The 72,089-nt window shown below is 41.9% G+C and overlaps 1 protein-coding gene across 1 annotated transcript; it reads right to left on the reverse strand.

Moving 5' to 3' along the window:
• Window positions 1-7,007: 7,007 nt before the first annotated feature.
• LOC147612684 (homeobox-leucine zipper protein HDG2-like) lies at window positions 7,008-12,496 on the reverse strand. Its single transcript, XM_086783248.1, has 11 exons — window positions 11,701-12,496; window positions 11,293-11,501; window positions 11,073-11,190; window positions 10,761-10,949; window positions 10,167-10,625; window positions 9,916-10,017; window positions 9,598-9,804; window positions 9,239-9,413; window positions 8,556-8,827; window positions 8,108-8,203; window positions 7,008-8,001 (listed from the first exon to the last, which is right to left on the reverse strand). Exons 1-11 carry the CDS (start codon window positions 11,875-11,877, stop codon window positions 7,603-7,605), a joined length of 2,403 nt encoding a protein of 800 aa, XP_086639374.1. The 5' UTR covers window positions 11,878-12,496; the 3' UTR covers window positions 7,008-7,602.
• Between the last annotated feature and the right edge of the window lie 59,593 nt (window positions 12,497-72,089).

Consider the following 72,089-nt stretch of genomic DNA (forward strand, 5'->3'; position numbering starts at 1 on the left):
GTTGTTGTTGATTCTGGGACTGTTGTTGTTGCTGCTGCTGCTGGCCATAATTCTGATTACCTGTTCGGCCACCTCCTTGACCGCGTCCACGGCCTCCTCTACCTCGTCCTCTTCCTGAACTCGTGTAGAAGGCCTGTTGCTCTGAACTGTTTTTGCTTTGTGAAGACTGTTGGTCTTCACCCAAGTTCTTCTCTTCGATAATCAGCATAGACACCAAATCTGTAAAGTTGGGAATGTTTTCCCGAGTCTGAATAGACGTCTTAAACGCCTTGTATTGTGGCCCGAGACCACGTAGACAGACTTCCACCTTGTCATCATCATCTACTGACACACCAATAGATGCAAGGGATTCGACAATGCCCTTTATCTTCAACGCGTAGTCATTCACAGACATGCTCTTTTTCTCCACAGTATGAAGTTCATTCTTCAACTGTATCTTACGTGCCTTGGTGTTGGTTTCATAAAGCTTTACCAAGGTGTCCCACGCCTCCTTGGGGGACTTGGCATCCTGAATGTGCCCAATCATGGTGTCCTGTATACTAATGGAAAGCCAATACATTACTTTCCTGGCTCCTTGATTCCAGTCTTTAAACTCTTTCACATCTGCAGCAGTCGGATTTATATCCGGTATCTCCGGTGCCTCTTCATGCTCACCTTCTATGTAGTCCCAATAGCCTTTTCCCATCAAGAAATTCGTCAACCTGAACCTCCAAGCATGGAAGTTATTCTTGTCCAGCTTCTCAGCCACAATCTGTGTTATGCCATCATTAGACATCTTGCCAAACACACAATTTTACCAGAAACTGCACTCTGGTTTTTCTACACAACTGCTGTATTTTCTGCACAGCGGTACTGTAGTACTCTCAAATGTCACAACCAGTGACCTCAATGCACATACATACACCCAATGGCAACTGTAGACCTCTTTGCAGCACCCACAGTGTCTGCACAGTCAATCTGTCTTCCTGCAGTTCTTAAAACAGAGTTCTGCAGAGAATCGATGACTTACCCGCAGTGCTCGAAATCGCCTGCTTTCTGAAAAACGGAGGTCCAGACGCGCCCGAAACGCGTTTTCGGCCCGAAAATTATAGTTCGAAGGACTGTATAGTTGCCCTATAGCTTCACTCCCGCGAAGAAAGCTCCTCAATCGGAGATCGTTTGCCGGTGCCTCCCGTAGAGCTCCCGACAAGGGTGTAGTCACCAACACAATAGGGAAAAGTAGTTGTAGCTCTTACCCTCGTACCGCTTCTTGTGGTTCTCTTGCTTGCAGCTCAGCCCTTAGCACGCACCAGGCTCTGATACCATGAAAAAATGCAGGGGGGAAGAGAGCTTGAGCTCTTGCAAGCACACACACACACTCACAAAACCCTAATAGAGAACACACAAGGTGAGAGGCTGAAAATCTTCTTCTTCTCTACTCAACACTCAACACACCATATACAAGAATAAGAGTACACACAATATGAAAGGTACTCAACCAATACATACACGGGTTCTCTATAGTGTGAACCCGACTAAATGAGCTGGCGCTATAACTATGCCAGTCTCTAGAATGGCTGTCACACAGCCTGTCATCCCCCTGGCCGCATATCACCCAAGATCTCACCAACCATGCCAGTGGTGTAAGTGCGGGGCCTATCCCCCAGGCGGGTCATCAGTGTCCACCGCCTCACTAGAGCTCGATATCTCAACATACTTGATTCAGGAGAAACAGGCAAGTGCTGCTTTGTCTTGAAGGAATTTACATTCGGCTCAGACAGGAGTCAAGCGGGGACCAATGCAGCATTTTGGTACCTCGCACATTGGGGATTCGGGGGACTCTCGAGCGGGGGGGGGGGAGGGGGGTTGAAGTCCAGGCCACATGGATAGCTAAAAATCCAAAAATATGCATAGTTGTAACGGGTTAGACACTGACTTTGCTCATGGCTATAAAGCAAGGTTAAGACCTCCCGCTTTCTTTTGTCTTCGTTGTAGGCACTTGTTGGAGAATATAATAAACATGATACAAAGGCACTCCCTTCTAGTTCGAAAATCAATTGACGAGGACGTCAATTCCATCAAGGGGGGTGTATGTGAGGCGTGGGATTTTTGGGATTTCTATCCAGCCTCACATGGTGCTCTCGAGGTATGCTTGACCGCACCGAAAATCATGCATCTATATGGGGAGGAAGTGTAAGGAACGGCGAAACATGGACCCATATCTAGGCATACTAGAATGCACTCACGCACCGGGTAGGCACATTAGGCCTCCCGGGTTGCCGTGGGCGTTACTACGTGCCATGTGCCTCGGGGGATGCCCTCCCCACCTTGACGGTGATCGTGCCGAAGTGGAAATGGAACGGACGGAAGGAAAAACGGTGGTAACGGCGAAGCCGCCGGGATGGCAGAGCCGTGCCGAGCCGACGGGCCGGTTGGATCGTGGATTCGAGATGGATGGATGGACCCGAGACCACAAGGCCATGGAGCCGGGCCGGGGATGCATGAGACGGGTGACCCGACAAGGTTATATCACGCTACGCGCTCAATGGCCGATGGAGTCAAGCTATATCATATATTGGCATGATGGGACGCATTGCGGCCCGATGTCCGGGACCCCGATTCTAGGGCCCGTGACACTAACCTATGGGCTTGTGCACAATACTTGATTGTGCTGGATTGCCTACAATTTTAACTACCTTCGAAAGGTAAAATGCTAGCCTTGAATTGCTCGGTCTGAATTTTTAAAGAGGGAAAGAGGCATGTATGAAAAAAAGGAGTGATCGTGTGAACAGGCTCCATGATCTATCTACGAACTAGCTACGCCTCATTGCCTTGTGGCCTCGTGGCACGGCCCACCAGTCTGCTGTTGCCACACGTGACACCCGTCGCTCAGAAACCTGCGTGCCCACGTGCCAAAAAAAACATTTTTCTCGAATCTCAAGAATTCACCAAATCTCGAAGTCCAAATTTTGAGGGTTTTTCTTCAGAACTTGCAGATATTTTTAGCTAATTTAAAACTTAAATGCCTTAAATTTCTTGTAGACTTTCCAAATTTGCGAAAATAAAAATACGCACACGTGAAAACATAAATTTTGCAATTTTCTCAACAAGTCACAAAACTTGGAGTCTTGAAATTTAGAGGATTTTGCAAGTGCCAGTTTTTATTATTGAAAATACTTTTCCCACCGCGGTCAGTCAACTCCGTCTCTAAAATAACCCTCCCAATAATAAAAAAGAACTTAGTGTGTTAAAATTTTTAAGATTTTTTAGCAAAGATATAACCAATGCCTTCACTTTTGCAAATCTTTGGAAAAGGGTGTGCTTTAGAAGTTAAGCTTCTTACCTTTTCCTATATGAATATATTTCAAGCCTTTTTTTTAATGAAAAAGGAACACCTAAACTTTTCACCCAAATGGTCAAAAAAATCCTTGCTCTCTCAAAATTGGAGGTTTTTCTAACTTTTTTTCACTCAAATGGGGAAAAACCCTAAATCTCTCAAGATTGGAGGTTTTCCTTATTATTTTTTTATAATTTGAAGATAATCTTAATTAAGAACTCTCAAAATCTAAGAATTTTAACACCTCATAACCCCATATTATTTTTAGCATGTCAAAAGGTGCAAAATACACTATAACAATGATTTTTCATGCAGAATGCACCATTACCTATATTATGTAACAATGTGGGAGTGACTCACTAACTCCAAATCCCAATAGGACCTTGGTCCATCTAGACTCTAGTCTAATCAGCTGGACGGTTCATGGATCTTGATTAGACTTGGCCCTTCAAACTTCGGAGGATTATTTCTTAAATTACCTTAAGTTTGCACTTTGAGACATTATACATCACAAAAAATTACTTCACATTCTCATGCCTCTCCTTGAGCATATGACCCCTTCATGATTTCATGTAAGCTTCTCATGATGCCTCCTCTAGACATTGCAATGGCATTTCCATGGAGCTTTGTCATCTATCCATTCATTCATGTGCTAGTTTTGGTTCCTAAAGTTACTATTATCCAAATTTACTTCAACTTGCCCAGATTCTTATGCCTCAATGCTACATGCTTCAATGCTGCAATAAGCAATTTGTGAGAGGAGCTTTAGTTGCAAAATATCATCAAAACAAACTGTAAAATATGGTGGAAACCAAGAGCTTGGATATGCTTATGTGCATATTCATTGAAAAACCAAATTTGCACAAGTTTTAGCCTTTTAAGTTTATGGATTACAAGTTCTAAAACCCAAACAAGCTAGATCATCACAATCAGAATTTGATTACATAATTCCTACTTTATGTGTGTATGTTATACATCTACACACACATACATACACACATGTATATACTTATATATAACTATATAACATATATAGACGTGTATATATATATATAGTGTATATAGTTATCATGCTTTGCTTCTCATAATGTGAAAGTGTTGAAGATGATATTCTCAACTATGGATGATATGATGATATTCTCAACTATTTTACGAAAGTGTTGAAGAGGTGTGTCAAAGACTTACGTTGACTTTGTTAATGGACTAAGCTATCTCCCGCATTTTGTTGTTTGTGTCAATCAATGCTCACATATTCTGGTTTGTAATGTAACATTTTCAACTGAAATTCAAAAATCACAATTGAAATTTGATGTTGCCTTTAATTTTAAGGTATAAAATTAAAGGCATGTGACGTGCATGTGTGTGTGTGTGTATAGCCCATGTAAACTCCCCAAGATTTCATTAATTTCTAGATTCCTTTTGTTAGATACTATAAATTTTGATAGTTACAATACCCACTCACACATGAAATTTTTGAAAATATGAAGTAACCAACATCTTGAGACACTACCATGCTTCAGTTTATCTTGAAACTCTCTTATGCTATACTTATAAGCTTGTGAGGCAATAACAAAGATAGGAGATGGTGGTCAAAAGTTAGGACCATAGGATTGAATCATTTCTAGAGGTGGAGTGTGAGCACAAAATAAATGTTCATATATAGAGGTGGTTTACAAATTGGTGAATTCCTTCCTGAATGATGATTTGGATAGAGTTTGCATTGAGGAAAGGTGGTTCTAACAGAGAGGGCTGAGGTGGTTTCATATTTATAAGCCAAAAACCCTAGAATTCGAAATAATCCCAAAGTTTCATTTGAAGGGCTCATATGAAGAACATCCATTTGTATGTGAAGGGATTGGGAGGGCACATTCCTACTATGCTGTTCAAAATTGTGCTTTTCTTTGAAAGGGTAAAAAATTACTGAAAATTGTGGCCTTCTTTGAACTAGTTGGCTGACCTGTGCTGCTCCGCAAGTCTCCAAACTCCAAAAAATTAAATTCTACCCTAAGTTTCCCAAGCTTCCTCTTCCTCTTCCTCTTCCTCAACCTCCAAATTCATGCTACCTCCTCCTCTTGGGGAACCTCCAAATTTATGCCAAGTGGAAGCTTTGTGAACCTCTTCCTTAAGATTATATATACTTTCCTTAAGATACTATATATAGAGAGAGAGAGAGAAGGAGAGGGAGGAGATATATAGAGAAGGGTAGCCAGGGTAGGTGTACCGTGTGGCATCCCTTCTTCTTCCAGAGAGGGTAAAATCACCTTGGAAGGAGGGTACTGTTCAGCCTTTGAATTATAGGGCTGCGTGTGAGTGGGGTTTGTGCATGCAGATGGCCGGAAGGCGGCATTGAAGGTAGGTGAGGCGTCAGGTCACGGTCCTTTGCTCTCGTCTCTACGTACAGCATGAGTGAGAACGGAGACACGCAGCACAGTAGAAAAAAGAGTACTGCAGTGTGTAATGTCTCAAGTGTGAACACGCTGGAAATTATCACGAGTACGCCTTTTTTGAACTACAAAGGCTTTTTCCTTTTGGAAAGTCGGAACTTGTAAAAGTACTCCATTGGAATTGTCGGTGAAAGTAGCCTCGTCCTCCAATGGAGACTTTTTTTTCAATGGACACAAACATATATATATATATATATATATATATATACCCACATACATATATATATATATACCCACATACATATATACATATGAATGGTTGGATAGGTTAACATGCGCGCTTTGCTTCTCTTGCGGGAAGATTTATATGTATATATATACCGGTTCACAACATATACTCACTTCATGCAATCTGATGGCATCAAACCCGGGTCCTCGCAATGAAACCCAACCGTTTTACCAACTCGTCTACACACTCAGTGTGCTATCCATTTGAAAAATACTATGGATAATATTGCGATGTCATATAATGGTTGGACGAAAATGTATGTACTATGTAAAAAGATGCATTCAAAAGACGGACTAAGAAAACTGATGCGTTAACGTTGGAAATTTTTTGTGACAGCATTTGGTCGGAATTAAATGTTGCCTTTCATTTGAAAAACTAACGGTACATAAGTTGTAAATTTTAGTTATAAATCCGCAGTTTGTATGATTTCTAGTGGATTTTTTTTGGACCAATTTGTGTGTTAAAAAAAGTCCCCCCAGCGTTGCACTACTAAGGCCGTGATGGAGGCTTACTTATTGTTGGGAATCAAATTTTGTGGGATTAGTCTTGTTTCTTGTGTGAAGATGAAAGATGGAATTTTCTATGTTAAATCTTGAATGAGGTCAAAAAAGAGTAGAGAGTAAGTCTCAGGGTCTGATGTATTCCAGATTTTGAACAGCTAATATAGATATCTAGTGATTTTTAAGTCTAAATCCCAACTAAGCATATAGACGAGGGTTGAAAATTTTATTTTTTTTTCTATCACGGGTTTGTGTGCTCTTAAGTTCTTAATAACAACAAAGTGCAAATACACATCGCAACCAGGCCCAAGAGCTCGCTCTTCCGGGAAATTGTGAAGCATTCGCAGATCAATGAGCAACTAATGAGCATTATAATGATACAAGAGGTCCTTTGAGTATTCACACCAAATCCACTGCATTTGGCTCAGCAGCAGAGATGTGTTTTCACCAAAATATTCCATGTAGTCCTATGATTAGAGAGTTTAGACCATGTATCACATTACTGGAGAAAATACATATTTAGACAAAACCCACTAAATTTATAGTTTCCATTAAAGAAAAGCATGTTCAGATTTGGCAGAGCATAACAGCTTTTACACAGGTGATGGATGAGGGTCGGAGAGGGAATAAAGTCAATGCCCGAACCACGTCCCTTGCGTAGTGGTGAAGTGAGAGATGGTAAAAGAGCAAATTTGCTGTTACTGTGTCCCCAGTTTTGCTGCAATTTGATCTCCACACTTAGTGATTTAAAAAACAGTGAATCTTTACCACTTGGCAAGGGGACTCCTGGGGTGCGTTCTTGACTGTTTCTTCTTCCTCCCTTTGTTACTAGAACACTACTTAAGACTTCTAAGACAAGGCTTTCTCACCACTGAGAGCTCCTTCAGGTCTTTTGAGGGAGAAATCAACACCTTTCTCAACTCTGAGCCTTCCTCGAGAGTGTTGATTTCCCCTCAATTCATTCATAGGTGGGTTAAGCATTAATAGTTCTACATTCTATGGCCTATATATATCCACATCTTCATGGGGTCTTTTCACATACATTATGTATGAGCAGGAACTGCAACAGCCCTGATTACCAGCAGCTCCATGAAAAGCTTTGCTGCCAAAATGTCATGCATTTTCGCAGGAGAGCGCGCCCTTGATGCGAACGACCGTGTTGGAGATGAGCTTGTTGACTGTGGCAACTGAGCCTAGTGATAGCCTTGCAGTGGGTACATGGTCCACAAGGATCTGGAAGGCCACTGTGAGCAAAGAACCCCCTGAAGAAGCTCCTGCTGTTGGTGTTGGACCCATAGCTGGCATGTTGATGACAGATGATGAGCCCCTTTGTGGACCATCCGGGAGAATTGCAAAGCCAGAAGGTAAGAGAGCAACGGAGTCGGGATCACTCCCATTCAAAACAGCACTCATCGCAGCTATGTCAACAGGTGCGTACACCACCAGTGAGCATGATTCATCTGTGCAGCATTCTTGCAGGATGAGCATGTTGCTTTGATTTGAGTTAATGGGCTGCATTCAAAACCACTTTGGTTAGGGTGAAGCAGAGGGGAAAATATGAATAAGTACAGTGTGAAGAGCTGAGCAGAAAAAACAAGATGAAACTTTTTGTACTTACGTTGACTCTGAGGAGAGAAACACAGTTACCAGGGTCTTGTCCTTTGGCTACATGAAACATTTCTTCAACAATACCGGTATTGGAGAGAATGTCCCACTGGAAGATACATAAGATAAGGTTGTCAAAAGCCTAACATGAACTGTATCATGATTGATGATGAGTGCTGCTCTTGATTAAGCTTAGAAGAGACATTAGATGTAAATTAATTATCTACTAAATATACAGAAATTACTCCAACAGAAACCTTCAAATCGACTGGAAGAAACATAAATGTCGTTGTGAAAAGCCTAACATAAACTGTACAATGAGAATGATGGCAGGTGCTATACTGTTAATTAAGCTTAGAAGAGACATTAGACAGGAATTAATTATCTGCTAAGTATGTAGAAATTACTCCAAGAAATAACTAAGAATCAATGAAGGTCATCACATGGATTTTAGATTTTACCTCAGTTCTGAAGCGTTCATCTCTGAGGAACTGAAAGACCCTAGCTGGGGGCAAGGGTAGCCAGAGAGAGGTGGCAGCGCTGAGAACGATGCCAGGTGGCCTCCCAGGATCGTCCACGCTCTTGCGGATCAGAACTCGCACATCATCTGCCCCACTCCCAGCCAGCGTCACCCACGTGTGTGCAGTAGAAGCGCTCACTCCCGCACAGAAGTTATTAGCCATCCTCTCAGCCAGCTTCAGCATACTCCTCCTACCCTCAGGGTTAGGAATTACTGCATGCACATACCAATCTCACTTACAACTACTTAATGCGAATGAAGAACCAGTATTAACTTGCCCGACCTCACTACCAACGGTTAACCCACTTCACTTACAACTACTTAATAAGAATGAAAAACCAGTATTAACTTGCCCAGCCTCAATTCCAACGACCCAATCTCGAACCTAATCATCTTAAGTCAACTAAAAACCAATGCCCAATCACTTCACAGATTGAAAAAATTAGCCTTTGCTACCCATCTCTTATTGGCTTTGCTGAGTTCCCTTTTAAAGTCTTTTAATTAACCAAAGATGAGTTGGCATATATGATATAAATTGATTTTAGCGAAAAAAAAAATATGGAGTTTGACTTTATTAAAAGTATTATGGAGTTGCTTTTATTTTCAACAAAACCATGGGCTTACCATTCAAATCTCCGTGTGGAATGTTGTTGGCAAGCACACTAGCGATCCTCTCGCATTGCCTCTGTAACGTGCACAGCCAACGTAGAGCTCCAAAAGCCATGCCACAATTCACAAAAGGTTGATAAAGATTGTGGACACCTCTCGTGTCAGCCTCCACGTGCTCCACCCATGTAACCTAAGAAGGCACATACTCATCATGATTAATTACATCCCAAAAGCTAGCATTGAGCACATCCTAATACAGCGCCTTAGATGCTATTAAAGCACGTTAAATGCCTTAATACACACCCATATTTGGATTAATTCACATCTAATTAATGCTGAACTTATGTATAGTGGATGCTCTTCAATGCATTTACCTTAGAGTAACCACTGGGCATCTCCTCGATAACGCAACCAGAGGGGCGCCTTCTACAATGAAGTAGCGCACGAGGGGGGTTCCCACGTAGGCTATCGATGGAGACGTCAACCACCACCCATAGATGATCTACACGCTTACAGTAGCGCAGGAAGTAAGTCATGCGTGTGGGGACAAGTGGCGAGGGTACTTGAAACTCCGCATACATCTGCAATGCCAAAAATGTCATGAAAAACAGACCTCTCCCTCAGGTGAAAGACTATAGCGTGTGTTCTGTACTCCGCAACAAAAAAGAAAAAGATGTTTAAGCTGAGCTCACCAGCTGGATAGCCCCATCGTAAGTTCCTGGAATGCCCGTCGAAAGCACTTCCACTGGTTGCACACTGGAGACGATTGAAGGGAACATTTCAGCCCAGCGATTCTGTAGAAAGATGATTGTTAGGTCATTTATAACATGCAGCTTGTAATGTCACTTAGAAAGGATGAGGTTAAAGATAAACTAATGGTGGTTGCAAACAACATGGATTAGGGAAGGTAAGTAGAAAGCACTGATAAGCAGAGGGAGCTCACCACATCCATTAAGGACTCCACTAATGAAGCGGAGTTCATTATGACTAATCCGGTAAGTCTTGAGGTTTCGGATTTGAGGCCTATAGGAGTAGGCCCGATGCCTCGAGGGAAGCGCTGAAGGTAGGCCTCGTGGTCAATAATTTCGGCACCAGAGTTATGCGGATCGTCTACCCAGAGAGGCTCCCCGGCTTGGGCCACTTGCAGGAGCTCCTCCATAGAAGCTACCGCTAGCTCAACCACTAGGGGCTTCTCCACGTCCGAGAGACAAAATGGCCCGGCGGCTATGTCTGAAATCGTGGGCGGTCCGGCCGTAAGCTCGTTGCCGCGTACGATGGGCACGGGAGGGCCGTGAAGCGCATCCAAAGCACTAGCTGATCCTGATGGAGAAGAGGCAGAGAGAGGAACCGGCTGCGCTTGCATCCCAATATACTTAGCCGCCATCGCAGTGATGCGTTCTATCTGTGAAGAGAAGAAAATGGGCATGCGGATGCGCGATTAATAGACTAAGATCAACCCTTAAACCTAAGCACTTAGCCTCTCTAGGTTTCAATCAGATAGACAATGGAGCTTCAGATGGCCACAATCCGAGCTCACCTCCTCTCGCAGTCTCACATTTTCGATCCTCAGTTGCTGCTCTTCAAATGACATCTCAGCCAAATGGGCTGGCCCTCCACAGCTAGGACAGGACACATTCCTCACCGCATCCCTCAATGCAAAGTTCTCCGTCTTGAGCTTCTCATTCTCAGCTCGCAAAACACCGTTGTCATGGCGTTCATGATGGGCCTGAGGTGAACCACTGAGCTCTCATTAACCACTCTTCAGTATAAACAAAGTGCTCTCATGAAAAAGCTTCTCAACCATCCATCTTTAAACAGTCTTGTTAGGGCATAAGCCTCCTTTGTTTACCTTCATCTTCGTCCTCTTGTTTTGAAACCAGAACTTGATCTGCCTTGTAGAGAGCTTGAGTTCTCTGCTGAGCTCTTGCCTTTGCTTCTCATCTGGATGGGGGCACTCTTTGAAAAACCTGTTGAGAAAAGGACGGCAGAGTCCCTCAAACCAATGATAAAACGATACTAACACACCACGCAATTAACCTTGATTAGGACTTCAAACTTGATTCTCCCACCTCTCCATTTCTTGAATTTGATGAAGTGTGTGCCTGTGGTAACGCTTCTTTGTGGGCCTAGGATCTGCACCCTCAAGGTCCTCACCTGAGCCCCCCTCCAAATTTTCACTGCTGGATTTACTGTCCGAATCATCCTCTTTCTGCTTAGCCAAATGCTCATTTTCTTCCATATCAGCTCCATCACGCAACCCTCGTTCACCACCACTTGACTGCCATTTACACAGCTCCAGAAGCTCAGCATTCACAACACAGAGAACCCTAAGTTACACAATCAGCGCTCCACTAGACTAAAACACACAATTACCTTCACAACAAGCTGAATTAACAATTAGATAAATTTAATCTAACATTACATTATAGTGTAGCACAAACTTGGGTTTCTATGCAAAGTCAACTAAAAACTCATACCGGGGCAAGTGATAAGCTTGATGAAGTGAAGACATTTTTGCCCTGTAATTGCATAGGTAGAGAGGTCATGAGCCTTGGCGGCACCATAACCCCTGTTAGCATGTTACCAAAACCACCAAACCCTCCTCCAACACCAAAGTTGTTAGTGAGAGTGACAGTCTCCCCTCCAGGCATCATATCTGCTACACTCCAGCTTAATACTTAACAAGGGCTTCTTCCACAAGATCACTGCAGAAGAACTGAGTCTCCAAAACTGAAGGAAAAAAACAAGGAGTGTTTAATCAGAGTATACTGCAATGTTCTTGCACCCAGGTATACTGCAATGTTTCTTGCACCCACAGACCGCAGACAAGTGATAAGAGTAAGGTATGTGGAGTGAAGAATCAATACAATAGAGAGAGCAAGGGACCGGAGAGAGAAATAGAGGCTGCAAAAGAGCCCACAGAAGCCTCTAAATCCTCTCTCAGCGAAGCCCAGAGAGAAAGAAAGAGAAGGAAGGCAAGTGCAGGGTATGGTGTCTCACGCTCCTTTCTCTTTCTGTCTCTCTCTCTCTCTCATGGAAATTTGAAGCTAAGGAAGAAAGGGGTAGAGGGACGAAGGACTGGAGGGAGGGAGGAGATATAAAAACTAACTGGAAAGAGAGGGCTAATAAAAGAACACTACACTGAGTGGCTGAGTGAAGAGGGCCAATAAAAGAACACTACACTGAGTGGCCGAGTGAAGCTAGAAGAGGCAAGAGAAAGCACAGTATACACCATGCGCGCGCGCGCGCGCGTGAGAGAGCGCGTGTGTGCAGACGTGGAGTATTGGGAGAAGGGGTATCAGGTTTCATATGCATGATGGTACGTAAGGCAGAAGGGCTACCATCACATGATTGAGGGCCATCCATTCCTTCATCTCAACCGTCCATCGTCCCCTGCATGGCGTTTTCTTCCCTCTTCCTTCATCTCAACCGCCCATCATCCCCTGCATGCAAACGCAATGGGATCCGACGGTCCAAATCTAACGATCAGGCTAGCAGCCCTGAGTTTGGCGTTGCAAACACCTGCTAAGTCTGGCGGGTGCGGCCAAAATTTGTGGCCGGATCCAAAGCTCCCAGAATCCATTTTGCCGTGACAGTGGAGTCGAGCTGCCAATTTACCTTTTTTTTAAGCCGCCCGCTTTAATGGCGGCCATTTTAGCAACGTAACCGAGCCTGTGGGCCCCTCCTCCATGCATGGCGTTGAATGGCGGGAAATCCGCGCAATGTAACCAAGCGCGATACGTAGTTACAAAATGCTTAACTGTGACAGCACAAATGTCCTTTTGACCTCGCATGGATTTGGTAAATATCTAGTCACGTATTCTGGTGCCGGTGTGAATGACACCCTTGCCGAGTCGCCAAACCAAATCCATGCCCACCAACCGCTAGCTTTTTCCACACCACAAGGAGAGAGACCCCAAGAGTACCACCCCCTTCCATTGACTCGGTGCATGTGCTTCCCATTTTTTAGCTTTTTCCCTCCTCTCTGTACTCTGCCCTCTTGCAAGTTGTACGTGCTTTTTGCACCTTCCCCCCCTTGTTGAGCACTGACACTAGTGTTACCCCACCTCTAACATGTTTAAGAGAATAGCGCGGCAAGGGAGTAGCCTAGCGGTAAAGTGTTCTGGCTTTATTAATATTGCCTTTTTTCGACTACGAGAGGATACTGGAATACCATGCTATCACTTTATCCACTATGGGAGTGGGTAGATTCAAACCATGTACCTCCCTTTTCACGACACAAGGGTGCTACCGCCCAGATAAACCCCAAGAGGCATGTGTTTTATTATGCAGACGTCAGTTTGAATCCACACACCCCCACCACCGTCTCACATCGTAAGATGTATGATTAAAGAAATGAACCTCTCCTCAACAAAAAAAAACAAGTTGCAAAATATCATTTACTTGCAAAATTGTGTCCTGCAATGAATGATATTTCCACACATTCCTTTACAAAAATACATAATATTATTTTCAAAAATTTATGGTTGTATATGAAATCTTCTTCTCTCTCCCTCTCCAAAACCCTTCAAAACTCAAAAATGGGGAAGAAGCATAAACAAAGATGAATTGGCAGCTCCCCATTCTACCCCTAAGACATGCACACGCACACAATGTTTATACTTGCCTTATAAATTAAGCAATGCAAGGTTAGGTTGTGCCATCATGCATACGATGGTGTAGGAATGTGCAATAAGGGTTGATGGCGATGGATGGTGACCATTGATTGAACCCCATCCTGGTAGGCTGCCTAGCTTCCATGAGGTCACTAAGTTGTGAAAGGAAGGAACCACCTCACTTTAGAATAAAGACCTACTTCTTCATCCCAACAGGGAGGTTTGTTTTCCATGACTGACAAGTCATTTGGGTCTGTGTGAATGCCAAGAGAGAGTATAGAGAGTCAATCTCATAGGAAAATTGGCCTTAGCAACCCGTAGGGCCACAACCATGCCCGATTGCCTAGCATGTGGAGTTAGCACTCTTGCCACCATCATCAGACTTCGATACCCATTTCAACCTCAGAAGTAATTCCCAAGTCCCAACTCCTAATTTGCCTTCACCTCTACACTTATTGGAATTTGTGATCCATTTTCTCCCCAGTTGGGTCAATGCCAACCGCCACCCAACAAAAATACTAGAGTAGATTCAATAATCAAAATATAGCAGATTCAATAATAATAAAAATTGCCTAACTTAGCAAGCTAACAAAATCCAATACACTATATACGTACCATACATAAACAATACATTCCAAAATTTGCATTTATTTACTTCAATCGTTGCCACTCAGAAAGAGGCAAAATCTTGAATAAAATCTTACTAATCAATTTGGAGAATAAAAAACCAAAAAAGTCATCGTCCTAGATTTTGACTGCTTTGAGTTCACTACCCAAGAAACTCCAACCCTTCACATAGTCTTACTAATGATAGGACCAAAAAAACATGTTAAAGAGGACATCATAAGTTTGAACAAGCATTTTCTTCATATTTCCACTGAAATATAACTAAAGATTTGAACATTTTCTTTATATTTCCACTGAAATATAACTAAAGATTTGAACATTCTAGGGAAGCTTTTTTCCCCAATTTGAAAGGGTTTTTTAAAAGTTTGAATCAGTTTTGTAGGTGATTTTTTTTTCCTTCTCCGACCAATTTGAAAGGGTTTTTGTAAAGCTTGAACCAATTGTAGGTGATCTTTTTTTTCCTTCTCTGACCAATTTGAAAGGGATTTTATAAAGTTTGAATCAATTGTAGGTGATCTTTTCCCAAACCCTACACAAAGCATGACTTGTTCTCATCCTAGTATATCATCTTTGCTTGATGTGACCAAACATCTTGTATGCATGCATGATATTTTCAACACTTCATAGCACTTGCAAAGTGCAATTGTCAATAGTTCAAACTTCTAGAAGTAGTATGAACCAAACTAGTGTATGAGCTTTTTGAAGGATACCACAAACATAATTCTATTAGGTCTAATGAGATTAAAGCTGCATATTTTTGTTGCTTTCTATTCCATATTGGATAAGATTGCATCCTCCAAACTAAGTAACTTCTTTGAAGAATAACAAACTTATATACAATGAAAACATTGGGGAGATTGTTTTAAGGCATTGCAAGTGACTGCAAGTGTAAACCTAATTTTAAAACTTTTGAGATAGAAATGAAGTGAAACAACCTTATGAACTACATGACCTCTTTGAAGCCGAGTAGTTGCACACAAATTCTGCATAACATGCAAGTGTGTGTAAGGCCATTTTTCCATAGCCCAATTAACTAGGCTATGGATACCTTTCTACATTAAATGTTGCAAAACGTAGCCCATTCCCATAAATTTTTAGGCTAGTTGAGGGCACAATTTGTGAGCAATTTCCCAACTATGCCCATTTTAACATAGTTGGGAAGCACCATGGCACACATAGCTGGCACAACTAATTGTGACGTTGGAAAAGACTTACAACTAATTATGACATGGGAAAGACTTTTTTATTCTCACAAGAATATATATCAAATTCAAATGATAAAAAAACATAATGTTATTGTTATTGTTATTGTTATTGTGACTTGTATATATATGATGTCTTGCAAAACACAAACAAGCTTAAATGAAGAATTCTACAATTTTTTGCATACAACAAGTAAAACTGCTTGCTTAGAATTTGGGAGCACATGAAATAAACTCTCGTTTTGTGGATACATCGTACTACCTAGCATGTTATTCTATATTCCAACCATTATTTCAAGAAAGTTCAAAGTAACCTCAAAACTATGCATGGTTATCTTATCTAGGTACTCTTTTCCTTTTTTATCACTATAGTTTTTAAGCATGAAGTTAAAACAAGAATTCACATTGTCCAAAATGTTTGGAGATGGGGTAATCTTCAAGAACTTTGAATGCTTCTCCTCAAATAATTTCTAAAAGTTAGTTCCCTTGAAACTTCTCAAGCATGCATAGAAGTGCCCTTCGTCAATTACAAAGAACATTTTACCATGCTCAAAGAACATTTCACCTTATCGAGTTATCTCTTATACTCGAAAGTATTCTCATCATTTAAATTTGTGTTAGAACTACTAAGAAATGCTATTTATCCTTACATGATGGTTAAGTGAGCACTTTTGTAAACTAGTTTTAATCGATCAAAAGAGTAATGTGTTTTGTGTGGCTTCAAGAATAGCAACCTAAAATTTCATATATTAAGTAAGTGTGTAGATTAATTATATATGCTTGACCTCTTTTGACATTGAACAAACAAATATTTTTTGTTTGTGAAGCATGTTTCCCATATTACACTATTGGTGAGAAATTCTAGGTCATATTTTTTGAGCATCCATAAACTTGATAAAGACACATAAATGGTGATATTTCCTCGACTTTCTCTCTTTAAAAAAATAGAGATATATTGCCAATATGTGACTACACAATGAATAATTGATTCATTGTGTTGACCAAGTTATAAAATAGTATCTAGCCTACTTGCCTTAAAGATGATGCATGTATTAAATCAATTCAAAGGATTATATTGGTAACGCTAGTGGGATCACACACTATAGTGACTGTTAGTTTTATCATTATGCATAGTCTTAAATGCATATTTGTCATACATGGTAAATATGTAAAACAAAAAAATCACTAACAAATATGTTGATGATTTTACTCATACTAATCATTAACAAATAATGATATAGAACTTCCAAAAAGTCCTTAATAGAAGGCTAATCTAGGTTAACTTGAATAAATAGTTTTAAACTTTGAAATTAGAAAAGTTTAAAATCTTGTCACGTGAAAAGTATAAAAAGCATTGCATGAATGCATTGTAAACACTTTCCCAATGCATATTTATCCATGCACACATACATACATACAAACACAAAAGTATATGTACATCCATACATGTATGTGTACATGCACATAAACATGCAAACATGTAGCCACAAATATACAAACATGTAGCCATACATATAAATACCTCTATTAGTGTCAATCCCTTGTTTAGAACACTACTATGTGCACATAAATGAATATATGCATGTTAGACACATAAAAACATCAATGATGTGTAATAGATTACGATAGGTTGTGACACCTTGTTAATTGGGAATATGGGGCCAACGTTTTTGAATTAATTAATTAGATTAATTGTGAGGACTAGGCTATCAACATTTGGAAAATTTATTTAGAGAACCTTTGCAAAGGAGGGTAATGTGGTGCTACCGCGTGTAAGTTCTGACATCTGGAAATTCTTTTAATGGCAATTGTATGTGCTTGAAGGTTCGAGCTGGGGCTATAAAAATGGTAGTGGCCTCCTAGTTGCTCGAGGCCTTGCAACTCCATATGAGAGGAGAGAGTGTGAGATGGATTAAAATGTGTGTGTGTGTGTGTGTGTGTGTGTGTGTGTGTGTGTGTGTGAGTGAGAGAGAGAGAGAGAGAGAGAGAGAGAGAGAGAGAGAGAGAGAGAGAGAGAGAGAGTGTGTGTGTGTGTGTGTGTGAGAGAGAGAGAGAGAGATAGTCATTTATTAAAAAAAACTCTATCGTTTGCGAGCGAGATAATGACAAAGAGTGGGTATAAAAAATATATATATGATTTCCGTGATTTTTTTTTTCGTTGACTCACAAGAGAGAGAGTGGAACGCTACACTGAATTGTTTCTCTTGAGAGAATGAGTCGAAGGTTTACTAAGGTTAATCTTAGCCTTATCAATTAGTTAGTGCCCACTTGCAGGCACTAATTAATTAATATGGGTAGTAGAGTGAATATGGGCAAGGGTGTAGATTCTTTTAGGGTGAAAATTATAAACCAATGATGCATCCTATGCAAGTGATCTTAGCGGTGCATTTGATACTACACCTTCGCACAATTATCTTTACAATTTGTCTTAGCGATGCATTTTATATTACATGTTTGCACAGTTATCTCAACATAGGTCATTGCAAGAATTTAAAAGAGAACTTAAGTATACTATATTGTAGACTAATTGGCAACATACTAGACCACTCATTAATTAACTTGTTAGTATTAAAGTTTTTTCTTATGGCATCATACTACTTAATCTTTTGATTTACAAAGAGTACAAGATTATTTGTAAGGAGACTATTGTATACATACAAGCTCTTTTATTTTGCATGGAATATGATTATATGTAGTTTGTGCTCGAGCAAGAGTATAACAAAAGTTTTTAGCCATCTATAGCATTTAAATTGGGTACCAAGCCTTACTTGTTGCACTAACATTTATTCTCTTTCTTCTCTCAACCTTGAGTTCCATACTTTATATTATTTTCTTCTTTATGTGCATTATGCATTTATACACCATATTTTCCATGACATGCCACTCATGAACTTAACTTGTTAGAATCTTAAGTAGTTCTCCTAGCCTTGTGTCATCTTTTAAGTTTGAAAGGACTATAAATCTTGTGTAAAAAGTTTACTCACAAAAATACAAGCTCTTTTACTTATTATTGTGTACTGTTAACAAGTGTATGCTTGAGCAAGGATGGATGAATGATAAACACCCAACATCATTACTCAATGTGCAACAAAGATTTTGTTACTAAAGAAATGGTATATATTAGTAAACCTTTTGCCTACATAACATGAGGACATTCAACTCAAAACAGCCTCCACAACATACATAAACTTTCTTAAATTACAAACTATGCCCTAGTGAGAGTAAACTTAGTTAAATACATACATATATAATAAGCCATGAGAGAGTACATGGTTACACAAACAAATCCATGACCTACCTAGTCAAATCATTCCACATACTCATGATATTAAGGCACCCTCAAAAGCCGTGACAAGAGTCCTCATCCCTAGCCCTTCCTCTAGGACATATCCCTGAGGCTATATTTCTTTCAAGCACCTTGAATTCCAAGGGTAATGCTCCCATGCGCACTCTCCACATAAACACATGAGGTAGAAAGGCCTCTAAACCTACTTTCCCATTGTTGCTACTAATCAACACCTCATCTTGCCTCTAAACGCATGAGGTAGAGAGGCCTCTAAACCTACTTTCCCACTGTTGCTACTAATCAACACCTCATCTTGCCTCTAAACACATGAGGTAGAGAGGCCTCTAAACCTACTTTCCCACTGTTGCTACTAATCAACACCTCATCTTGCCTCTAAACACATGAGGTAGAGAGGCCTCTAAACCTACTTTCCCATCTTGCCTCTAAACACATGAGGTAGAGAGGCCATCTTGCCTCTAAACACATGAGGTAGAGAGGCCTCTAAACACATGAGGTAGAGAGGCCTCTCTAAACACATGAGGTAGAGAGGCCTCTAAACCTACGAGGTAGAGAGGCCTCTAAACCTACGAGGCCTCTAAACCTACGAGGTAGAGAGGCCTCTAAACCTACGAGGTAGAGAGGCCTCTAAACCTACTTTCCCACTGTTGCTACTAATCAACACCCCATCTTGCCTCTAAACACATGAGGTAGAGAGGCCTCTAAACACATGAGGTAGAAACCTACTTTCCCACTGTTGCTACTAATCAACACCTCATCTTGCCTCTAAACACATGAGGTAGAGAGGCCTCTAAACACATGAGGTAGAGAGGCCTCTAAACCTACTTTCCCACTGTTGCTACTAATCAACACCTCATCTTGCCTCTAAACACATGAGGTAGAGAGGCCTCTAAACACATGAGGTAGAGAGGCCTCTAAACCTACTTTCCCACTGTTGCTACTAATCAACACCTCATCTTGCCTCTAAACACATGAGGTAGAGAGGCCTCTAAACCTACTTTCCCACTGTTGCTACTAATCAACACCTCATCTTGCCTCTAAACACATGAGGTAGAGAGGCTAAACCTACTTTCCCACTGTTGCTACTAATCAACACCTCATCTTGCCTCTAAACACATGAGGTAGAGAGGCCTCTAAACCTACTTTCCCACTGTTGCTACTAATCAACACCTCATCTTGCCTCTAAACACATGAGGTAGAGAGGCCTCTAAACCTCTAAACACATGAGGCCTCTAAACCTACTTTCCCACTGTTGCTACTAATCAACACCTCATCTTGCCTCTAAACACATGAGGTGGCCTCTAAACCTACTTTCCCACTGTTGCTACAATCAGCACCTCATCTTGCCTCTAAACACATGAGGTAGAGAGGCCTCTAAACCTACTTTCCCACTGTTGCTACTAATCAACACCTCATCTTGCCTCTAAACACATGAGGTAGAGAGGCCTCTAAACCTACTTTCCCACTTTTGCTACTAATCAACACATGAGGTAGAGAGGCCTCTAAACCTACTTTCCCACTGTTGCTACTAATCAACACATGAGGTAGAGAGGCCTCTAAACCTACTTTCCCACTGTTGCTACTAATCAACACCTCATCTTGCCTCTAAACACATGAGGTAGAGAGGCCTCTCTACCTACTTTCCCACTGTTGCTACTAATCAACACCTCATCTTGCCTCTAAACACATGAGGTAGAGAGGCCTCTCTACCTACTTTCCCACTGTTGCTACTAATCAACACCTCATCTTGCCTCTAAACACATGAGGTAGAGAGGCCTCTAAACCTACTTTCCCACTGTTGCTACTAATCAACACCTCATCTTGCCTCTAAACACATGAGGTAGAGAGGCCTCTAAACCTACTTTCCCACTGTTGCTACTAATCAACACCTCATCTTGCCTCTAAACACATGAGGTAGAGAGGCCTCATGTGTTTAGAGGCCTCTCTACCTCATGTGTTTAGAGGCAAGATGAGGTGTTGATTAGTAGCAACAGTGGGAAAGTAGGTTTAGAGGCCTCTCTACCTCATGTGTTTAGAGGCCTCTCTACCTCATGTGTTTAGAGGCCCAAGATGAGGTGTTGATTAGTAGCAACATGAGGTAGAGAGGCCTCTAAACCTACTTTCCCACTGTTGCTACTAATCAACACCTCATCTTGCCTCTAATCACATGAGGTAGAGAGGCCTCTAAACCTACTTTCCCACATGAGGTAGAGAGGCCTCTAAACCTACTTTCCCACTGTTGCTACTAATCAACACATGAGGTAGAGAGGCCTCTAAACCTACTTTCCCAATATTGCTACTAATCAACACCTCATCTTGCCACCTTAGTATCCAAACACATGAGGTAGAGAGGCCTCTAAACCTACTTTCCCACTGTTGCTACACCTACTTTCCCACTGTTGCTACTAATCAACACCTCATCTTGCCACCTCTAAACACATGAGGTAGGCCTCTAAACCTACTTTCCCACTGTTGCTACTAATCAACACCTCATCTTGCCACCTTAGTATCCAAACACATGAGGTAGAGAGGCCTCTAAACCTACTTTCCCACTGTTGCTACTAATCAACACCTCATCTTGCCACCTTAGTATCCAAATCTTGGTCAAATAAGGCCCATTATCTCCCCCCTCCCCCTCCCCCTTTTTAACCAATTTCAAGCAAAAGTTGTTTGACTAAGATTTGGCGTGTGAGTCGTCCCACTTGCTCATTGTCAATCCTTATGCCAAGCAATAGTAGTGTTGACCAAAAGCTCTTGAGCTCTTTCTAGCACCGTTGACCAACCCCATTAGCCACATTGTACATGACTTTATCTATTACTCCTTTATCCTACTAAGGGTCCATAGATCTTCAAGATGTGTGATCTGCTTATTATGTTTAGCCTCATGGCCCCCTTAGGGTCACCTAGTGCCAATGGATGAATAAGAGCATGAGACCATCAAGCATGTAAGCTCATTAGGGAAAATTGCCAATAGACCTTCTTAGGGACCACACCATTATGCTAGATAAAACACTTTCTTCCAAGATATTTAGCTATGGTGGTGAGCAACTCACCTCCTTCTCTCTTTAAATATGCTCACTCATTGTATACACATATACATATGTAATGTATGTAAATATTATTTGTGTGTGTGTGTGTGTGTGTGTAAGAGAGAGAGAGAGAGAGAGAGAGAGAGAGAGAGAGAGAGAGAGAGAGAGAGAGGATATAAAATTAATTAGTTAAATTTAATTAATTAACTATATATGTGTGTCTGCATATATATGTTCTTGTGTTTATAAGTAGGTTACACACTGTGTGTGTGTGTGATCTACATTTAATAACATATCCACAGCCAAAAAAAAAGTTTGGGAACCCAAATGGTCTTGATAAATGGTGTTTAACATGATTACAAAACAATAATATTGTTTACAATAATCATGTCATAAATAAAAGAGACAATGTCTCAAACAGTGAAGTATGTGTTGTAAAGCTTAATCTGCAAGACATTTGAGATGGTAGATCATGTTACCTGCATCCATTCAAATAGACAAACAACCTGCACGTGTATTACAGGTGTCCTAAAACCTACCACATGTTATAGATGTCACTCATCAAAGAACCCCAGATTTAAGTTGTAGGTGGATCAATTAATCCATTCCCAGTTTTAAGGTTAAATTTTAGTAGTCAATCCCTATGTTTAGCTATCAAATTCCAAGTTGATACCCAATTTTTTGTTCATAGCCAGTAATGATAACATAGCCAATATATAGGTAGTGATCATGCACCATAAATTTCAACCAACCATGTACCATGTAAACATCCTCTAATCAAAGAATGTAAAAACAAGTAGATGATAGAATAGTCCCACGGTGGATAGACTAATAGACCCTGCATGTTTATGTCATGGCTAATAGAGCACGTTGATCTGTATCATTAGTTGCTAGTCAGTCAAAAGAGGTTCACTCCATTAGTTTTTAGCTAGCAAAAACATCATTATTAAAAGTAAAAGGCAGATTGAGTGAATCCATACACTAGGCCATAGAATTAGAGCCAAGATTTTAGGTTAAAAAAGTCAAAAAAAGGGGGGGAACCATTCTAGTAGATGCCACCATTAGTAGGTAGATGATTAGCAGGCAACAAAGCACTCAGAGGATCAAGTGACCTGTAATCAACTCCTTATAAAGGAGTGTAGACATTCCAAATAGATAGATGCCAATTCAATACCATAATGGACATTAGCAATAGACCTAGCAAGTATGGACCAAGTCTAATATGCATATTAATGGCACCTCCTGATCATCTGGCCAAAAGGACTCACTAATATATTCTCGAGCCAGCATAGACACCAAGTCAATGAAAGCAAATATATAAACCCTCGAACATCTCATAAATTGGTTCAGCAAGTAGAGAGAATTATCCAAGTACTAGGAATTGAAATCAATAGAGCTGCTAAGTTTAGTCAAAAAATTGTAACAAGTGGAGGTAGAGCAGCACCCTCACTCGGAAGTCCAATATATGCAATACAGCATTCAGATTCTCTATTATTAGAGATAGATATTAATAAACAACAACCATAGGGAATGCCTTATGGGTAGCATAATATTAACTCAGCTCAGCCTGGAATTAGATAGTACCCAAAAAAATTAGTCCATCCAAGCCAGCTATCAGTGTGCTGTTTTATAATCAAAGCCTTATAACATGCAGATCTCCAAAAGAGATAGAAGCCAGCTTAATTCATAGCTTGCGATTAGCACTGTTCAACATGTCTAACAAGTGCAGTAGCGACCATAGTTTTATTGTTCCCTCATGTCTAATCAGTAATAGGTGTAGAATATCAAATGTTGATTTATTTATAGTGCTTATTTACAACCATTAATCCATTGCCCAATATGTTGACAAGCAAGACAACAATCACAAAACCTTAGCAGAAATTAGCCAGTTAGCAAATTTGGTGGTTTTTTATCATCCGATCTCTATGTATGGATGCCACACCTAAAAAGAGTTAGGAGCCAAGTTGGGTATGTCAATAGCCTGCCATAATTAGTCATAGGAAAAAACCTATGTTGAGATCATAATACTCACAAATGCCATATGGTGTGAAGCTTCCAAATACAAGGCATCAAGTCCAAACTTCAAAACAGAAAGACCACTCAGTTAGTCCAAGCATCCCAAAAGGATGATTCCAACAGCGGGTATATGCAAGCTCGCCCAATATATAATCTATCTTTAGCATGTTCAGCAAACCAGCTATAGAACAAAACCAAGGCTATTGTATTCATCAATCAGATCCCTGGTTATGAAAACAAGATAGGTTTGATGGTTTGTTATGCTGACCTATGAGTTACAAACCTAATCAAGTAGTAGTGTCCTTGTCTACATAGTTTCCTAAAGTCAAGTCATCAATAGCAGATGTAAAATATGCTTTGCATGACATGTATATTCATTATTAATTCAGTCACAATATTTAGAAAAGCAAGTTTGTAATCTCTTATCATAGTCTATGAGAGGCAGGTTGCAGCAAGATGGCCATGCCATAGAATAATAGAGTGTTAGTACCAAATACTCTTTCCAAATGGGATTCAAAAAATCCTTATCCCATGAAATAAGAAACCGCTATCAGTTGTTTATGTAGCTAAGCAAGTGCAATAAGTCCATGTAATAGACATAGGTACCTAAGAGGATGAGCTAGCAAGCACAATTCACATTGCTAAAAAACCTAAGATACACCACACAGGCTAAGTAATTTTGTACAACTCACCCAAATGTTGGCCTTTTTTTAGTTGAAGTAGAGCAAAGAGTGCCAACTACCACAGTCGGTGAGCCTTCATGGAGGATAAGTGTGAGATCTTGTGCAGAGCGGCTTTTCACATACAGCCGAGGGTTCCTTTGTTGCTTCATTGATATCTATATGCATATGCTTCATGATTCCATCTTAGATCGACCCTGTAGGTTCAATTCACATGCCATTTTTACCAGGAGCAGTACCTTGCGCCTCTCACGCTACAGTCCGCTGCTGCTGGTGTCAACAATCACATGCAAACTTCATCCATGCGTCTGCACAAGAACAAACCTTCTCCACCAAGGGTTCTTCGTACTTGCCTCATGCTAGTCTCCGGCTTCACAACTACAAGCCTTCTCCTCCAAGGCTTCTTCGGTCTTGCATCATGTCACTTTCAACCCAATACATCTGCATCCTTGTAGCTTCACAGCTCTGCATTTCGGCCAATGACCTGATTCAAGTTGATTCGGCTTCCCACACCGTTTCTTCTTGGCACCTGTATTGCCGTCTATTCCACATGCTAATTTTGCTCAATTCCCATATGTTCATGCATTTTAAAATTCCACATACCCATTAGTTCATATCAATATGTATATTCAAATGATGTGCCTCCCGGATCACACCGTTCGGCTAATTCTACATGATTGTCTTGTTTTCACTCACAAATGATCTTGATGTGGCGTTTCCAGCCCGCAACCACGAAGTCGGGTGTTGCTGGTCCAAAATGTGCCACTATATCTGGATTGCCTACCTTTGCTGTTTTCTTCACAGCTTCACCTTCCATGGTGTTTATCTCATGTGAGGTCCTAAGCCCGCTGTTCTTCTGATTCGAAGTACTATCAGCCCCACCAGGACCGAGTTTCATATATCTCTGCTTCTCTTCATATGAATGATATGGGCCTCTATTAGAAATTGGCCCTTGCCAACAACTCAGTTGGACTTGCACCTTGATACCTTCCCCCCTTGTATCCATACCAATCATTCCACATGCCAAATAGCTCACTGGTCAACTATGGATTTTCACAAAACAGACTGCATATGTGCATTCTACTCGGAAAACTGATCACTTTTCATATATAACATGTCTTCAAATTCCATCGTCTGGGCCTCCGTCCAGAGCTGCCTTGTTATTGAAGCTTCCATATTTGCAGCCTGGGTCCCCGACGGTCCCGAACCAAGCATGCCATCCTATACCTCGCTTCCACACGCTCGTGATAGGTATATGTAATCATGGGCAAATTCCATCATCTTGATGCTCAAAAATGAGTTTTTCTGTTGTCGGCTACTTTTGTGCTGTCGGCTCTGTGGCCGTCATATAGTCTTGCTCAAATTGCCGTTTTTGCCGTTTTTATGATTTCTTCTGGCCTAGCATCACATGCCCCCATGTGGGCTTCCCAATGATCTCTGCTCTGATACCAAGTGTCACAGGTCCTAGAATCAGGGTCCCGGACATCGCCGCAATGCGTCCCATCATGCCAATATATGATATAGCTCGGCTCCATCGACCGTTGAGCGCGTCATAGCGCGATAGAACCTTGTCGGGTCACCCGTCTCATGCCATCCTATACCTCGCATCCGCACGCTCGTGATAGGTATATGTAATCATGGGCAAATTCCATCATCTTGATGCTCAAAAATGAGTTTTTCTGTTGTCGGCTACTTTTGTGCCGTCGGCTCTGTGGCCGTCATATAGTCTTGCTCAAATTGCCATTTTTGCCGTTTTTATGATTTCTTCCGGCATAGCATCACATGCCCCCATGTGGGCTTCCCAATGATCTCTGCTCTGATACCAAGTGTCACAGGTCCTAGAATCAAGGTCCCGGACATCGGGCCACAATGCGTCCCATCATGCCAATATATGATATAGCTCAGCTCCATCGGCCGTTGAGCGCGTCATAGCGCGATATAACCTTGTCGGGTCACCCGTCTCATGTATCCCCGGCCCCGCTCCATGGCCTTGTGGTCTCGGGTCCATCCATCCATCTCGAATCCACGATCCAACCGGCCCGGCCTTATCGGCCCGCCGTCAGCTCGGCACGGCTCCGCCATCCGGGCGGCTTCGCTGTTACCACCGTTTTTCCTTCCGTCCGTTCCATTTCCACTTCGGCACGATCACCATCAAGGTGGGGAGGGCATCCCCCGAGGCACATGGCACGTAGTAACCCCCACGGCAACCCAGGAGGCCTAATGTGCCTACCCGGTGCGTGAGTGCATTCTAGTGTGCCTAGATATGGGTCCATGTTTCGCCGCTCCTTACACTTCCTCCCCATATAGATGCATGATTTTCGGTGCGGTCAAGCATACCTCGAGAGCACCATGTGAGGCCGGATAGAAATCCCAAAAATCCCACGCCTCATAGTTAGACCTTTCTCACCCATCTTGCCTTGCTTTTGCTAGAAGACCTTTGGCTGTTTGACTCTGACATTGTCTTAGACAATTAGCGCTCTGCCTTTCACAACATTATCCCATCAGTTGTTCGTGTGTTAGTGCCCTTTTCACCACTTCCCCATCGTGCTCCCCTTTTCCATGGCCTCAGTCATGCACATGCATGCATATGTGTGTGTGCATATGAGGAGAAAGAGAGAGAGCTCACAACCATTTACCCTTATTTTTTATATTGTAAATTTATATTTGAAAACTAAAATGTTACTTATTTAAATTTGATCCAAAATCTAAGTTTTACCAATCATTACATATGTACATGCATATATCTAAACTCTCTAACTCTCTGAACACACACACACACACTCTCTCTCTCTCTCTCTCTCACACACACACACACACACAAAAATTTATATTCACACTTCTCCCTCTCTCTCTCTCTCTCTCTCTCTCTCTCTCTCTCCCCCACACACACACACACAAATGCATATTCATTTTAGATATGTGACAATGGAAATTTCATTTATGTATTTAAGTTTGACCTAAAGTCTAGTTGTATACACTAGTTAGAGGGTTCCTAGCTCCCTCCTCCCCTCCCTATCTTAGTTTGTGCATAACTAGAATAGTTACATGCATGTAACATTGATACATTAGAGCATGCATGATGTAAACCACCTCTATTAAATTCTCAAGGGGGCATGTATGCTAGCTTGAGACTTTCTATAGAATTATAAAAAGTATATGTACATAGAAATTTTTATAAGTAAAAATGGTAGAGTTGAATATAGAATAGCACTTCTATTAACCTCAAAATCTAAGAATTAGTGTCTTCAAAAAGCTTAAAATTAATTTAAAAATGCTTTTGTAATACCTCTTGAATGCACTTGTTATAAAGGGGGCTCCATATAGCAAACCAAGCTAAACTTACAAAGCAACTTTAGCCAACTCCACAATAGAAGTTTAACATTTAATGGTTATAGAGGAGAACTTTTGATGATGCACATCTCTATGCAATTGGGTTGTAAAGAGTGTCATGTAACAATAGGAAGACACGATCTAAAATTTCTAGCTAGACGACATTTGAGGATCACATCCCTTGCAGGCCATGATGATGTCGATTGATACATGATCTACATATCAAGTTGGAAAAAGAAAGGCACTTTTTTGATGTATTGTGTGTACCAATAAGCTTGAAAATATAGCTTTTTCTTCAGTGAGGAAAGCCAATTATCCATGTTCTCACACCTTTAGCTTCAAATTTCAGTATAGATAGGTTCATGCTTTCACACTATTGATGAGCTTATATGACAAATTTGCAATTATGCTATGGAAAAAACCGTATCCGTTTGGAGAATTATTGAAGCCAAATTTCAAGGTATAATTATATTCTCAATTCTCAAAGGCTGATAAAGCTTTGAGTTTTTCTAGTTTGGAGAATTATTGAAGCCAAATTTCAAGGTATAATTATATTCTCAATTCTCAAAGGCTGATAAAGCTTTGAGTTTTTCTAGTAATGCCAACAATAGGAAGTTGGACTTGGTTGATGTGGGGTGAAATTTAATCTTTTCTGTGACTCACGTCAACCTTAGTTCCAAAATTTTTTGTTTTGTTTTTAGAGCCAGGGGTCAAGGGCACCTCCATTCCTATTTTTTCTTTTGTTTTTCGAGCCTGGGTTAAGGGCACCTGCGTTCCTATTTTTTTGTTTTGTTTTTTGAGCCAGGGTCAAGGGGGACCTTGGATTCCTGGTTCTTATTTATTGGAGTTTATGTCAAAGTCTATGGGGGGCATTCTAAGGCCGTGTTAGAACCGGGCTTTTAAATTTATAAAAGGAAAAAAAGTATGAGGCTACTTTCACCGACAATTCCAGTGGAGGACTTTGACAAGTTCAAAAGGAAAGGAAAAAGCCTTTGTAGTTCAACGGCGGCTCTATCAAACTCGTCAGCGTGTTCACACTTGAGACATCACACACTGGAGTTACAGTGGAGTATCCTTTCCGACGCTGCTACGTGTCCCCATTCTCACTCATGCTGTACGTAGAGACAAGAGCAAAGGACCGTGACCTGCAATGCCGCCTTCCAAGGTGATTTTACCCTCTCTGGAAGAAGGGATGCCACACGGTACACCTACCCTGGCTACCCTTCTCTATATATGTCCCCCCCTTCTCTCTCTCTCTCTCTCTCTCTCTCTCTCTCTCTCTCTATATATATATATATATATATATTATCTCATTGGTTAGCTCATTTCCCTCTTGAATCAAAGGTCTTGAGTTCAATTCTTGTCGGATAGATCAATTTGGTCTCTTGGGATAGTTTCCTACGACATTAAAAAGTTTTCTTCTCTTCTCTCTTTTCTCTCTCTCTTTCTCTCTATATATATATATATTCTTTTGTATCGCCTCAAGAGCTTACAAGTATAGTATGAGAGAGTTTCAAGATAAATTGAAGCATGGTTGGTGTTTCACGATGCTATTGGTTGCTTTTTCAAAAAGTTCATATGTGAGTGGATAATAAAATTTATAGTATCTAACTTAGGGAGTTTACATGGGCTAAACACACACACCCACATGGCTTTTAAGAAAATGGAATTTTAAAGAGTCAATTATCAAGTGTTTGTGATCGTATATGATAAGTCTAGGGGCAGGACCCATGACATTTGCATCGAAATTATGTCCATGGCATTTTCATCAAAATTATGTACATATGGGAACTTTATTTTAGTGATCAAGCATATAATTCACCGAATCTATGATAATGAAACATGCAAGAGGAAAGGCAACGATAGATTATATCACCAATTTTATTTTAGTGATCAAGCATATAATTCACCGAATCTATGATAATGAAACATGCAAGAGGAAAGGCAACGATACATTATATCATCAATGCATAAATACACAATCGATACATGCCACTTCTAAGAACATCAATATATCACCTAATCTTGCTACTATAATGAGGGAACACCATGGATGTAATACATTATCAAACTACTATCAAATACACATTTAATTCAAATAAAATGTTAATATTATGGTATTCAATTCTTACTAATGATTTCTAGGTTAGAATTGCAATTTGATAGAGCACTTAAAATTAATGAAGAGACCTCCATAATTCATCCATTTAAGGTCCAAATATTAGGTTGATATCTCCATGTTTACCAAGGAAGCCAAGGCCTTAGGATTCAAGCTCATTCTACAGTTGATAAAAACTAAAACACCTTAAAGATTACTAAAGAACTTATCAAAGAGAAGAAAAAGAAGGTTCATATTGTAACTTGATCTTCTCTACATATATAAGCTCAAACTTAGGACTTGTTAACTTAGGTTCTTTACATTGGGGTCAACAATAGGCCACACATTAGAGATTCATGAACTGCAATTATTGACCTCTTGCATTGCACACCTCCTTGAAAGACCTTTGAAAGTGGCCCTGGTAGACACCATCACCATCACCATCACCATCACCATTTTGATGACAAGTTTTAGCACTCTAACTTCGTCTTGTTTCAAAGTGGCTACTCTTGCCTTGATAGACATAGGATGGTCATAACTACTCTAACTTTGTCTTCTTTCAATGTGGATACTCTTGCCTTGATAGACATGGGATGGTCATAACTACTCTAACTTTGCCTTCTTTTAAATTGGCTTCTCTTGCCTTGATAGATATAGGATGGTTAGAACTCCAAGATGTGTAACATTACTTGGATGAAGGATGCTTTTCCCCCATGGAGTGAATGCTCAACAAAAATAAAGGCTTGCAAGGAGAGCTCATCCTTATATCAATTTGGGCGACATTCTCTATATGCAAGGTAAGGACAAGGTTCTTAGGAGAGTGGTGAGTATTGAGGAATCTAAGAAGATTATGAAAATGTGTCATGAATGCTTAGGTCACTTTACCTCAACTAGCACAATTGCTAAGATTCTTAACATAAGGTATTATTAGCCTTGCCTTCACAAAGACGTTTATGAGTGGTGCCAAATTTGTTAAATTTGCTAGGCATATGGCATGTTGGTTTGTGGGTCCTTAAACCTATTCCATATGGTCCATTTAAAAGGTTGGGATTAGAGTTTATGTATCCACTCCCTTGTTATTCACAAAGGAAGTATTAGCCTTTCCTTCACAAAGACGTTTATGAGTGGTGCCAAAGTTGTTAAATTTGCTAGGCATATGGCATGTTGGTTTGTGGGTCCTTGAATCCTATTCCATATGGTCCATTTAAAAGGTTGGGATTAGAGTTATGTATCCACTCCCTTGTTATTCACAAAGGAAGTATTAATTATCGTGGTTACAAATTATGCAACCAGTTGGACTAAAGGGTATAGTCAACAATAAGGTCAACAATAGGGCATTGTTATTATTTCTTGTAGAGTGCATATGTGCTTATTTTAGGTGTCCATTAGAAATTCTTAAATGAACGAAGGAAGATCTTTTAAGAATGAACTAACTAAATATTAAATACAAAATAAATCATGTTATGTCAACTCCCTAGTACCCCTAGTGTAATGGTGGTTTAGCGGAGAAGACTAATGGCTGGGCTTACATGACTACTCACAAGATCTCTCTCTCTCTCTCTCTCTCTCTCTCTCTCTCTCTCTCTCTCTCTCTCTCTCTCTCTCTCTCTCTCTCTCTGTGGATGTAATCTATAACTAGTGCAAGTAAGTCCCCTAAATGTACCTACATCAAAGAAATCATGAATACCACATTAGAGAAATTATGAGTACATGTAATTGTGAGTAGAATCAATAAATATTTTGAGTAGCAATTATGACTACTGCTAATACATAGCAATTGTGAGTAGAAGCAATAAATATTTGAGAAGTGCCACTAATCTCGAGTAACCATTGGTTGTAGCATCAATAGATGTTCCTAAATGTGGTGTTGGGACCCAAGACAAAGGAAAAACAATGGAATCCTAACTTAAAACTAAAAGCTTAGTTATACACATGTTTGCTGATACTGGTGCGAGAATGTTTCATGAAATGGGTGAATTGGTAGTACTACACTGTGAGGTCATGCACTTATGCCATGGACATGGCATGAGCCACGTGGCTCACGGGGATTTTTTTTTGACATGAACCCTTAAGGCATGAGAGTGTCAAGATGGTTCATGGCGTGAGCCAGGTGGCTCATGCGAGATTTTTTTTTTTTGGGGGATGTGAACGTGAACCCTTAAGGCGTGAGTGTAGAAACGGTTCATGGTGGCGGGATTTTTTTTTTTGGATGTGAATCCTTAAGGCGTGAGAGTGTAGAAATGGTTCGTAGCAACTATCTCTGATAAAACGGAAAGTTATTTCAAATATGTGAATTCTATACCTACTCACCTTGAAACTCTAGTGCGGTGAATCATCTCTTCATTGACATATATGTTGGGATTACCTTCAAGACTAGAATATCGTGTAAATAGATTCTAGCATATTTTTAAATACATAAGAACTCTATTCATCATGCATGTTGTATGCTAAATTTATCAATTGGTGGCAAATCCACACCATCATAAGCTATACTTACATACCTTCCTCAAGTATGAACATGATTCTCCTGTGTCCATCTTTCATAGTTGTGCACACTATAATGTAGGTGATCAAGTGTATTCCTATAATTCATGTGATTGAGGGTTTGCTAACATTGAATACTTAGCCACATCCATGGTTGGTTTTGTAGATTTACTGTATAGGCCTCAGGGCATATCCTTGTTGTTCGCGGGTTGAATGGAATGATCTCCAACAATGATTTGCACATCAGTTTTGGTTTTATAAAACCAATTTTAATGATCTTCTTACTATGCTAGGTTGAATGGAGTGATCCCCAACAATGCTCTCCAAAAATGCTTTGCACATGAGTTTTAGTTTTAATAAAGGATTACCAATTTTTAATCTCTTCATAATCTATTCTCTTAACAAGGTGGCTTGCATCTTGGCCATTTCTTGAGGAGCTTGCTGTTGAACTCTTTATAAAGGAATCACCACATTGGGAACAATCTACACTAGCTCCTGGGATGCTGATAACACCTCCACATCAAGAGGGTTGGTAGGAAAATTCAAACGTGGAGGAGGAGAAGAAATGTTAGCATGTTGCTTGTTAGTGACAATGCCGACCCTCATCATCATCCTTAGCTGGTGGTGTTAGGTGAGTTAGGAGTGGGTTGGGAACGTATTAACCTTGTACTTAGAGGGCAGTCTACTGGGTGTGTAAGTGAGGGTATATCTTTTTCATTTTCCCCTCGTCACATCAACCTTAGGTGTGGTGGTGGTGGCAAAACATTAGCCTTTGTACTATCGAAGATCTGTTACCACGTCTACTTGCAGGCATATACATTGGCATACCACGTTTACTTGTGGGCATATACATTGGCATACATATAGGCATTGAAATATTGGCATTCATTAACTTTGCTTGTATGTACTCTATTTGCGTCATAGGCATGAGCATTAGCACACTTACTAGCACTTCATTGATTGCAATGACTCACTCTATGGCCTATATACCTTCATTTATCTTTTGGATTTGTTTGATTCTATTTGTATAATAGTTAATGGTTGATTGCACTTAGAGGGCGGTTTACTGGGTGTGTTAGTGAGGGTATATTTTTTTCATTTTCCCCTCGTCATCAACCTTAGGTGGTGGTGGTGGCAAAACATTAGCCTTTCTACTATCGAAGATCTGTACCACGTCTACTTGTAGGCATATACATTGGCATACCACGTCTACTTGTGGGGGCATATACATTGGCATACATATAGGCATTGAAATATTGGCATTCATTAACTTTGCTTGTATGTACTCTATTTGCATCATAGGCATGAGCATTAGCACACTTACTAGCACTTCATTGATTGCAATGACTCACACTGTGGCCTATATACCTTCAGTTATCTTTTGGATTTGTTTGATTCTATTTGTATAATAGTTAATGGTCGAGCTATGCTTCCAAGAATGTTGTGTCCAAACATGCTACCTCTTCTTCAGGTGAAAATATCTTTTTGCACTCTTCCTTGATTCTTGTGGAAGAGAGAGAAAGCCCTTACATGGCTCGTTTTTGACTCTCAATGTTTCCTAATGGCACACATGTGCAATATGACTTTTGATAGAGTGACCTTTTTGAGGTCTTTGATTTTTTTATCGAACTTAGATGCCAATGTTCCATGGCATCCCTCTTGGTTATTCTTATAAGCAAACACTCATGAAGAAAAAAATATTTTTTACTAGTGCTTACAACTTTAGATTACTACAGACAATCTAAAAAGACCAAGAATTAGTCCATGGATCTAAGAGTGCTTTCATATGGCATTTTCTAAAACACAAAGACACTCATATATGTGCTCTCTCTCTCTCTCTCTCTCTCTCTCTCTCTCTCTCTCCCTCCCTCATGACTCCCCACATGCCTCATGACCCCCATCAACCCCACCACGACAACCTATTAAAAGAAAAATTTAACATGATCCCCTTAACCCCAACTTACATACACGTGTGCTTTAGCATTTAAACGTATATTTGGAAGCTTAAAATAAACTCTTTGAAATAAAAAGTAAAAATAATGAATAGATATTTAGCTTAGTTTTAATCTAAATAAGCTTTTATATATGAATGGAAATATTAAATTATAATCTATATTTATGTCTATGTTTGTGAGTGTGTGTGTCTTTGTCTCACCGTTTACCTACACAACATAATTTTAAGGACAAGTACATATATCTAGGCTAGCCTTGAAACTGAGCGAACTGGACTAATTAAAACATGATGAAATGAAACACTATATGAAATGACACCTTAGCTACATATAGTAAACAAGGATTTGTAATAGCTCACTATCATCCACTTTCATCACTAAAAGTACTCTACTAAACAAGATAATAGAATTTTTTCTTAAATTTTTAGTTATAAGGAGAGACATGCCACCTCCCTACCATACCTTGAGTATAGTCTTTTTCTTTTTACTCACGCACACATGCAATAACTAAGCACATAAGTAACTAAAATGGTTGTACACACCTACGATTGATATTAGTTAACATGTTCTAATGTATCCAACAATTTAAGCATCCACCTTAACATCTTGATAGGTGCACTTTTGATACTATCTTTGCATTTACATCGTTGATGTTTCTCTAACTGTAAAATAAGTTATCATGTTGCTTCGTAGCAATATTGAGAATAAAATTTAGTATAGATAAGCTCTAGAATACTCTCTTTCTACTCCACAAATAATATACCTTAGCTATGATAGAGGTTAGTAAGAAATTTTCAACACATGGTTGCCGAACAAAATTAAAAATAGCAAAGCCTTGCCACCAACCTTAATTAAAAAAGCACTAAGGCCTTGTCTTTTGACCCTTATTAAGAGGTAGTTCACACCAAAAGACTCAATAACCCTTTCGCACTATTGAGATTATGATTATTCCAACACCCCCCCTTGGAACGAAGCTGGTGAGACCCAAACACAAAAGAAGCAACATACCGCCAACTCCATCACATTACTGCAAAGAGGTGACCTAGCAATGTGCACGTCCCGTGCCATAACTATTCCCTCAATCAGCTTATGACCAAAGATGAGATTATTACTTAGTCACCCCTAGACTCCTAACTGTGATGATAAGATACATCTTTGCCTTTTATAGCATCAAGGCTTTACAAAGACTCCAAAAGACATCCAAAATATTTAGAATTTGGGGGACAAACTAGGCAGAGAAACCTTGACTCAAATATAAAAAGAAAACTTAGAAGTAGAGGAAGAAACGCCCCTCGATGTTCGTGCAGATCCTTTTACGTTGTGGAGCGGAAAAAAAGCAAGAAAACAGGCCTCTATAGCTTCCCACTCCCCCAACCTTGGAACCGCTAGCACAAAACAAGGGCACCAGAGACAAAGTAAACACCCAACAAACACATATGCTTCCACTGTGTGCATGACGAGGTAATCGAAGGCGCTGGCACAAGGTGCGTTGTGAGAGTGTAAACCTGTGGACTACACCACCAAACACGTCAATCACGCCTTCTCCTTCAAATCAACACACATGAGATATACACTCACAAGGCTGTCCCCCATTCATTTTGGCAACATATACCTAGTAGGCCATGGCTGAGAGCAGCAGCCCTATTGCCATCGCCATCACTCCCTTTATATGAGAGCAATACCTTTGCAGCCCGTCGTCTTAATACAACAAGGATCACCCTGCAGATGAGCCGTCGCAGGTTCTTGATCAGCTACACCATATAATACCAAATATGGCTACTGCAGTCACGGTGCCATGCACTGCCGACCATCATCACACCCCGACCATCATCACATGCTTACTAAACATGGCCAACACCCACATACTATAGGCGCCAGAGAACGACATCCAGAATCAGCCCAGGATCAACCTACCATCATGCCAATTGCAGTTCCCATGTGCGTCCATGACAACTAGACCTCTCCCCTTGCACAAAGGAGTCTCACACATCATCTTGACATAAGGCATTAATGCCCAAAGAAGGATAGAGAAAGAAGAAAGATGGTGATCTGCTGAAATCGAGGGCCTACATCCTTGCCAAAATGAGAAGATACCCGCCGTGTACACCTGTCCTGAAGAGAGAAGAACCTCAAGCACCTGCTCCTAGAAAAAAACCATGCATGTACTAGCCTACTCGTTGACTTGTTTGATGCAGCGTAGACCATCAAAGATAGGCTATAAAGATAAACTTGAAAACGCATAGGAGAAGACGTTTATCGCCGTCGCTGGTGATATGACTGAGATCTTTGATCAGTCTTGTTTAAATAGAGAGCAAAGCTTGAGTTGTGTGCAGGAAGCTTGACCTTCTCGCCTTTCTTTGACGATATTTTGCCGTGCGATTTGGGTGTGGAATGATGAGGATGATGATGATGATGGAGACGAGGTAACTGTGAGGCATGGGATTTTTGGGATTTCTATCCGGCCTCACATGGTGCTCTCGAGGTATGCTTGGACGCCCCGAATTCTTTGCATCTATATGGGAGTACCTTGAGGTGGAGTAATGTGGCCTAGCCCGACCTCTCCTACCTTCGTTTAGATACAAGACAGCTTGTGGGCAAGGGATCCCGTGCCTCGGGATACCCGCAAGTTATTTTCTCTCATCACTCTTGTGATCCCGTGTAATCTCGTCGCGTGTCGGCATTTTATCAATACAAGTTTTGGGTTGGAAGCTCGCATTTGGGTGACACCGTTTTCCATTACCGGTTGTATGTTTTTGGTCATAACTCCTTCATATACGAACTCCGTTTTTTCAAAGTTCTAGTACTCAAAACGACCGGCTCGTTGTCCTCTTCAAGAGGAACTATAGGTCTTGGTGTGCAAGATTCAGCAAGTACTCTCTGTTTTCAGTTTTGTACTGGATTTTCTAGTCCCGAGCGGGAACTCGCGCCCAGAACGCGACCCGAGATCACCGCTCCGTGACACTTTGTATCAGAGCAGGAAACACCGCATCACGATGAATTTGGTCGACTTATGCCAAAGGGGAAGACCACGGAAGGTGGCTATCTGGACGCAGAAGAAGCCGCAAGGATTGAGGAGGAAGCAAGGCAAGAAAGGCAGGCAGAACTTGACGCCGAAGTAACAGCTTGGATTCGGCGTGACAGGCACAATAGACGTCTCGAGGCAAGGGCAATAGATACTCGAGAACACCAAATGGATGAACCAAGGGATCTAGGGCCAAGCTGGCAAGATCACCAAAATGACAGACTGGACCGGCTAGAAGGCATGTTGGCCTCCTTAGTCGATCAACTACACAAGAAGGATGGCAGCCGACCTTCGTCGCCAAGACAAATGAGGTCGAGGTCCCCCCCCCCCAGGCGTCAACACAGAAGACGGAATGACAAGAGGGACTCAGAGTCATCGGATGAGGGATACGGGAAGTACAAACCGTTACCCCCGGAAAAGTATAATGGGCAAAGAGATTCGCTTGTGGTGACAAGGTGGATCCTGTGAGACAGAGGATTATCTCACCATGAACAAAGTATCTCATAAACACTGGATCCGTGTGGCATCGCGGCTGCTATCAGGGGATGCATACACTTGGTTTCTGGCAGGTGAGGCAAAGAGGCCGTGGACAAGGTGGGATGACTTTACCAAGGACATGGCCGAGTATTTCATACCACGAAATGAAGTCTTCAGGGTACGGGATGAATGGCGTAATCTCAAACACGCAGATGGAAAACTGCGAGATTATATCAACAAATACAGACAACTTATGCTACTGCAGATTATGGATATGCATGGATATGCATGGATATGCATGCTACAGATAGACTACATGGGTTCCTGTTTGGGCTGCGTGACTGGACCCGCAGAGAGATTGAAAAGCAGGAGCCTGAAAATTATGAGGCGACACTTACAATGGCAGAACGACTGTCTGACACACGGAGAGCAGAAAGTGGAAAAGTAAAAGCAATGCAATGGGAACAGGGGGATGGAATGGTGCCAAACCTCAAAACAGGAATGATAACTCCTCCAATGAAACCCAGGGAGAAAACTCTGGGACAAGTACAAGCGGGACAAGGTCGAGTGGATCTATTGTACCCCGAACCTACGGGAAATAGAAACTTTGTGCCAGGGAGGGGGACATCCCAATCTCGACCAATACAGGGGGATTTACCAATACCGCAAGGCGTCCTATACCTCCCCCAACACACCCATGCAGAGGTTGCGGAGGCAATCATTATGACAGTGAATGCCCTCGTCAACCTGCACAAAGTCGAGTTACCACCATTCAGGCCCAAGGGCAAGAAGATAATTATGAATGGATGGATCGACTGAGGATCACTGAGATTGAGGATGCAGAAACCTCATCTCGATGAGGCGATAGCCCACCAAGGGTAGGCGCAGTGCAAGCAGTACCAAAATGCATGGCAGCACAGTTAGCGTCAGTGCAAAATGTTTATTTTGAGGCCAATGTGAATGGCATGGAGCAAAACATCATGTTGGATACAGGAGCCACCCATAATTTCATCACCCCAAAATGCACTAGGAAGCTGGGAGTGAAGGTGTGTGACTCCACTAAGATGTTAGTGTCATTTGCATAGGGACAGGATGACAATGTAAAGATGGCATACAATGTGCAGGCTGGCGCATGGAAAGCGCGGCTGGATTTTATAGTTGTGCTAATGGATACTTTCGCAGTGATTGTCGGGCTCACTTGGGTCGACAAATATCTCATCGCCTTTATGGGAAAAGGTGTAAATAACATGATGCTGGATATGCAGGGTGCAGGAGTCAGTGTGCCATGTATCCGTCCTCACTCGGGGGATAAAACAGTCATTGGAAGCAAAGTCCAGAGCGCTCCAATGTATGCAGTAGGGGCAAGTAATGCTCGCACAGTAACAGATTGCCGTGGCAAGGTGCCGGAATGGTGTAGTGCCAAGCAGGCAGAGAGGGCAGCCAAGCAAGGGTGCCAAATACACTTATGCATAATGAAGGTACAGGAATGAAGGTACAAGATGCACATCAGACAAAATGCAAAATTGGTGTAGAAGAGATACACGAAGTGCTGAGGGAGTTCCAGGATGTCTTGCCCGAAAAATTGCCAACCGGGTTACCGCCAAAACGATCAGTAGATCACAAAATAGAACTCTTGCCAGGACATAGTCCTCCGGCTAAAGCTCCTTATAGGATGGATGCTACTAAGCTCAAGGAGCTCAAGGTTCAGTTAAACAAACTGGCCAAAAATGGTATGGTGCGCTCCAGCAAGTCACTGTATGGTGCACCTGTGCTATTTGTCACCAAGAAGGACGGGTCAGCCAGGTTATGCACCAATTACAGAGCTCTGAATAAAATTACCATAAAGAATCATTACCCCGTATGAGTAATGGAGGAACTCTTAGATCAACTGGTGGGAGCAAAGTACTTCAGTCGGATCAGCCTACGATCCAGATATCATCAGATACGAATCGCCGTGACATTGAAAAAATGGCGTTTCGCATAAGGTATGGAAGCTACGAATGGCTGGTATTGCCGCCCCGGCCACCTTTTGCACAATGATGAATGATATTTTCAAAGAGTATCTAGATGAATTTTTGATCATTTATATAGATGATCTACTCATATACCGCAAGACTTTGAGTGAGCATAAAGAACACCTAAGCAAGGTTTTTCAAATATTACGCCGTCACAAACTGTATGCCAAGCCTAAAAATGTGAATTTGCAGTCACCGAAGTGGAGTTTCTGGGCTTCGTAGTCAATCAAAAAGGTGTGCAGGTAGACCCCAAGAAGATCGAAGCAGTGGTGAAATGGAATGCACCCCGAACTGTGCGTGAAGTTCGCGAGTTCGTAGGCTTCACACGATTCTTTAGAAAGTTTATCAAAGATTTTAGCAAAATTGCAACCCCACTCACTGAAGGCATCAAGCCTTTTAAGTGGACGGATATAGGAAAGGATGCTTTCGAACAAATGAAAGTCGCCATGTGCAGTACCCCGGTGCTTAAGCTTCTAGAGTTCAACAAAGAGTTTGAAATCCACACAAACGCATCGGACGGGGCCCTTGGAGGAGTTTTATTACAAGACGGGCACCCTGTCGCATATGAATCTCGCAAGTTCAGCGATGTAGAACGACGATGGACCACACATGAAAAGGAAATGCAAGTAGTGGTTCATTGCCTTAGGAAATGGCGTCATTATGTGCAAGACAAACACACAAAGGTTCTCACAAATAACATATCCCTCAAGTACTTTCAGACGCAACCCAAGTTGTCACCAAAACAAGGCAGATGGCAGGATTTCATCGCAGAATTTGACATTGACATTATTCACAAGCCGGGAAAGCAGAACTTGATGCCAGATGCTCTGAGTCGTATGCCGCAATTGAATGCAGTGAGTGTGGCAAATGGGGCACTATTAGACAAAATTCGAGATGCTCAGAAATTAGATGCAGCAATCATTCACATGGCCACGGACTTGCACAATGGTACCTCAACCGTAGGTTTATTTGAATTCAAAAATGGAATATTCTACGCCCACCAAAAGGTGTATGTGCCCAATGACCCGGACCTCAAAGCCATGCTACTTTGGGAAACCCACGGCTGTAAGCTGGCCGGGCATGGTGGGCAGAAGCGCTCGCTTGAGCAGCTTCGACGTCATTTCTTTTGGCCACGCATGAATGAGGATGTCATCGAATATGTTCGTACATGCCCAACTTGTCAACTCGTGAAGGCACAGCGAGTCAAACTAGCTGGTTTATTGAAAACCATGCAGATGCAGATGCAGAGGAGTTTTTGCAGCGGTGGCAGAAACGAATGCGAGTTGTATAGCAGCATCTAGAACAGAGCAAAGTCAGATATGTAAAACATGCCAACAAGAAAAGGCGTGATGATGAGTTTCATGAGGGAGACTTGGTCCTGGTTAGTGCACAAAACATTGCACTCCCTGCCAATCTCACACCAAAATTCAATCACCGCTTCTATGGCCCATACAAAGTGCTCAAATCTTACAATGGAGTCACCTACAAAATAGATTTGCCCGCAACAGTCCACATACATAATGCATTTCATATAAGCCTTCGCAAAAGGTTTGTCCCCGATACCCATTTTGGTCACCATGTGCCGATGCTTGCAGATGGTGAAACACCCGTCGTTACACCTTTTGAACCAGAACTCATCTTGAAATCACGGTTCCGGTGGGGAATGCCAGAATACTATGTGAAATGGAAACATCGCCCCATGACAGATTGCACATGGGTACCACAAGGGAAAATGATTGAAATGGCACGTCCGTTGGTTCTGCAGTTTTACAACATGGTGCCCGTGGAGGATGAGGTACCGCCAGAATAATGGCTTGAAAGGGACTTCAAGCTCTTCAAAAGGGGGGTGTATGTGAGGCATGGGATTTTTGGGATTTCTATCCGGCCTCACATGGTGCTCTCGAGGTACGCTTGGACGCCCCGAATTCTTTGCATCTATATGGGAGTACCTTGAGGTGGAGTAATGTGGCCTAGCCCGACCTCTCCTACCTTCGTTTAGATACAAGACGGCTTGTGGGCAAGGGATCTTGTGCCTCGGATACCCGCAATTTATTTTCTCTCATCACTCTTGTGATCCCGTTGTAATCTCGTCGTGTGTCGGCATTTTATCAATACAAGTTTTGGGTTGGAAGCCTGCATTTGGGTGACACCGTTTTCCATTGCCGGTTGTACATTTTTGGTCATAACTCCTTCATACAAACTCTGTTTTCAAAGTTCTAGTACTCAAAATGACCGGCTCGTTGTCCTCTTCGAGACGAGCTATAGGTCTTGGTGTGCAAAATTCAGCAAGTACTCTCTGTTTTCACTTTTGTACTAGATTTTCTAGTCCCGAGCGGGAACTCGCGCCCAGAACGTGACCCGAGATCACCGCTCCGTGAGACAGTAAAACAGAGGAAGAGTAAAGAGTAGGCTGGCGGGCCCTCTCAAAACAGTCAGGCAAGAAGTAGCCAAAGAAAGACATATCCTCTAGTGGCATCAAAGAGAGTTGGGGCGCAGGTGAGGTGGCAAGCAGGGCGGGTGGAGAAGGTGGCATGTAGCATGGGCTCAAGTGGAGCAGGCCCTGGATGGTTGGGCACACGCAGGTGTTGCATTTTTTTAAGAGCCTCCAAAGCATGCTATTATGTGAGCATTGTATGTATGGATGTATGTGTTTTGTGTTCGCACGCACGTGTCTATTTATTGCGGTAATGTGCATTTCACATAATATTTATCTCACACAAGGATGCTTTCACTCGGTCTTGCTTGAGGTTGTTTGGTCCTCGTTTCGTCATGGCAAGAGATATAAACGGAAAGGTATAGAAGCTAAGAAGATGGAGGTTTGATGCTATTAACACAAACCCTATATGTATGTGAAGAGTTCTAAGAAAGGTAAGATTGGCAACATCAAGGAAAGCAAGCTTTGAGAAGCAAATGTGAAAGTCTTCAAAAAGACAATATCCTTTTGGCAATGCATAGAGCAAGGCCATGATTAGGTGCTTATTGGAAATCAACCACAATGCATAAGAAAAGATGGGCACTTGAGTTAAAATAGTTTTATCCACTTAGCCTTATAACAAAGGGTGGCCATTGAATGGGCACACCTGGAAAATGAAACGACGTCCAACATAACATGAAGGGGTTGCCGCCTGTGCACGCAAAAGAGGTGGAGGTGCTTTTGATGGGGACCTTTTGACGGCCATGTACAACTAGACTAGAGCCGTGTAGAAGCAAAGAAGAAGAAGAGAGGGACCCTCATAGGGTACACCCTTATTTTTAAAGGGTATACTAAAACGGCGTGGTAGAACAAGAAGGGGCGGTTGGATAACAAAAAAAGGGGGAGCGTACAATAGGTGCTAGAGGGTGATCAAGCATCGCATGCACCAATATCCGGTGGAAACGACTAGTAATAGCGCAGCAGCAACGCGGATGCCAACAGTGCACACACGGAGGCGTGGGGAGAGTAAAAATTCTCTCTCGCTATCTCATTGTTAGACGAAAATGATGAAAGTCATATATACACCTAAACTACAAAGTCTCTTGACACTATGTGGGATAAGTGGCAGTTTGTCAGAACCTCCTCTTCCTTAAAAAAAGAAGACACACATACATATACACTAGTGATAATACACACACAAATATTCTACTAAAAATTGTATGATTCTATTGATTTGTGTAGCTTGAACATTGAGATGATATACACACTCAAGAATGGCAACACGAACGACAACAACATAGAAGAAATTCAAATTAAATGAAAGGAGAAGGAGTTTGTGAACCTTCAGGGGCTGACCAAGAAAGTTAGAGATAAGATATTTTTGTTCAATGCCATTGTTTATAAATTGCAACACTCTCATATGCTAATACAAACACGTTCAAACAAGATTATTGATTGACAAAGTGTGTGATAAAAATGATTTTATATGTGGTGACATAAATATATTTGCATTAGTATACACATTTTTTCTTGATTGTGTCTTGTGAAAATTATTATCTCTATTTAATGCACACATGTCTTGTGCATAAACATTGATCCTATTGGTGAGAGGGATATGTAGACAGGATTCCATTGCACATTCTAGATAGTTACATAGTCGTACACTCCAGTAGGTCCTTTTCTTGTTGGGCTTAGTTTTGGGAGTTAAGGAGAGTTGATAGTTTTGAGTATCTCTCTTGCTAGCTGTTCTTTTGGGATTGGGTTTAACTCCATAGCTTAGGCTCAAGAATATTTCATGACAATCGCACACCCGAAGGGACTCAAGCTTTTGCATTGTGGTCTAGTGACACGAACCTACAAATGTTCTTTCATCATGGAGATCATAGTACATTCCTATTTTTATTTTAGGTTACGAGCTTTTCTTTTAGATTTGTGGTACACTTGGACTGCTAGCACCCTGCATAAAAGTTCTAGAGAGTTTGTAAGCCATACTATTTAAAAAGTTGTTAAAGAACACAAAAATTTCATAGAAGGCGATAAATCTAGTTTCCTAGGAATATGGGATGAGTTTCTTGATGACCTTGTTGATGACCAAGATTTAGAGGCCAAAGAGATTCTTGTGAGTAAAGGCAAAAAAGAGTGTAAGGGAGATAACAATGCAATCAAGACTCCTCTTAAACCTAGAAGGGTCAATATAAAGCCTTATGATGGGGTTGGAAACAAGGAATCAAACACTCATGTTAGAGATTTCATTCTTCAATGTATGATAGCTGGATATATGCACCCCAATGAGTGGAAAGCATGATTCCCGACCGATAACTTTAAACGAAAAAGCTAAAGATTGGTTCTATGACAAGGAGAAGCATGAAGTAGATAGGATTGCTACCTAGGAGGGTTTAGTAGGGGCCTTTCTTGAGCATTTTTCACCTACCTTGAGCTCATTAAATGCCTTTATTACCTTGGGTGGTTTCTTTCAAGGGAAAAATGAGACAATGAAAAGCTATGTTGGTAAATTTGTCAAGTTTAAAATAAAACATTGTGATCCTCATAGTTTTGATGAAAGAATAACAATGGAGAGTTTTATTAAAGGTTTATCATGCTCATTACAAGTCCATGTGAGGTTAGAAAGGCCACTATCCCTTGAAGATGCATTCACTAAGTCGTATAAGGTAGAAAAATTCATTTTAGATACAAATTTAGCACTACGACTTAAAGCTATGCAAGAGACAAAGAGAAATGAAATTGAATATAAGCTTTGAAGTTCTAGAAACATGTTAAATTTTAGCCTAAGGGGAAAAAACCAAAATGAGCAAGCAACCATAAGAAGTGTACCATTTCAAGGTTATCTAGGGAGTCATGAGAAGGGGGATAAGATTCCACTATGATTTAAAGCTATGCAAGAGATAAAGAGAAATGAAATTGAATATAAGCTTGGAAGTTCTAGAAACATGCTTAATTGTAGCCTAAGGGAAAAAAACCAAAATGAGCAAGCAACCATAAGAAGTGTATCATTTCAAGGCGATCTAGGGAGTCATGAGAAGCACTACAAGGGATCGGGCTCATACCCGCGCTCCTAGCCGCTAAAAATGACTTGTGAAAAAAAGTAGCGGGCCCGTGTATCAGCGCGTGTATAATCGCGGCCAGAGATATGCGTGTAAAAGCGCGTGTATAGGACTATTCAGACGCGCTGATACACGGGCGTATACACGCGTTCTGTCAGTTCAGCTGTGCTTAGACGCGCTGATAGAAGCGTCTATACATGCATTTTGTCAGTTTAGCTGCGCTTATACATGCGTATTTCACAGATTTGACGTGTCTATACACGCGTGTTTTACAGATTATCCGTGTATATACATGCGACTTTTTGCAGAAGATCTGACGCGTTTATACACGCTCTTGACTCAAATACCATCATCCAAGCCACCTATCAGCTCTAAGACCATAGAATGGGGAAACACAGTCGCGTGTATACACCCGTCCTGAAACGCGTGTATACACCTGTTATATGTACATTATGTGTGCTATGTTATATACACATTATGTGTGCATATACTAGGAGGTTAACCCACATTAGGCTTGTGAGCATGGGCGCATGGGAACAAGCTCTAGTGGAGCATGGGTTAGGACTAACCTTAAGGTTTAAGGTTAGGGTCAGGCATCCAAGGGTCACACATGAGGAATGGAAAGTCAAGAGTCACTTGTTGAGGGCCCTCCTATATAATAGGGGCATGGGGCACACTCAAGGAGGCTTGGAGGCTAGGAAGCTTGAGGCTTATGCTATGGTCTCTTGTGTAGAGGTCCATATCTACTCATCTACCATTTCACACTATAGCTACATGCTATTGGATTGGAGTTATACCTCTTGATGGTATGGGACATCAAGGTAGAGGTATGATGTATTTCATTTATTATTCATGTGTGCATCCCTTGGGCTCGAGGGTGGTTGGGTGGTTGAGTTTATGCCTGATTTATGCATGTTTTATGCATAACAATTATCTAGAGAGATCTTAGGGTTTTAACAGTGGTATTAGAGCTATCTCTATTTAATTGTTGAGTTTTTTTAGTAAATTTTAATATTTACTAATAAAATGTTATTTTTTATTGATTTGTGTTGATGAATTGCACGTGGATCATCGATTTGGTGATTGGAACGTGTGTAACTACAATTCAATGGACGAATCGACGTTGCGGGGAAATTCCGTGAGTTAATGCTATTTTTCACTATTTTTTATGGTTAAAATCAAGCATTAATGGAATTTTTTACAAAAATACCATAGATTTTATGGTGGATATTTTTGTAGAATGGATTCCCTGAATTTCTAGAATTTTAGGAATTTTTTCCTAATTTTTTAGAGATTTTTTGAGCATTTTTTGGTAAAAAATGTATTTTTTAATGCATTTTGCGGGTTTTCCGCGGGCATGTTTTCAATTTTCTGCCAATTTTTCTTGCTGAAAAGCAATGTGGGGCAGTCAATTGATGCGTGAGTTCTCTACCGTGTGCGAAAAGTTCTTCTCTTCCTCAAAATCTGATTTTTTTATCTCCATTTCTCTCTTGTACATGGAAATGTATTTTAAAAAAGATAATTTAATTAAATATTAATCATAATTAACATTAATTATGATTAATAAGTAATTAAGCATTTCTCTAATCTCTAAACAGAGAAGAGTAGTGAAGAGATGGGTGGGTATGAAAAGGATAGAGTGAAGAGAAGAGAGAGGAGAGGATTGCTCCCTCCTCTTGGTTTTTCCACGCACAGACGGCAGGGCGGGGGATTGCGCAGCAGGCCGGCGACCAAAAGTCGCCCCCCCCCCCTAAATTTTTTTAAAAAAAAAGCTTTTAACTAAAAGCTCATAAGCTTTTTTTGGAGAAAAAAAACTTTTTTTTAAAAAAAGGTATATTTTTCAAGATTCATTTATTTGGAAAAGCTTGGAAAAAGGAAAAAAATCCTGAAAAAATACATTATTTCTCTGAAAATTGTATTCTTTATTCTGGAAATTTTTTATTGAAAATTTTTGGCTTTTCATCTTCCGGAAAACCTTTGGCTTTCCATTTTCCTGAAACCTTTTGGCTTTCCGAATTCCGAAAAACTTTTGACCTTCCGTATTCTGGAAACCTTTGACCTTTCACATTCCGAATTTTTTTTTGTCTTTTCATTTTCCCAAAACTTTTGGCTTTCCGTATTCCTGGAAAACCGTTGGAATTCCGAAATTTTTTGACCGTTCGTATTCTAAATGCGTTCGGGGTAATTTAAAATTTTCAAAAAATTCCTGAAAATTAGTGGAAAATTAGACAAAGGTTATTTTAAATTTCAGAAAAATGTGGGGTTGGTGTTTGGCATGTGGTGTGTCCACTCGGGCGCCCGTGACCATTCAAATTCCTTTAAAAATATATTTTTTGACCCAAAAAATTAGAAAAATATATTAAAATTGTAAATTTTCATTGGATTTGAGAATTGTCGGGCGGAATTGGAAATTTCGTGAACGATGGGATTCTGAGGAAAAATTAGGAATATTCTGAAATTATTTTTAGAAATCCTAAAAATTGGTATTTTTTAAATATCAATGGTATTTTGGCAAATTTAATTGCTAAAAATTTTCTGGAAAAATATAGGTTTGGAATGCCATAAGATAGGTTTGGTGGAATTCAAAATTATTATATTTTGAGGCCCTAAAAATTTAGGAAAATTTTGAAAAAAATCATGATAATTATTTTTCTCGAGAATTTAATATTTTTGAGGGTTATTTAATGTTGAAGTACGTTTTCTCGTACTGACATTAGATAGATGCGGGTTATTTGCATATTATTAATACGATTATACCTCGTATTAATGGATATTTATGTTTGGATTAATTCTAAACGATGTATTCATGATTTTTTACCATTGTTTAGCCATTCTTTTTGGACATGTTCCTTAATTTCTTTTGATGGCTATAATTTACGTTCAAAGTGTGTTTCACCTTTGACACTTTTCCATGATAATCTATTTTGGCACTTATTAAAGTGTGGTTTGTGCTTATTTTCTTAAGCCTCTATCATGGGTCAGTTGATTGGTCTATTTTGGTGGATTTTATTGGATATTTTCCAAGTTTTATATGGACTCATCAGGTTCTGCCTAGATCACTTATGTCTAGGGTTTTCTTATTGAGTGCTACACACATGTGTTTCACTTTCTTACTTTGGAGTTTTATTTGAACAACACAACGTTCATATACTTTGGATTGATGAGTTGGCCACCAATTTTAATGCTTCTTTTGGCATGATTTATGTCCATTAGATGGTATGCATTGATTTTTATGATCAACTATGGTGTTTATGGATTGGAGGAGCTTCTATGCTTTTATCCATGGTTTTATAAGGATCTTTTGATCTTTTGATTAATTACATGTGCTTTTGAAGGTAGCATTTGCCTTCGTTTTTTGCACATAATTTTGGAGTATATTTCTTATACTCTTGTATATATTCCAACTCGGATACCTAGTTACTTATATATCTAGGTGAGTTTTTTTTTCTACCCTAACTTTATGGTGTTTTGGGTAGTTATCATTAGAAAGGCGCCAATAATTCAAATTCTTTTCTAATGATGTACTCATAAGGAGTTATTCCTTGATGTAGTCTCAAGTATATAGAGACAGGATTAGTATGTGAAAGTCTGGATAAGGCCATCTTATTCCTTTTATACAGGATTTTATTCATATTTTCCTAGACGGCATACTAGGGAGTTTCAAATTGTTAAGATATGTATGGGTGGTATAATGGTGGAATGGGACGCTAGGGATCCCTCACATATATTATCTTATGGGATAATTTGGACTCAAGATTGTTGCTTTGTTTACATCACTTAGCATGTTGACCTCAACATTCAAAGACAATCTTATTTTCTAAATTCACTAGAAGTTATAGTGTGGGTATTCTCTAGATAAACTTCTTTTATCTATAGCAGCCTACATGTTATGATGAGGGCAATCTCATCGGCATTTTCACTTGTTAAAATCTCTTTCTTTAGAGTTCAAACAAGTTTATCTTGTTGTGTTCGGATAAGGAAATTTGGATTCTTCCTTTGTTGGCATTTCTTTCTCTAGTTCCGTACTTTAGGTGATTTACACAATCAACCTGATAGGTTTACGGATGGACATATGGTCTCATCGAGACGTTGATGACTCTCTATGTTGATATGGGTAACTCGAGACGTCGATTATTCCATATGCAGATGTGGGTATGTCGGGGCGTCGATGAATCCCTGGTTTCTGCTGTTATAATGCCATGCTTTCCTACTTTATTCTGAATGTTTTACAATGAGGAAGTTACTTTGAATGTGAATTATTCTGATCATCCGCAGTGATCTGATGGGCAAATAGAGTGTATGAATCAGATTATAGTGTGTATGCTTCGTGCATATGTCTCTAGAAAATCATCATATTGGAAAAAATATCTTCCAATGATGGAATTTGCCTATAACAGTTCTAAATTCACGGCTATTATTTTTTAGTCCGTGCATACTTATGTATGGGTATTAACCCAGGGCACCTATTGATGTCAGTCTTAAGGACATCGAGCTTGATGCATCGAGGGATTTCTTGCGAGATATGCAAGAAATTTTGACCGAAGCTCGGGATTCTATCAGGAGTGCTCATGATAGGGCACGGTTTTATGCTGATAGGGGACGCTCATCTCGGTCTTTTGAACCAGGAGCGTTGGTTTATTTTAATGTTCCTAAAGATTCTCAGACTTTGTCAATGGAAAAATGCTCGAATTTATCTCCTAGATATTGTGGTCCATTTCGAGTTATATATCGGATTGGCACGGTTGCGTATGAACTAAAACTACCTCCAATTGTTAGAGTTCATCCAGTCTTTCATATCGATAGATTGAAAGGGAAACTGGGAGGTGAGGATGACACAGTTACTCCTCAAGAACTCGTTGAAGTCGATGAATTATCCTATGTTCCACATGAACCTGATAAGGTACTTGAATTCAGGGAAAGGAAACTTTGTAGTTGACTAATCCCTGAGATTAAAATAAGGTGGAAAGATAGAGAAATTGAGAATTCGACTTGGGAGTCGGTTGAGATTGTTCAGCGCAGTTCTCCTTCTTTTCATTGCAAGAGTGCAATGTTTTGAGAGAGGGGAAGTATGTTATATGTACATTATGTGTGCTATGTTATATACACATTATGTGTGCATATACTAGGAGGTTAATCCACATTAGGCTTGTGAGCATGGGAGCATGGGAACAAGCTCTAGTGGAGCATGGGTTAGGACTAACCTTAAGGTTTAAGGTTAGGGTCAGGCATCCAAGGGTCACACATGAGGAATGGAAAGTCAAGAGTCACTTGAGGCCCTCCTATATAATAGGGGCATGGGGCACACTCAAGGAGGCTTGGAGGCTAGGAAGCTTGAGGCTTATGCTATGGTCTCTTGTGTAGAGGTCCATATCTACTCATCTACCATTTCACACTATAGCTACATGCTATTGGATGGGAGTTATACCTCTTGATGGTATGGGACATCAAGGTAGAGGTATGATGTATTTCATTTATTATTCATGTGTGCATCCCTTGGGCTCGGGGGTGGTTGGGTGGTTGAGTTTATGCCTGATTTATGCATGTTTTATGCATAACAATTATCTAGAGAGATCTTAGGGTTTTAACAACACCCTTCCAAAAACGTGTGTATATGCGCGTGAACCGTCTGTGCAGACAGGATACACGCAGACATACACGCGTTCCTACACACACGACCTGCGAAATTTTTTTTTTGAAAGCGACCGACCTCCGACAAATCGTTCTTATAAAAGGCCCACTATCGCCCCTGTTAGAATCGTTCACCAGATGGCAACCAGAGAAGGAGAAGGACGGAGACAAACCCATAAGGAAAGAGACAATAGCATAAATAAATCTGAGGAAAGAGAAGGAGAAGGACGGAGACAAACCCATAAGGAAAGAGACAATAGCATAAATAAATCTGAGGAAAGAGACAGGGCAAAGGACAAACTGACTCACCTCTGAAAAAGTGAGTCTTCTTTTTGGTCGGTTTCCTTCACCCGTGTGTGCTCCTTGTCTGCTCCTTGCACTTAGGTTTAGTGCTCTGTTGGAAGAGGCGACAACGAAGGAGAGCAGATCTTTTTTTTGAAAATGTTTATTTCGGGAAGACGGGTTATTTTTAGTTTGAACAGGTCGTCGCGTGTAGAAACGCGTGTATTTTCGCGTTTATGATAAATCAGCCGCGTTTATACACGTAATTTTTAGGATCTAGCCGCGTTAATACACGCGATTTTTATACTTTCATTAAAAACTGATTATGATTTTGTGTTTCCTAGTTTGTACATAGGATGTCATCAACCTCCTTAAGCAGTTCTGGTGAGGATGAGACAATGCGTCATCGTAATCGCGATGTGTGGTTGGGACAAAGGATCAAGTGTATGTGTAATCGATGTCAAGGATGCATTGTACGAGCACGTCGAATTACCTTGAATCACATCTCCATGTATGGAGAATGGAATCAAACAGGTTTAGAGGTGAGTAGATGTAAATTGATAGTATTCAAATGACTCATGGTACCCAAATTAAATTAATGGAGTTGTAATATATATACTCTAATTGAAGCAGGATGCAGTACCACATCCTAACATGGTGCCCTACGCGCGGCGAGAGCACGCAAAGCGTCGACGAGATGATGCTGGAGCTTCAGGATCTATTGTCAGAGGAGTGGGAAAGGGATGACAATAGCCCTGCACCCCACGAAGTTGTGGAAGAGGAAGTGTTTGATGATATGGTGCGGAATCTTTTTAAGGATGATCCCAAAGGTATGGACGACGATGATATGGAACAAGAGCATCTTTACAAGGCTTCATCGACACTGGTTTTTGAAGGGTGCACATTCTCTATTTTACGTGCTTCACTTGAACTACTCAATATATAAACAGTTTATGGATGGAGCAATGCAAGTCTTGACGCATTATTGAAGTAAGCATTCTAACTTGCAAATTTGAATTAGTGGTTTAAGGTTTAGGGTTTAGGACTAATTGATGATATTGGATGCAGGCTATTATCAAACATGCTTCCAAAGGGAAATAGACTACCCACCTCAAGAGACATAGCGAGGCGCTATGTGACATCTCTTGGAGGATTGGATTATGATCGCATACGTGCATGCGTCAATGATTGCATTCTCTTTCGTGGGACGCATAAGGAGGCTCGACATTGTCCCACTTGTGGGTGAAGCAAGGTATAGAACAAATGTGAAGAGTTTTGATGTACCTCGTAAAGTCTTGCGACACTTTTCTATAATTCCTCGCATCAAACACATGTTCAAGTGCAAATCCATAGCAGAGCTCATGTCATGGCATTCCTCACATCGATCGGATGATGGCATGTGGAGAATTCCCGCAGACACTCCTGCTTGTTGGAAGCATATTGAAGATGAGTGGCCCAGCTTTAAAACAGAGCCCAGAAACTTGAGACTTGGCCTAGGTATGGATGGAGTGAATCCATTTGGTTTCAAAAGCACCGCATACAGCGTGTGGCCAGTTATGTTGGTGAATTACAACCTTCCACCATCAATGGCGATCAAGAAGGGACATCTTATGTTATCCCTTCTAATTCCAGGGAAACATAAAGTCAAGCATATGGATGTTCATCTCGAACCGTTGATTGATGAGTTGGAGGAACTATGGAGAGGTGTTGCGATGGTGGACATTAGTAGGCCTCCCTCCTCTCAACACTTTGACTTAAAAGCAGTGTTGATGTGGACAATGCATGACTTTCCAGGATACAGTGATTGTTCTGGTAAGAATTCTAATTACCTCCCTACTCTAATACTATTGGGTATATTAATTATAAATATTGACTTTATTATTCTAACTTTTATTTATATTTTAACAGGTTTGAAAACATCGGGTAAACATGCATGTCCTGTTTGTGGCCCTTTGTTAGTACATGAGTATGCTGACGGTTTGTGTAAGACCATACTCGATAATCATCATCGATTTCTCCCCTCAGATCATCCTAAATATGTTGCTAGTAAGAGTAACATTCCTCCACAAACACTTCGTGCAAAAGATTGGAAGCGTATTTGGGAGTCTACAAATATTCTTCCTCCAGATGGCATGAATAGGTATAGTAATGTTTTTCAATCTTATTTTGTGTAGTCTCTAATTGGATTAAAGGTCACATAGAGCAATCCCTTGTGTAGGTACTCCATTTTTTTTCGGCTACCATATTAGACCCATCTTAAGATCAACCATCTTCTTGATCCCATGCACATCTTCAAGAATGTGGGATCTAGTACTTGGAAACATGTTATTGGTAAACGAGACAATGTTAGCGTACAGGAGGACTTGTGGGTCGCAGGACATATGCGTCAAGCTTGGCCACCACGAGAGGACGGTGGGCACGTTTGTCTTCCGCCTGCACCATGGATTATATCAAAGAAAGAGGAGAAGCAGGTAAAGCAGGCCATCACCACTTTGTGTACTCCCACTGGATGCATGAGATCATTGAAGGGAGCCTTTACAACCACTAAGAAAAGAGGCGTTGAACTATATGGGTTGAAGTCCCACGATTGGCACAAGATGCTCTAAGTAAGTGTTTTCCAAGTCTTGTACGTTGAAATTAAATTTTGTAATGCCATAAACCATACATACATGTGCTCTTATGTGCGTAGTTCATACTACCTACTAGCATCGACCATTGTGCAAATAAGAGTTTGAAAAAATGTATTTATAAGATGGGTGAGCTCTTCATTATACCTTGCAAAATGAACGTGCATGAGGTATAACGTACTATTTATTTATTTTTCAGATATGTTAGTTCCAAAGCAATTGATCCAGCCACGTTGGATGATACGCGTGTTATGGCAGTGGAGTTGGTTTGTTTGGTAGAGGAGACTTTTTCGCGAACCATTCTCACAAGTCAACTACATCTCATTGTGCATTTAGTGGACGAAATTGCTTTATGTGGCACTGTGCATGCACGTTGGATGTTCTTCCTAGAGCACTTCATGAAGACCTTAAAAGACTTTGTGAGGCGGCAAAGTGCAAGGCATGAAGGAAGCATGGCCGAGGGTTGGTTGATACAAGAGTCTCTTGTATATATTTCAGAATTTCTTGGTCAGGTGGACAGCTCTTTGCCACGACTATGGAGCAATGAAGAGGACTTGAGGATGACCTCTATTGTGCCTCAAGGAAAAGGACAGAGTAAAGTAATTGACAGAACATTGATTGATGATCTCAATTTCACTTGCATCCTTAATAGTGATGTGATGAGCAGATGGGTTACAAGATATGAGGACGCAAAGACAAAAAGGCAAGCAGAAAGAGCTCTCTTTCGGAGGCAACATGGCTCTCGTAAGGCGTACCCTAAGCATCTAGCAACACTTCCGAATGATATCCATGTTGATTGGTTGCATGAGGAAATGGAGAGAGCAGAGAGCGACGAGGGGCTGCATATCACGGCGGAAGAATGGGAGTATGCACGAGGATGCATGTTAAAGGTACATAGAACTAATGTTTTGCATTAGTTGTAAGTGATTTGCTTTTAATATTTATTCACGTTGCTTACACAAATATTGCTTCTATTTTGGTCCAGTGCACTATGTTCAATGCTATATGGTGTGAAGGCAAGCATTTTCGAACACAAAGAATTGATGAAAAGAGGAATACACAAGGTTGCGGTGTCATTAGTAAATTGTGAAGTGCACTATGTTCAATGCTATATGGTGTGAAGGCAAGCATTTTCGAACACAAAGAATTGATGAAAAGAGGAATACACAAGGTTGCGGTGTCATTAGTAGCTTTGAGGGAGCTAATGGAAAAATGGATGATTATTGTGGCACAATCCAAGACATATTTAGGCTTGACTTTCGTCACTTCTTTGTGTATGTTTTGGATGTCAAATAGCAAATGAACGTGGTGGGAAAAGGGCCTAATGAAACGATAAAACGCCATGCAAGTGGCTATGTAACTATTGACTCTACAAAGTTTTGGCAAACAAAGAAAGATAGGCTCGTATTGCCACAACAATGTGAGCAGGTATGCATTTTTTTACTAATGTGTTTCATGTACATATATATCTAAGCTCGCATACCCCTTGACTTTTGATATGCTAATTAATTACTGCAGTATGTGTATTTGAGTAGGTTATCTATCTACCAATGGTGCATGACATTAAATGGTGGTACGTCATCCCTATTGCACCACGTTCCAAAGTGATGTATAATACATTCACTGATATGGAGCATATGGAGGATGTAACAAGCCGCAATAAAGATGATGTCGAACATGCCAATGAAGATGTTGTGATCGATGATCAAGAAATAAGAGATGATCATGATAATGAGGATGAGTGTGCCATTTCTCATGATCTCATGAGAATGACCCTACCATTGAGGATGATGGTGATGTTGATGAGGATGATCAGGACATCGATACCATTATCAATGGACAGAATATCGATAGTGGAATAAATTTAATCGTAGCCTTACAAATTGATCAAATGGATATTGATGTTGATCGTTTGGCAAGGATGGATCTTATTGAAGATGAGATCGAACCCTAACCAATCCATCACTGTATCGTTCTAAATTGATGACATTTCTATTGTATGTGTTGTCTTTTAATGATCATCTCATGATTTATTTTTAAATATATTTCATTGTTGTAAATGCATGTAGTGGAATTGTGTAATGATATATACTGTAATGTACTATGAGATGGTTTAAAGAAAATAGATTTTAATTTTGTAAAGGAATTTAGTTTTTCTTAATAAAGCGTGTATTAATGCGTGTATATACACGCGCTGGTAGATGCCAATTGTCAGGCTTTTTTCTGTAAAGATGTTTTGAGTCCATGTACATATGGGATGCGTGGTGTGCAATAAAACTTTGCCCTGAATGCCCTGGCAAGTGTACAGACGGAATGGCTTTGGAGTGATTCAATGCATGCATTTTTCTTTGAAGCAGCTGCTGGAGACTTGAAGTTTTTATTGTATGAGCTTTTAGTCTCAAGAAGGTGTCTGGGATGTGTGTAAATAAGAGGTGGATGAGCACGAGGATATCAATGATGGGTTTTGATGAGCATCTGGTAAAAATAAATGTAGACAGGCTGGTTTACGTGGAGAGAGCCCAATCTAGACTACAAATACTGAAATCTACAAGGGATACCAGTCAAACATAATTTGCTCTTTATGCTCGTGTTGGAATGTACTGTGCAGATTTTTGGAATGGCCGTGTTTCTCCATATAAATAAGGGGTTGGGCATGATAATGATGGTGAGAAGATATAACCCATCTTCTAGGCAAAATATAAAAAATAAATAAATAAATAAACACCACCAACGTAGCCAGCAAAAGAAAGGTCCACTTGGGCACTTGTTTTGCTGCCAGCACCCTCGCCCGCATGAGGGAGTCGACTAGAAGGTTGGCGAAGAGGAAAAGGCAAAGGAAGTGGGCCGCCTGGAAAGGAGGATGCTTCTTCTGGAAGGGGTGCAGAGCTGACGGAGTGGAGAGAGCTGCGGAGGACAGGTTCTTTTTGCGGACCGTGAGACTGCTGTAAGGCTGGTAACCACTGCAGACAAGGAGTGCGAACTGTGGCTGCTAGCGATGACTGGGGGCTGCCGATTGGCTGGGGAGTTGCCTTGCTTTGTCTTGGACGTGGCCGGTGGTGGCGGGTAGCGAGAAAGAGAGAGAGTGAAGGCAGGCAAAGACCAGTTGGGTTGGCAAGGGACTGTGGGGAGCAGTTTGGGTCGTGAAGGCTGGTGAGCCTATAGGCAGTGGGCGCAGCTGCAGAACAAGCGCAAAGGGAGCCGTCTCGTTTGTGAAGAGGCGAGGCCGCTAGGTGTGGCTGGCTGAAGGGGTGCAGAGAAGGAGAGCCGGGGGGGCCTCGTAGTGTTGCATGCATGGGGCGCAACGGTGGGTGTTGGAGAGGAAAGCGCAGCTGGGCGTGTGGCTGCCGCGTTGAAATGGATGGGGTGCTCTTGCTTGGAGGCCACCTTTGAAGCGGGTAGCACAGGGTGTTGCGCAAGGAGAGCCAAGGGTGGCTGGTGGCGAAGAGAAGTGAGGCTGCTGCGAGGCTGGTAAGCACAGCAAGGTAGCTCATCAACAGGCATAGGGCACACACGATTAGGGTGTTAAGGGTTGGGGGTCCGCAGAGCAAAGAAGAGGAGAATATGGCATGGAACAAGCACGAAGGCAAAGGAGGGGATGAAAGCGCATCAAAGATTGCATCACTGCAAGCTTAGAGAGGCACTGAACGACAGAACCAAGACAAAGGCATGGTGAGGTCTATGCAAATCAAAGCAGCGTTACTGTACCAGCCAATCTTAAAGGCATATAGCGTAGAGGAAAGGCGTGGGAGAAGGCCTGGCTGGTGGGTCTGAAGAGACGAAGGTTGGGTGGCCGCTTGAGGAGTAGGTGCCGGGGTCCAAAAATAAAAAATTGCCTGGGAGGCGCAGAGGCCAACGGTGTACGTGCGAGGGCTGGACAGCGCAGGTTCGTCGTGTAGAGGCTGGGGGCCCTTCCTTGTGAGTTGCTGCGGAGAGCTCACGGCTGGAGCACAGCGCAGTGGTGGCTGGTAAGCCTTGGGTTAAAATTGGGCTGCCTGGTGCGAGTACACAGGTTGTGTGGGCTAGGGAAAGAGTAAAACAGTGAAGGACCTGGGCAGCTAGTGGACAGAGTGGCTGCAGACTAGCGAGACAACATGGGGAGTCTGTAGAGGCGAGAGGGGGTGAGCAGCCACCTCAGAGGTGACAAGTGTTGGTACAGCTATTGGCTTTCTACTGGGAGGTGGCCGTCTTGTTTCGACACCTCTGGTGTGAGACCAAAGGAAGCTCGGGCAGTGTGTGTGTGTGAGTTGTTTGCTGTGAGTGTCTGCTAAAAGGAGAGTGCGAGGAAGAGTGGGTTAAACCTTGTTAATTAATAAAATTTATGGTGATGGATCACCTCTTGTAAATGGATAATAGGGTTGGGTTGATGGAATGTGAGTGGCTTAGCCTTGCTGACAGATAAAAGGCTTTTATAATGAAATATGTGAGCTGTTGAAACTGCCTTTCTTTGGGTATCTCTGGGCGGTGTAGAGAGAGAGAGAGATTTTTTTTTCTTTCCAGCCAGAGAAGCTGGCTGGTGGTGCCCCTTGTGCTTGTGAGTGTTCTGAAGGTGGTGAGTCGGCGAGCTATAGTGGCCTTCTTGTGTTCTTGAGCTGCCTCACATCTTTCTGGTGCCCCCACTGAGGAGTGGCTCTTTCCAGACATTGTTTCACTGAGGATTGCACTGTTATTTCCTTCAGTTATCAGGGTGTGTGCCCTAGGTGTTGAGAGTTTCAGAGAAGGTGCTTTCTTGGGATCTGAGGTGAAGTTTGGGGGTGAAAATGATGTCTTATCTAGAGTTTTATGGTAGCCCTAATGAGGATGTGGCAGATTTCTTGGAAAGAATGGAGGTTGCATGCATAAGCAACCATATTAATGAGTCGATACAGGTGTTTCGGCTTCTGAGCATCTGTTTGAAAGGGGATGCAAGGACCTGGTACAGGACTTATGAGGAGTCATTGAGGGTTGCTGTTCCACATCTTGATATGACTGAGAATGGATTAAAGACAGCACTTAGCAATAGGTTCAAGAAGATAGAAGACCCCGACAAGGTTTGGCATGAGGTGCAAGCTCTGACACAAGGTGAGTTTGAATCATTAGATGACTATATGAAGAAATTTTCTTTGCTATGGGAGACTCTATGCAGGGCACCAGGTGCCGCCTGATATGATGAAGAAAAACAAGTTTGTAGCCGGGCTTAAGAGGAGTATTCGCTGGAAAGTGGAATTGAAGAAGCCCAGGTCTTTTGAGGATGCGGTAGAAATTGCTAAGTCAAAAGATTGGAAGCTGCAACGAATGAATCAGCTGGGGATGATTCCAGTCGTAGCACAGCCGGAGATTCGTAGAATGGAGGCTACACCCATGAGTGCAGTGATTGAGAGGATGAAGCCCGCTGAAGCCCAAGCTATGCAAATGGTGCCTCAAGCTAGTCAAGGAGTACCTATGGTTCCTGCAGGTTCTGATGAAGGATTGCGGCAGGATATGAAACAGATGGTTGATCTTATGAAGAATTTGAGCTTAAATTTAATGGGAAGTACAGGTGGTGGACCTGGTAGAGGCCGTGGCAACAATCATGAAGGGGGAGATGGACAAGCAGGGTATGGACGTGGTCGCGGTAGGGGCCGTCGTTTCATCCCTACATGTTGGAACTGTGGTGAGTTTGGTCATCTGAGTACAGATTGTGATAAGCCTCAGCGTATGGGTGGTGATATGTACCCACTACCTTCACAGTTACCTGATAGGTCAAATGATTATGGTATTGATATCAGGGATCAAGCAGGCCCCAGTGGAATCACAGCTGAGGAGAAGGGAAAGGCAAAGGTCATGAATGTTGTTACTCTGGAGAATGTTCAGGTGAGAGAAGAAGGGGATGTGATGCATGTTGGCAAGCGCACAACAGATGAAAGAGAAGGAAAAGGGGTGGCTAGACCCAGCCGTAAGAAGGGAAGCAGCAGGAAGGAGAAGATGTGAAAGCCAAAAGGAAACAGAAGCCTCGTAGAAGGTTCCAGGTGTCAGACTTCCCACTGGGGGATGGGCAAACCAGCTATGACTTGAAATCTGATTTGGTGAACAGGAAGGCAAACATCACCTTTGGACAGTTGGTGGAGATGGTGCCAAAATTGAGAAGACAATGGAAGAGACTGGTGAATCCAATGGAAAAGGAGTCAGAGAAGAGGTCAGTCAAAGTACTATCTTTAGAGGAGCTTCCAGATATTTGCCCTATTATGGAGGTGTGGAGTAAAGGTAGGAGCCTTGGTCAGGCCTATATAGATGGAGGAGCTCAAATCTGTGTGATTACCCAGTCATGTGTGGAGCAGTCAGGCTTGAGGGTGTCTGGGGTTTCTGGTTTTCGAATCAGGATGGCTAATCATCAAAAGGTAAACTGTCTTGGTATGATAAAGGAATTGGAAATTGAAGCTTTTAATGTCAAAGCTACTGTAGATTTTCATGTGATGCCTGCGGGTTTGGGTGCTTTTCCAATCATTCTTGGACGACCCTGGTTGCGAGTGGTGGGTGCAGTACAGGATTGGAGGTATGGGACCATTTCTTTGCATAATAAGCAAGAGACGGATTCATCGACCACTGCTTCTAGTGGAGAAGGGGCAGATGTGGCTTTTCTTATATCAGAACAAGAAGGTAATGAAGATAAAGAAGTGCATGAAGTGGGTGCTGAGGGAGAAGATATGGGATCATATGAAGTGATCGAGGAATTACTGCAGCCAAAGATAGAAGTGAAGAAGAAGCAGGAGCTGATTGAAGGAATGCTGAGTCCGGATCTCTCGAGTGGAGAAAAGGTTAGATATGTTAATATGCTGTCTCATTTTCCAGAATTGTTCATCACTTCTTATAGAGAGATTCGAGGATTTAAAGGGCCAGATTTGAGGATTGAATTGAAAGAAGGTGTAAAAACAGTTAGGCAGAAGCTTCGCAGGATGGGACGAGAACAAATGCAGGCCCTGAGAGAGGAAGTTGATAAGCTGTTGAGTGCAGGTTTTATTATACCACTGGATACAGCTGAGTGGGTAAGTCCTACGGTAGTGAGTCCAAAGAAGGATGGCAGGTGGCGTATATGTGTGGATTTCAAGCCTTTGAATGCTGCTACGAAGAAGGATTCTTACCCCCTACCTTTTTTGGATGAGATCTTGGATACTGTAGCTGGATATGAAAGGTATAGTGTTTGTGATGGGTATTCAGGTTATTTCCAGTTAAAGATTGCAGAAGAAGATCAGCGCAAGACGACTTTCATTACACCGTGGGGGTGCTTCTGCTACAAAGTTCTTCCTTTTGGATTGATGAATGGACCGGCCTACTATCAAAGAAGGGCAAATTGGGTATTATCTCCTTTTTTGAACAAGTTTGTGAAGGATTTTATTGATGATTTTTGTATATACAGCTCCAGGCAAGAGCATTGTGATAAGCTGGCTATAGTTTTTCAGCGTTATGATGAGTGTGGTGGTCAATTAAATCCAAAAAAGTGTTTTTTAGCTCAACCGAGGGTGAAGCTTTTGGGCCATGTTATTTCAGAGAATGGTATTGATCCAGCTCCTGATAAAGTCAAGTCTCTTCTTCTTCTTCCTACACCAAAGAATACAAGGCAACTGGCTACTTTTGTGCAAAAGGTGAAGTATATGGCTCGATTTATTTCTCTATCTTCACAGTTGTTATATCCTTTGCAGCAAGCAGCAAAGCATGATCCTTTGCATTGGACGGAGGAGTGTGAAGTGGTTTTCCAAAAAGTGAAAGAGGTGTTGGGAGCTATTCCTACAATGCTGGCGCCTAATTGGGAACAGGTATTTTATGTGAATCCTTCAGTAGGTGAAGATGCAATTGGAGCCATGCTGTTACAGAAGGGGAAAGAATCATATTATATGCAACCTGTCTACTGTGCTAGCAGAGTAAAACTTGCCAGAGAAAGGTTGCTATCAGAGGTGGAACTTGTTATGGTTAGTGTACTATATGCATGTAGGCGGTTCCGCCACTACTTGTTGCCTCGCCCCTTTGTGTTTTTGACAAGCTACACTTTTTTGCCTCAGTTGATAAATGGCACAAATTTATCTAAGGCTATGATGAAGTGGGTGATTGAGTTGCAGGAATTTACTTTCTCATTCTTGGTGGAAGAGAGTACCAGGGCTACCTTAGCGGATCTACTAACATATAAGGATTATAAAGGAGGAGACCATCAAGAAGCCAGTTGAAGATGCGGCTGAGTTGATGAATGCTTACTTATTATATTTTGATGGTTCTTACAGGAAAAGCCATGATGCAGCCTCAGGAGGTTTGGTGCTTTATGATCCACAGGGTTGCCTTGTTTTTAAGAAGGGTGTTAAAGTGGATGCACATAGCAACAATGAAGCGGAGTATCTGACTCTGGAAGTTGGATTGCAAATATGCTTGAAGCATGGTGTACACAGGATTCTCGAGGAGATGCATTGCTTGTGGTAAAACAGGTATTGGGAGTTTGGAAGTCAAAGAATATGTTACTCAAAGAAATGTGTTTTAAGATTAAAGGTCTGCTGAAGGAATTTGAAGCTTGGAGTCTAAAGCATGTGGATCGAGGCCATAATGAGGAGGCTCATGAAGCAGCCCAGGGAATGATTGGTGAAGTTTTTGTTCTTAAAGCTCATGCATCATTTTATTGTGGGAGGGAAAATTTACAGGATGTTGAGGAGTTTTTGTTAACAGGGATGATTCCTAATGGCATTGACAAATCAAAAAAATATGGTTTCATCAGGAAAGCTGCAAGGTATGTGATGGTTGGTGATGCTTTGTATTTGAAGGGAATTGATTTGATAATGCGATGGGTACCTTGGAAGGAAGAAATCTACAAAATTCTTAAGGAAAATCATGAGGGAGCATGCGATGGACATTTTGCCTCAAAGATTACCTTGCATAAGGTATTGCAGGAAGGTTATGTATGGCCGAGTATACATAAGGATATTAATCATTGGTGCAGGTCATGCAAACAATGCCAAGCTCACAGTAAACGGATATTAAAGCCTGAAATGAGGAAGACAATTCTTGCTTATGATGTTTTTGAAAAGTGGGGAATTGATGCTGTAGGACCATTACCTATTACCAGCCGAGGGAAGTGTTACATCTTGACTGCAGTTGATTACCTTTCTAGATGGGCAGAAGCAAAGGCAGTAAAACAAATTACTGCTAAGGAGGTAGCAAAGTTTGTATATCAGGATATCTGCTGTAAGTTTGGTGTGCCATTGGAATTGCTTTCTGATCAGGGTCCAGGTTTCAGAGCAGAGCTTATGGATTATTTGTGTACAAAAATGAAGATCAGTTGCAGCTTTATCACACCTTACTATCCACAGTGTAATGGCCTGAATGAGCGGTTCAATGGTGAATTGATCAAGATTTTATCTAAGGTGACAGAGCAACAAGGCAAGAATTGGGATCTGGAGCTGCCTGCTGCCTTATGGGCATACAGAACAGCAATTAAGACTGGTACGGGTTTCACTCCATTTTATTTGGTTTATGGGAAAGAAGCCTTATTGCTTATTGAGGTGGAGATACCAGCTGTTAAAATGTTGGAGAAGCTTTTGGAAGAACCTAAAGATGCCCTTAAAGAGTGGCTGTTATATTTACAAGAAGCACAGCTGAACAGAGATAATGCTTTGAAGCATTATGAAGATATGCAGGCAAGGACGCTGGAGAAGTTGAACAAGAAGATTAAAAGCAAAGGAATTATGAAGAATGATCTGGTGTTACGTTAAAATAGCAGGCTGGATAATGCCTTTCATAAGAAGTTCCAAATTAAGTGGGAAGGACCCTTTTTGGTAATGCAAGGATTTGCAAATGGCACTTATCAATTGGCAGACTTAGATGGGACTTTACATGCTTCCAGGGTAAATGGATACAGGCTGAAGAAGTATTATGCACGTTTGATGGTGATTGTACAGGATGCAGTGTCTGAAGATGTGATTCCAGATGAAAGGCAGTTTTTGGATATGGATTTAGGTCTTGAAATGCTTTTTTCTGCTGATCATGAATGATTCAGCAGGCTGGGGGTTGGGCAGGCTTTTTTCTGTAAAGATGTTTTGAGTCCGTGTACATATGGGATGCGTGGTGTGCACTAAAACTTTGCCCTGAATGCCCTGGCAAGTGTACAGACGGAATGGCTTTGGAGTGATTCAATGCATGCATTTTTCTTTGAAGCAGCTGTGCTGGAGACTTGAAGTTTTTATTGTATGAGCTTTTAGTCTCAAGAAGGTGTCTGGGATGTGTGTAAATAAGAGGTGGATGAGCACGAGGATATCAATGATGGGTTTTGATGAGCATCTGGTAAAAATAAATGTAGACAGGCTGGTTTACGTGGAGAGAGCCCAATCTAGACTACAAATACTGAAATCTACAAGGGATACCAGTCAAACATAATTTGCTCTTTATGCTCGTGTTGGGATGTACTGTGCAGATTTTTGGAATGGCCGTGTTTCTCCATATAAATAAGGGGTTGGGCATGATAATGATGGTGAGAAGATATAACCCATCTTCTAGGCAAAATATAATAAATAAATAAATAAATAAACACCACCAACGTAGCCAGCAAAAGAAAGGTCCACTTGGGCACTTGTTTTGCTGCCAGCACCCTCGCCAGCACGAGGGAGTCGCCTAGAAGGTTGGCGAAGAGGAAAAGGCAAAGGAAGTGGGCCGCCTGGAAAGGAGGATGCTTCTTCTAGAAGGGGTGCAGAGCTGACGGAGTGGAGAGAGCTGCGGAGGACAGGTTCTTTTTGCGGACCGCGAGACTGCTGTAAGGCTGGTAACCACTGCAGACAAGGAGTGCGAACTGTGGCTGCTAGCGACGACTGGGGGCTGCCGATTGGCTGGGGAGTTGCCTTGCTTTGTCTTGGACGTGGCCGGTGGTGGCGGGTAGCGAGAAAGAGAGAGAGTAAAGGCAGGCGAAGACCAGTTGGGTTGGCAAGGGACTGTGGGGAGCAGTTTGGGTCGTGAAGGCTGGTGAGCCTATAGGCAGTGGGCGCAGCTACAGAACAAGCGCAAAGGGAGCCGTCTCGTTTGTGAAGAGGCGAGGCCGCTAGGTGTGGTTGGCTGAAGGGGTGCAGAGAAGGAGAGCCTGGGGGGCCTCGTAGTGTTGCATGCGTGGGGCGCAACGGTGGGTGTTGGAGAGGAAAGCGCAGCTGGGCGTGTGGCTGCCGCGTTGAAATGGATGGGGTGCTCTTGCTTGGAGGCCACCTTTGAAGCGGGTAGCACAGGGTGTTGCGCAAGGAGAGCCAAGGGTGGCTGGTGGCGAACAGAAGCGAGGCTGCTGTGCGAGGCTGGTAAGCACAGCAAGGTAGCTCATCAACAGGCATAGGGCACACACGATTAGGGTGTTGAGGGTTGGGGGCCCGCAGTGGAACTTGTTATGGTTAGTGTACTATATGCATGTAGGCGGTTCCGCCACTACTTGTTGCCTCGCCCCTTTGTGTTTTTGACAAGCTACACTTTTTTGCCTCAGTTGATAAATGGCATAAATTTATCTAAGGCTATGATGAAGTGGGTGATTGAGTTGCAAGAATTTACTTTCTCATTCTTGGTGGAAGAGAGTACCAGGGCTACCTTAGCGGATCTACTAACATATAAGGATTATAAAGGAGGAGACCATCAAGAAGCTAGTTGAAGATGCGGCTGAGTTGATGAATGCTTACTTATTATATTTTGATGGTTCTTACAGGAAAAGCCATGATGCAGCCTCAGGAGGTTTGGTGCTTTATGATCCACAGGGTTGCCTTGTTTTTAAGAAGGGTGTTAAAGTGGATGCACATAGCAACAATGAAGCGGAGTATCTGACTCTGGAAGTTGGATTGCAAATATGCTTGAAGCATGGTGTACACAGGATTCGCATTCGAGGAGATGCATTGCTTGTGGTAAAACAGGTATTGGGAGTTTGGAAGTCAAAGAATATGTTACTCAAAGAAATGTGTTTTAAGATTAAAGGTCTGCTGAAGGAATTTGAAGCTTGGAGTCTAAAGCATGTGGATCGAGGCCATAATGAGGAGGCTCATGAAGCAGCCCAGGGAATGATTGGTGAAGTTTTTGTTCTTAAAGCTCATGCATCATTTTATTGTGGCAGGGAAAATTTACAGGATGTTGAGGAGTTTTTGTTAACAGGGATGATTCCTAATGGCATTGACAAATCAAAAAAATATGGTTTCATCAAGAAAGCTGCAAGGTATTTGATGGTTGGTGATGCTTTGTATTTGAAGGGAATTGATTTGATAATGCGACGGGTACCTTGGAAGGAAGAAATCTACAAAATTCTTAAGGAAAATCATGAGGGAGCATGCGGTGGACATTTTGCCTCAAAGATTACCTTGCATAAGGTATTGCAGGAAGGTTATGTATGGCCGAGTATACATAAGGATATTAATCATTGGTGTAGGTCATGCAAACAATGCCAAGCTCACAGTAAACGGATATTAAAGCCTGAAATGAGGAAGACAATTCTTGCTTATGATGTTTTTGAAAAGTGGGGAATTGATGCTGTAGGACCATTACCTATTACCAGCCGAGGGAAGTGTTACATCTTGACTGCAGTTGATTACCTTTCTAGATGGGCAGAAGCAAAGGCAGTAAAACAAATTACTGCTAAGGAGGTAGCAAAGTTTGTATATTAGGATATCTGCTGTAAGTTTGGTGTGCCATTGGAATTGCTTTCTGATCAGGGTCCAGGTTTCAGAGCAGAGCTTATGGATTATTTGTGTACAAAAATGAAGATCAGTCGCGCAGCTTTACCACACCTTACTATCCACAGTGTAATGGCCTGAATGAGCGGTTCAATGGTGAATTGATCAAGATTTTATCTAAGGTGACAGAGCAACAAGGCAAGAATTGGGATCTGGAGCTGCCTGCTGCCTTATGGGCATACAGAACAGCAATTAAGACTAGTACGGGTTTCACTCCATTTTATTTGGTTTATGGGAAAGAAGCCTTATTGCCTATTGAGGTGGAGATACCAGCTGTTAAAATGTTGGAGAAGCTTTTGGAAGAACCTAAAGATGCCCTTAAAGAGCGGCTGTTATATTTACAAGAAGCACAGCTGAACAGAGATAATGCTTTGAAGCATTATGAAGATATCAAGGCAAGGACGCTGGAGAAGTTCAACAAGAAGATTAAAAGCAAAGGAATTATGAAGAATGATCTGGTGTTACGTTATAATAGCAGGCTGGATAATGCCTTTCATAAGAAGTTCCAAATTAAGTGGGAAGGACCCTTTTTGGTAATGCAAGGATTTGCAAATGGCACTTATTAATTGGCAGACTTAGATGGGACTTTACATGCTTCCAGGGTAAATGGATACAGGCTGAAGAAGTATTATGCACGTTTGATGGTGATTGTACAGGATGCAGTGTCTGAAGATGTGATTCTAGATGAAAGGTAGTTTTTGGATATGGATTTAGGTCTTGAAATGCTTTTTTCTGCTGATCATGAATGATTCAGCAGGCTGGGGGTTGGGCAAAGTATGTCAGGCTTTTTTCTGTAAAGATGTTTTGAGTCCGTGTACATATGGGATGCGTGGTGTGCAATAAAACTTTGCCCTGAATGCCTTGGCAAGTGTACAGACGGAATGGCTTTGGAGTGATTCAATGCATGCATTTTTCTTTGAAGCAGCTGTGCTGGAGACTTGAAGTTTTTATTGTATGAGCTTTTAGTCTCAAGAAGGTGTCTGGGATGTGTGTAAATAAGAGGTGGATGAGCACGAGGATATCAATGATGGGTTTTGATGAGCATCTGGTAAAAATAAATGTAGACAGGCTGGTTTACGTGGAGAGAGCCCAATCTAGACTACAAATACTGAAATCTACAAGGGATACCAGTCAAACATAATTTGCTCTTTATGCTCGTGTTGGGATGTACTGTGCAGATTTTTGGAATGGCCGTGTTTCTCCATATAAATAAGGGGTTGGGCATGATAATGATGGTGAGAAGATATAACCCATCTTCTAGGCAAAATATAAAAAATAAATAAATAAATAAACACCACCAACGTAGCCAGCAAAAGAAAGGTCCACTTGGGCACTTGTTTTGCTGCCAGCACCCTCGCCAGCACGAGGGAGTCGCCTAGAAGGTTGGCGAAGAGGAAAAGGCAAAGGAAGTGGGCCGCCTGGAAAGGAGGATGCTTCTTCTAGAAGGGGTGTAGAGCTGATGGAGTGGAGAGAGCTGCGGAGGATAGGTTCTTTTTGCGGACCGCGAGACTGCTGTAAGGCTGGTAACCACTGCAGACAAGGAGTGCGAACTGTGGCTGCTAGCGATGACTGGGGGCTGCCGATTGGCTCGGGAGTTGCCTTGCTTTGTCTTGGTCGTGGCCGGTGGTGGCGGGTAGCGAGAAAGAGAGAGAGTGAAGGCAGGCGAAGACCAGTTGGGTTGGCAAGGGACTGTGGGGAGCAGTTTGGGTCGTGAAGGCTGGTGAGCCTATAGGTAGTGGGCGCAGCTGCAGAACAAGCGCAAAGGGAGCCGTCTCGTTTGTGAAGAGGCGAGGCCGCTAGGTGTGGCTGGCTGAAGGGGTGCAGAGAAGGAGAGCCGGGGGGGCCTCGTAGTGTTGCATGCATGGGGCACAACGGTGGGTGTTGGAGAGGAAAGCGCAGCTGGGCGTGTGGCTGCCGCGTTGAAATGGATGGGGTGCTCTTGCTTGGAGGCCACCTTTGAAGCGGGTAGCACAGGGTGCTGCGCAAGGAGAGCCAAGGGTGGCTGGTGGCAAAGAGAAGCGAGGCTGCTGCGAGGCTAGTAAGCATAGCAAGGTAGCTCATCAACAGGCATAGGGCACACACGATTAGGGTGTTGAGGGTTGGGGGCCCGCAGAGCAAAGAAGAGGAGAATATGGCATGGAACAAGCACGAAGGCAAAGGAGGGGATGAAAGCGCATCAAAGATTGCATCACTCCAAGCTTAGAGAGGCACTGAACGACAGAACCAAGACAAAGGCATGGTGAGGTCTGTGCAAATCAAAGCAGCGTTACTGTACCAGCCAATCTTAAAGGCATATAGCGTAGAGGAAAGGCGTGGGAGAAGGCCTGGCTGGTGGGTCTGCTGAAGAGACGAAGGTTGGGTGGCCACTTGAGGAGTAGGTGCTGGGGTCCAAAAATAAAAAATTGCCTGGGAGGCGCAGAGGCCAACGGTGTACGTGCAAGGGCTGGACAGCGCAGGTTCGTCGTGTAGAGGCTGGGGGCCCTTCCTTGTGAGTTGCTGCGGAGAGCTCACGGCTGGAGCACAGCGCAGTGGTGGCTGGAAGCCTTGGGTTAAAATTGGGCTGCCTGGTGCGAGTACACAGGTTGTGTGGGCTAGGGAAAGAGTAAAACAGTGAAGGACCTGGGCAGTTAGTGGACAGAGTGGCTGCAGACTAGCGAGACAACATGGGGAGTCTGTAGAGGCGAGAGGGGGTGAGCAGCCACCTCAGAGGTGACAAGTGTTGGTACAGCTATTGGCTTTCTACTGGGAGGTGGCCGTCTTGTTTTGACAGCTCTAGTGTGAGACCAAAGGAAGCTCGGGCAGTGTGTGTGTGTGAGTTGTTTGCTGTGAGTGTCTGCTAAAAGGAGAGTGCGAGGAAGAGTGGGTTAAACCTTGTTAATTAATAAAATTTATGGTGATGGATCACCTCTTGTAAATGGATAATAGGGTTGGGTTGATGGAATGTGAGTGGCTTAGCCTTGCTGACAGATAAAAGGCTTTTATAATGAAATATGTGAGCTGTTGAAACTGCCTTTCTTTGGGTATCTCTGGGCGGTGTAGAGAGAGAGAGAGATTTTTTTTTCTTTCCAGCCAGAGAAGCTGGTGGTGCCCCTTGTGCTTGTGAGTGTTCTGAAGGTGGTGAGTCGGCGAGCTATAGTGGCCTTCTTGTGTTCTTGAGCTGCCTCACATCTTTCTGGTGCCCCCACTGAGGAGTGGCTCTTTCCAGACATTGTTTCACTGAGGATTGCACTGTTATTTCCTTCAGTTATCAGGGTGTGTGCCCTAGGTGTTGAGAGTTTCAGAGAAGGTGCTTTCTTGGGATCTGAGGTGAAGTTTGGGGGTGAAAATGATGTCTTATCCAGAGTTTTATGGTAGCCCTAATGAGGATGTGGCAGATTTCTTGGAAAGAATGGAGGTTGCATGCATAAGCAACCATATTAATGAGTCGGTACAGGTGTTGCGGCTTCTGAGCATCTGTTTGAAAGGGGATGCAAGGACCTGGTACAGGACTTATGAGGAGTCATTGAGGGTTGCTGTTCCACATCTTGATATGACTAAGAATGGATTAAAGACAGCACTTAGCAATAGGTTCAAGAAGATAGAAGACCCCGACAAGGTTTGGCATGAGGTGCAAGCTCTGACACAAGGTGAGTTTGAATCATTAGATGATTATATGAAGAAATTTTCTTTGCTATGGGAGACTCTATGCAGGGCTTTAGGGGAAGACCAGGTGCCGCCTGATATGATGAAGAAAAACAAGTTTGTAGCCGGGCTTAAGAGGAGTATTCGCTGGAAAGTGGAATTGAAGAAGCCCAGGTCTTTTGAGGATGCAGTAGAAATTGCTAAGTCAAAAGATTGGAAGCTGCAACGAATGAATCAGCTGGGGATGATTCCAGTTGTAGCACAGCCGGAGATTCGTAGAATGGAGGCTACACCCATGAGTGCAGTGATTGAGAGGATGAAGCCCGCTGAAGCCCAAGCTATGCAAATGGTGCCTCAAGCTAGTCAAGGAGTACCTATGGTTCCTGCAAGTTCTGATGAAGGATTGCGGCAGGATATGAAACAGATGGTTGATCTTATGAAGAATTTGAGCTTAAATTTAATGGGAAGTACAGGTGGTCGACGTGGTAGAGGCCGTGGCAACAATCATGAAGGGGGAGATGGACAAGCAGGGTATGGACGTGGTCGCGGTAGGGGCCGTCGTTTCATCCCTACATGTTGGAACTGTGGTGAGCTTGGTCATCTGAGTACAGATTGTGATAAGCCTCAGCGTATGGGTGGTGATATGTACCCACTACCTTCACAGTTACCTGATAGGTCAAATGATTATGGTATTGATATCAGGGATCAAGCAGGCCCCAGTGGAATCACAGCTGAGGAGAAGGGAAAGGCAAAGGTCATGAATGTTGTTACTCTGGAGAATGTTCAGGTGAGAGAAGAAGGGGATGTGATGCCTGTTGGCAAGTGCACAACAGATGAAAGAGAAGGAAAAGGGGTGGCTAGACCCAGCCGTAAGAAGGGGAAGCAGCAGGAAGGAGAAGATGTGAAAGCCAAAAGGAAACGGAAGCCTCGTAGAAGGTTCCAGGTGTCAGACTTCCCACTGGGGGATGGGCAAACCAGCTATGACTTGAAATCTGATTTGGTGAACAGGAAGGCAAACATCACCTTTGGACAGTTGGTGGAGATGGTGCCAAAATTGAGAAGACAATGGAAGAGACTGGTGAATCCAATGGAAAAGGAGTCAGAGAAGAGGTCAGTCAAAGTACTATCTTTAGAGGAGCTTCCAGATATTTGCCCTATTGTGGAGGTGTGGAGTAAAGGTAGGAGCCTTGGTCAGGCCTATATAGATGGAGGAGCTCAAATCTGTGTGATTACCCAGTCATGTGTGGAGCAGTCAGGCTTGAGGGTGTCTGGGGTTTCTGGTTTTCGAATCAGGATGGCTAATCATCAAAAGGTAAAATGTCTTGGTATGATAAAGGAATTGGAAATTGAAGCTTTTAATGTCAAAGCTACTGTAGATTTTCATGTGATGCCTACGGGTTTGGGTGCTTTTCCAATCATTCTTGGACGACCCTGGTTGCGAGTGGTGGGTGCAGTACAGGATTGGAGGTATGGGACCATTTCTTTGCATAATAAGCAAGAGACGGATTCATCGACCACTGCTTCTAGTGGAGAAGGGGCAGATGTGGCTTTTCTTATATCAGAACAAGAAGGTAATGAAGATAAAGAAGTGCATGAAGTGGGTGCTGAGGGAGAAGATACTATGGGATCATATGAAGTGATCGAGGAATTACTGCAGCCAAAGATAGAAGTGAAGAAGAAGCAGGAGCTGATTGAAGGAATGCTGAGTCCGGA

The sequence above is a fragment of the Cibotium barometz genome, chromosome 45 (genome assembly GCF_041138505.1).
Source record: "Cibotium barometz isolate CiBa-2024 chromosome 45, ASM4113850v1, whole genome shotgun sequence".
In the NCBI taxonomy this organism is placed as follows: Eukaryota; Viridiplantae; Streptophyta; class Polypodiopsida; order Cyatheales; family Cibotiaceae; genus Cibotium; species Cibotium barometz.

Excerpts from the sequence above, each read along its gene's own strand:
- LOC147612684 (XM_086783248.1), bottom strand. The coding sequence starts at position 11,877 with ATGATGCCTGGAGGGGAGACTGTCACTCTCACTAACAACTTTGGTGTT. Across the intron at positions 11,191-11,292 it reads CAAATTCAAGAAATGGAGAG|GTTTTTCAAAGAGTGCCCCC; the intron begins GTGGGAGAATCA and ends TTTTCTCAACAG. Across the intron at positions 9,805-9,915 it reads ACGATGGGGCTATCCAGCTG|ATGTATGCGGAGTTTCAAGT; the intron begins GTGAGCTCAGCT and ends TTGGCATTGCAG.